The sequence below is a fragment of the Corylus avellana genome, chromosome 11 (assembly GCF_965113065.1).
Source record: "Corylus avellana chromosome 11, dhCorAvel1.hap1.2, whole genome shotgun sequence".
In the NCBI taxonomy this organism is placed as follows: Eukaryota; Viridiplantae; Streptophyta; class Magnoliopsida; order Fagales; family Betulaceae; genus Corylus; species Corylus avellana.
The window spans coordinates 2566585-2637560 of record NC_142500.1 but is presented as its reverse complement, the minus strand read 5'-3'; the positions used below and the strand labels follow the sequence as shown (position 1 = coordinate 2637560).

Here is a 70976-nt window from a genome sequence, read left to right as displayed (position 1 = left end):
AATGGGTAGGGTGGGACAGAGCGGGTTTCGCGGGATTTGCCCACTCTTAAACAAACAAATAAAATCAATCTAGAACATACGAAATGGTTTTGATAAAAATTTTTCTTTCTCCATTTTGTTTCTTTTTTCAAAACAAAACATTAATAAAAAAAAATCCAAAACATTACTAAACATTCACAAAACCATAAAAACTACTTTTACTTTTACATTGTAAAAAAATTAACAAAGGAGCTAGTAATGTGAGATTTGACTAAAATTTGAAGTGAAAGGAATAATATAAGTTAAAGTCGGGGGCTTAATTGATTAGATTTAATATCTTGTTAGTGAAGCAGATTGATTTGATTAGGTCTGCCGGATGATGATAATTAAAGGTGGCAACACACGCTAAGTAATCGTCCTTTCTAAGAAAACTTGAATGTGAGCCAAACGACAACATATTACTTCATGCAGACATGATGTGCCCCAGGCCATGTGGGATAGGTCCCTCTATATATGACACACCACATTTCGAACATCTGCAAAAGAAGAAATGATTTTTTGACCCAGGTGGAAATTGAACAGATTTTTTGTTTCTGTATCTTTATAATGATTCTTGAAATGCAGAATCAATGGCAAAGAGAGAAAAAAAAAAAAAAAAAAAGGAAGAGAGAGGAAATTCAGAAAAGATATTACATGTATAATGAAGTGGATTATTGTGATTAGTGAATTAGCTCCTATTAATTCTTAATCTTGGGATATATCCATCAAAAAGTTAAAAACTACCAACAGCTATTAAGTTCAAATAATGATTAGGGTTTAATTAGGAGGCGTTTGACAACTCTTTCTTTTGCTTTTTACTCGAAAGGGAGAGAGACGTTTTCTAAGTCTCTTAGAAATAAGCGCCACTTTTGAAATTTAATATTATACCAAAATTGGTTCATAAAAATTGTTACAAATTTTGAATAGAACTCATCCTAGAAAATCGGTTTATAAGGAAAGGGTGTTCAAGAACTTATATACACATTGTTAAGATTAATTAGACTTAAGCCATATAGGACACTAAGATGTGGGACACTAGGATCGTAACATAGCACAGAAGCGTGGTGGTATGTTACAATCATAATGTCCCACATGGCTTAAGTCTAATTAATCTTTACCATGTGTATATAAGCTCTTGAGCACCCTCCTTTTGTATGCTGGTTTTCAAGATTGAATTTTACCCTAAGTTTATAACAAAAACAACCGCTATGATCTCGACACATGCATCATAGAAACTCACATGTGGAGCTAGCATGTCTGTTTCTTATATATACAATTTGCACAAAACGCAAAAGGAAAACTTATCTTTCCCGTGCTCTCTGAAAAACGCTATGAAATAGGTTTTAGAAAGAAGAAAAAGGGGTCAAAATTGGTTGACCCCAAAAGGGAGCTTAAAAGGCTAATCAAACGGACTATAATCATTTCCAACTTATTTACTACCAACGTTAAAACTCTCAAACCTAGCCACTACGTTAGATGGTTTTTTTTTTTTTTTTTTTTTTTCCCCTCGATATATAGGATTCAACAGGTAATTTTTTTTTAAAAAAAAATTAAATGAAAAGGAATAGTAGAGTCGAAATAGAATCTTTACAATGCTTAAGGAAATCTCAATTTTGCTTACTTCATTATATTCTATTGTAATGATAGATGTGGAGGTTGATTAGGATTTTAAAATTCCATGTTAGAGACTAGCTAGAGTTGCCATAAGAAATTTAGAGACTTTTAATCCAGCTGAGTCAATTTGAACTTACGAGTTCTGCTCTAATATTTGACAAATTATCATTTGTCTTAAAAACATATATATACAAATGATAAACGATAAGTTTAATCATTTAACTATTTTTGAACCAATTGAGTGGACCAAATAGCACACAAGTAGAAAGCTACACTTGCAACCTATCAAAAAAATATGTAAGGTCCTGACCCTAAAGTAGCCATCAACAATATTGAATTTATGATTCACTTCTTATATATGAATAGGTAAATGAATGGATTGATTAATTGGTAAGAATAACTCATGAGAGTACAATCAATTACATTGAATTTATGTTGCTAGTGGTCGTCCTTCAACGGCTCTAACTTGGTTATCAGTAGTACCTTCTTTACAACAATCACTTAACGGTGGTTGTTGCCTTTATCGCATGAGACTCTTCACCGATCGAGTTCTTTTGCCATTTGTTATCGCCTTGTGCGGCCCTTGAAAATGCCTAGCTTGTTTATAGTTCTTCTTGAATCATAAATGAAATCATTGCTTATTGTCTGGTTTTGCATCTGTTTTTATATTGCATGTTCCATATGGGCTTTGTTGTTGGGGTGCCCACGCCACCCCCAACAAAGGCCTTTGTGGTTGTTTGATTTATTGTAACCAGATTTCCCTTATTTGAATAGACAAAAAAAAAAAAAAAAAATTACGTTGAATTTATGTTAATATATGAGAAATTGAAATTCCAATTTCAAGCACAAAATCAAACATTTTTTTCGTTATAAATATAGGTTTCTTCTAAAGTGTTATGCATTAAAAACCAATATAATCAAAGATGTAGCCCCTTTAGGCTTTGTGTATAGTAGCTAGGCATAAATCTTTAATGCCGAACCATTTAAATCTTTTGTTCTCTCTCTTTTTCTCTCTTCTAATCGATTTTCTTACATATTTCTTTTTGTTTTATTTTATACACTAAATTTTTTAACAGAGTATCAGAGTAGGTTAATCTGAATTTTTTCAATCTTTTTCCTCTTATTGGTGATTCCTACCATTACTTTGTCATAATAGGTTGAACCGACTTTGCTTCAATCTATTCACTGATCACCTCATTTTTCTCTTGTTGGTGATTTCTATTATCAGATCAATGTTGACCCAAATTTGCTTCAACCTCTTCACTTGTGGATCATAAGTAACAACTTGTGCTTTAACAAAGATGATGAAGAATTCCTACCATGTACACGTCATCATGTGTTGAATACTTTTACTCATGTCCACTTGTACCCCACTCACCACCACTAGATCCATTTTCCAAAATTTTACAAGTTACACATGCACTTCTTTATTGTTTCAATACAACGTACTCGAGGGAAGTGTTGAAATATGATTCAATTTCAATATCAAAATAAGTAAATGGATCAAATTGATTTTAAGGAATAAATCATGAATTACAATAATCAATTACATTTCTTTGATTCAAATCAATTTATGGTTGACTTTCTAGTTTTTTATTATGAAAATGTTACACTTTCAAGTGCACATGCATTAGAGCTCCATTACCTCAAGAAATGCATCATTGCCTTGAGTACTAATCCAGATAAAGAGTAGAATGTCATTAATGGAGACCAAGATGCTAATAGGTGGCACTACTTTTAAATCAATATCACAACGGGGCATGATTCCTTCATTGTCTAAAATGCGGAATTAATTTATTCTTATTAAAAGTAGTAATTAAATGAGTCATTTGGACTCAACAACGCAACATAAAGTACTAATGCACAATTCACCTCATCAAAATGATTGTTAAGTTCCTGTAGTTGTATACCTATAACTTTATAATAAAGCTTCATATGAATTTTTCGTGCTTTGAGCTTTTCTTTCATATATATTAGGAACATTAATATTATTTTTTGCACAAATATAGAAACTTATTCAAATAAAGAGTTACATATATTTGTCATCTCTCATATATAGGTTGTAAACGGTCATGCTTTGAAAGTTCAACCAACTTAACAAAACATTTTTTATCAAATGTAAATTAATAGTAAATTCAAAAGTCGAGAGTAAATTAATTATCATATTTGCTTATGCTCTCTATTCAGAATATAAACAATCTTCAACAATATGTTCAACCACATCGATAAGCAGAAGAAAATATGTGAATAAGACTAACAAATGTACGATAATGATAAATCCAACACGTATATTTAGGTTTATTTATATTCATTTCTTGATTCAAACCATGACTAATATAAATTTTAATGTTTCATACTGCTTCCATAACTTCAGTGGTTCATTTTTCACAAAGTATGTAACGACATTTGCATGATGTTCCAACAACATTAAAAATACAATTAACCAAGCTAAAACAAAGTTGCAGTTTGGATGTGATTTTTAGCGACAATAATTAATGTTAGTTGTGGCTAACATACATGCACCGATGTTTCGGTAGAGCCGAAGATTGTTTGCCAAGACGATCTTACATGACCTGACAATTTATTTTTCTCAACGCTTAAAAACTAGCACATTTGCCAAGCGCTAGTAAAAATGATAAATTTCATTGCTTAAATGTGTGCGACAAAATGATGCACCAGTATAGACCTATTTTTTTGGTAGTGTGCATTTCTTCCTCCTCCATTAGCTTCAATTTATCACACAGATTCAACAACTCCTCTACCATACTTCTTCCCCTTCATGACTCGTACAAATCGCACTCCCCTTCGGTCGAAATCCTCCCGTCAATGATGGTTGTCCAGCTCCCCTATATTGTAGCACAGCCAAGAGACGTCCCTTCCGTTATGAGAAGACTCTCCATTCAAGCAATGTTAAACGTCCTCCCTTGTGTTATTCTTGTATTCAATAGTGATTTTAAAAGTGACATCAATTTTGAGAATTACAAAGGAAAGGTTTAGCATTACTCCTCTCATTCGCCCCAAGTACTCCCACAAACGGAAGCCGGTCCCAAGATAGAAGACTAGTGGCGGCTCCTCTTTGGTTATTGATGGCCGGCCACTTGAAAGAAGAGTATAGAAAGAAAAAGAGCATGCAACTAGTAATTAATTAATTAATTATAAGCGTGGATAATTTAATCAAATCAAGAAGATGGCGTTAGTATTTTTTTTTTTTTGCAAAATTATGGGGAGATTATTGTGTTCCCGTGCTTATAATAGTATGAGTACTTTATGGTTGTCTAACAATGTCGTTTTAGGAATTTATCTCTACTGATCCAAAAAGTACTAGTAGAGATAAATTAAAATGATGAGAAGGCATAAGAGCAGTGAGAATATATAATTTCGAATAGTACGTGGAGATAAGTGATTAGATGAATGCGGCTTTCTAATTAAGCAACATTTAAAATGATTAGTCATACTAACACTGCATATACAAGAAAAGCAAATTGCATTGCAGCAGCAGCAGCTTTAGGATGAAGATAGACAAAGCTTAATTAATGACATAATTAAATTGAAGAGTCTTGATGATCATCAGCAGCACCCACATGCATATTGTACGTACGTACGTCCTTCATAGATTTCAAGATTGTATAGCATCATGAGCAATCAGCCTTAGATTTTTGCAGAGTGACTGCTCATGATGTTATATATCGTTTCTTTCTTTTTAAGCTCTCTTCGCCGTACGTACGTGTGCTGCATTTTAATTTATCCGTCTACCGGAACCCCCCGCCCAGAGCAGGTGCCCAATAGTCTGCTCCATTGTCGCTCCCTACTTGTAGGGTGCATGACACCGGAACCAGACACAACCCTCTACTCCTCAGATCTTTCTTTGGTTCTTCCTGTGAATCCTTCAACAAAAAACAAAAACATGGGTACCGTTAATTAATTACATTATTTGATTTAACAAGGATGAAAGAATTATGCCATGTGGTGAAGAATTACCTGCTGATGATCAGGAGCTCCTTTCCTCTTAATACAGTTGTCATTCAGCAGCTAGTCAGAAAGAAAACATTTCAAAAGCCTTAGCAATTTTAATTAATTACTTTGTGTAAAGTTTACTCATTAATTAAAAATAATAATAATTACTTTGTCAATATTATTTTTTTATGGATTTAAGTGTGTAAAGTAGTAGCTTTTCCAAATGCAAGTTCTCTACACGCCTTTAAGGAGGCAATGGATCCAATAAAGCATATATATATATATACCTGACCAGGGTCTTCAGGAAATATACAATTCCTTTCTCCTTGAACCTAACAAGGATATAGCACAAGAAAATAGCAATCATTAATCAATTAATGTCACATTATTGAGCATAAAAACACTCGTGTTTTTATGAGAGAGAGAGAGAATATTGATCAGTTTCTTACAGACTGTTGCTGCCTCATGTTTCCGGATCCACTGCCCAAGTAAGGTAAGCTGAGAGCCTGCATCCAACGTGGGGGGAAAAGAAAAAGAGTATATTTAGAACTTCAAAAACTAAAGAATAATGAAGGAAACATTAGAGAAATGGAACTTTTACAGTGTGCCATCACTGGCTCATGGTTGTTTGCAAAAATAAAGGGGCGGAGAAGAGACATCACCTCAATTTGACTCTGAAGGAATCTGATGTACCCAATAGCTTCTAACAAGACAGAGGCTGTGTCAGTCTGCAAAAGGTGAAAAAGTACCACACACCACAACCGTCCAAAGTCTTATTTTCTGTCTTCTTTAATTCTTAAAGAGAAAACCCTAGTCTAGTAATTTGAGAGAGAAAAAAAAATAATAAGAGGAAGAAAGGAAGCTTTCAAATGTGGAAAGAACTTCTCTTTATGTGTTTCCTCCTTAATTAAGATTGAGAATTGTTAAAATTATGTAGCAAGTTTAGGGCTTATATATACCTTCCCAAATGGAGATACTAGCTGGTGCAGAGCTGTTATTCTGTCACCTAATTTCTCCTTCCTCACCTGATTTTTAAAATATATGTGACAGAAGAGAAGGTGGATGATCAATATATGTAATTTTAATATTTTCTCTAAATGAATGCTAAATAGAAGAAAAAATTGAGAAAGAATCATCAGGATATAAAAGTGGACAATCAAGAAAGACAACAGTACTTACCACCCACTATTTGTGTGTTTCTTGCGTTTGTATGTGTGTGGGAGAGAGAGAGAGAGAGAGAGAGAGATCTTGTGAGTTTTAGAGATTACCTTGAAGGTAGGTTGGGTTGAAGAAGGTTGAACCCTAGCTTTCTTAAGTGCCCCACCAGTTGCAGTGCTGTTACACTTCCAAAAAGAAAGAAGATAAGAACTCTAATTCGCTTGTAAAAACACTGGTGGATAGGGTAGGAATAAAAACACTTGTAACAACAACAACAACAACAACAACAAAAGTAAGAAATTTTTCAAGGAAAGATAGAAAATTAGAGTGGGCAAGAGAAGCTATAAACCAAGTCATTTAGAATATATTTTTGATCAGAAAATAACACTTAAAGCTGGTATCTGATATTCATGAATCATTTAAGAAAATTCAAAGCTTAAAGAAAGGATTATTGAAACCCTAAAAAATTAAGAATCCTGATATTGACAATATATATATAGCATGGAGTGATCCAAATCTGTGTCTCTTTTACCTCTGAGGATCGATCCGGTGGTGGGTGCCTCCCATCTGCCTTGTTGGTAGAGAAATCCAACATATTACTGCTGAAACTTGTCACACAAGACTTTGGAGAGGCGGAAGCAGATATTACATGAGACCAAGTGGGTTTTGCTGCTTGAAAATCCTCATGAGTTCCATGTCCGTACACATAGCTGCTTGCTGCAGAGTGTTCTTGCTTGACATTAACAACAGAAGCATTTGGAGCTTGGCTCAGTATTTGCTCCTCCCAATTCTCCAACCGCTTAGCTTGAAACTGGCTCATTCCAACCTTATCTTCTTCACTCACCAATCCACCCCTAAATCAAAAAACAAAAATATTCCACCATTAATTAAACACACACACACACACACACACACACACAATATATATATATATATATATAGAGAGAGAGAGAGAGAGAGAGAGAGAGAGAGAGAGAGAGATGAGAGGATTACAGGAGTAGTTGGCTCCAAGACTCTGGAAGCTGCTCCTGGCTATCATGCCAAGAAGGAATGGGAAGAGAAGAAGATGAAGAGGAAGTTGGTGCATATTGATGAGGGAAACAGTTGGAATGAGTCGGCAAGAAAGGAGAAGATTGATGTGTTGGTGGACGCATGGTGTTGATATTATTCCACCAGTTAGGGTTTCCGGCCATCATTTGTTGCACCGGTGAGCTCTGCAAAACGCCTCTATTCATCTTCTTATTGAAGCTCTCAAGCAAAGTCTTGGAAGAAACTTTGAGAGGAGCTCTTACTTAGGATTAAGTAGGGGGAGCCCCAAGTCCTGTGTGTGTGTTTGAGAGAATTTGAATAATCATGGAGTCTTGAGAACCTTTGTCTTTGTTTCCTCTCTTTTCCTTCTTTCTTTATTGCTTCGCCTTTTTCTTTCTTCCTTTCTTTTATGTTTTTCTTTTCTTTCTTGCTTTTTCTCTGCTTTTGCTTTTTCTCAAAGTGGGACAGAAAAGGCGGTAGCAATTCCCATTAATTAAGAAAACAAAAAACAAAAAAATATGGATCTCTCTAAAGTGACTGTGGAGCAACCAAGTTTCCTTTATACCAAGCCATGTGGCAAACTAATAGGGGGCATATCTATCACTAGGTCTTCATAGGTGCAACATGGTAAAATATATATATATATATATATATATATATATATATAATGCTAGATATATGGTAGATTTACACTAATTAACTACATTTCTATCTCACTTTCATCTTACTAAATTAATGTGACTGTGTTCTTCAGTTATCAGATCAACACTTTAAAAAAAAAATTAAAAGATTGATGGATGCGATCATGCCATATTAGTCTAATAAGATGCGGTGATTATATCGATGCAAATGTTGTACGTATATTGCGTTACTCTTGTAAAAAAATAAAAGAAAAAGAAATTCAAAACTTAATAATGATCAACACTCACTTAAATTACTTAATGATCATTGTTTGTTTTGGATGCTGAGTCATACACATGATAGTACTCCTTGTAATTACATCGATATGAGTAGATATTTTTTTTTTTTTTTTGGGTTAAGTGATATGAGTAGAGATGTTGTATGCATATATAGGCATCTAGCTATAAGTGTGGCCACAGCAAGGTTTTCGTGGCTTGTTATAGCAAAATTAACCTTTCTTTTTCTCAATAGAATTTGAATTTAAAACGTAAATTAAATATCCCACTCTATTACTTTATGAGAAGGTATATACATAAGGCCCAAGTCATAGCATGATTTCATTCATGTGTATTCCAGTCATCTTCTAGTTGGAGAGACTTGTAATCACCCCTAATTAAGGTTATTATACGTACATAAGCTATCGCCCTCTTCTAGGTATATCTTTTTTCCCTTAATCAGTTCGCCAATTATAGATTGTCACGCCACCTTGTCAAAAACTTGTTGTAAACATGCACTATAGTACCCCTAACTATACTCAACCAAGTATTTCATCGTAGCTTTTTTAAAAAAAATAAAAAATAAAATTATCAATGGTTGGTGACTCTTTAAATAAATTTTTTATTATATATATATATCTGCTGATGATGACAAAATGACAAAAATATGAAGATTGGCATTACTAGTAATGGTATCATCTGCATGGACAAGTAGCGGATGGTGTATGTAGAAGAAGGTTATATGGTTGTTGGTTTGTTGGTAAAGGTTAAATAAGGTGATATAATTAATTAATGTGGTAAATGTGAGATTACGGATAGAGGAGGAGGACCGACATACCACACTTTTCAAGGGGGGTCAAAATCTAGGGTTTGGAGATCCCTAACCTCAGGGTCTCCAAGAGAATGATTACCATTTCCAAGAATTTACTATAGCTTTTGATCATGACTTGTGGGCACCCTTCATTTCGGGTCAAGGGCGCCCCCATCAAAAATATTGTTCAAAGTCCAAAATGTTAAACCAAATTGGCTTCATCATTCATTCGAGGCTGTGGCTATGTATATGCATCTAGTTTTTTCTCCAAGTTAAAGTTGGGTATATAGGAATTAATTGGATGCTCATATATATATATATTTCTCAACATTTTTCCCAACGACTTTGTTAGTTAAAAAAAACAAGCAGAGGTGATTCGTCAAAGGCAGTGGCAAGGGGTTCTCTGCTGCCTAAGTTAGTGGGAGATTCTTGGAGGAGCAAATGAAAAGCGAGAAAATAAAGAAAATGAGCTTAGAAACTTACCTGCTATAGTGGTCTTCAATTTATAGGAAAGGCCGAAAGGGGGTATAGCAATTGGGTAAGTAGCCTCATTTGGTTGGGGTGCGTCCTAGCAATACGGACTGCCCTGTATGGGCGTGTGGCGATGTGACAATTGTGACGCTAGTAATGCTCCGCAAAAATTTTCCTTCACAGACAATTGTCAAAGTGATCCTATTGTTTGTTGTAATGGTAACTTAGCAAGCGGTACACAAAGTTTCTCATAATGCACCTTTCGAGCTAAGTATTGTCAGATGGTAAAATGGTAACCCTCCGAGGGGGGAGGACCCACCCAATAATGCTGATCCTCATCTTCGGAGGGATACAACTTAATTAACTTGACAGGTAAATTGTTCTTGTAGGGCCCGAGTGCCGAACGAATATTATTGAAATTAATAATGCAACAAATTAAAGGTAACCCAAATGAGAAACCCGTGGCTTAAATAGAGAAAACCCAATAGGGCAGGGGTTTGAGTGTCTTGACGGTAGGAGTGCTCGTACGTTAAAGGTCTGCAATCTCCATGAACACTGTGGTCTCTGTGAATCATATTAGTAAAACACGACAACAACAACAAAAAAACATAAAATAATAATAGAATTATTCTCTTTGCATAATTTATTGCTTTATTCCATGACATATATTCCCTTAAACCGCATTTTCATGTTAGAAACAAACAAACAAACCCTTAAATCTCGAGCTAGCCTGACGAGTGACTGAGGAACATAACCATATGTTTTTGGGGATATTAAGGGGGGGGGGGGGAAGAGAATAGCATGTCTTGTCCGTACTGCCAAAAATCTTTGTCGGAGGCGCCATGTCTTTTCTAGCACACCCCCTTTTATCTCCCCTTTTTAATTGGTTCCTGTTTGGCATTCCTCCATGTCCTCCCCATAAACAAACAAGGAACAAAACTCCTCCCTCTTGTCCTCATCTTCCTTCGCTTATATTCTTCTCTCTCTGCCTACTTCTCTATATATCTTTTTAATTTAGTATATATATATATATATGCTACACTACATCCACAATATTTTAAGGAATGGGGTTTGTGTAATAAGTGCATGTGCATCGACCGCAGCCGTTGGATTGAAAAAAGCAATAGCATGAGCCCATAAGGTCTATGGGACGATTGTGTGGTTCTAAATTTTTATGTGTTAAAATATTATCTACAACAAGTAATTTAATCAAGAAGTTTTACTTTCCTACGCTTTGATCGAGATAGCTTTCTTGGCAGTTTAAGGCGGGCGAACAATATTAATCAATTAATTCAACAAATGCTTAGGTATTACAACTTATACAAACTCACGTGATAGTCTATAATCCATGAAAAATGTCATGTTGATTGCCATTGTGTGGTCTGTACGTACATTTTAGTGGCTGACATAACAAGTATTACTTGAATGGCTTGTATGGTTCTCTCTTGTCTTTAAGAAAAGTAAAATTAGATTAAAAAATAAATAAACATTTTAAATGAAATAATGAGAGTGGGGAAAAAAAGCAAAGAAGATTTTTTAACGTCAATTCTATCAGAAATTAACAACAACGAGAAACTTCTTTAAAGTTTGCGATATAGTTAAGGCTCAGAAACCGGAATGATGAAGCTTGAGTCATTTGATTTTGTCTTTTGTTATATATAACAAAATCTCTGAAAGAATGATGCCGACATGGGGGTTGTAATAAACATTATGCCCACTAATTAACTTAATTAACTATTTCAAATGAAACCGACATTTTTGAAACTCACCATGCCATGTCGTTTCTTTGGACTTAATTATCTCTCCTTAATTAACTTCATGTTGGATCATTGGATTCCTCATCACATGCTACTAAAGTCCCTTGAATTTATCCAACACATGAATAATTAACCATGCACCTGTGTGATCACAAGGCTGCTTATTCTATTAATTAATATAGCTTTATAGTACTATTAATTACTACCCCCTAAATCTAATCCTAGATTATTAATTAATTATCTTTTTTTAATAAAGAAAACCAAAAAAAAAAAAAAAAACTCGAAAGATAGACAATGCTATGAAGTAGGTTGATTAATCGTTTTCTATGAGAAACAAAAATGAAGTAAATTAATGATGATCGATCATGAGCTTTAATTCACATTCTTTTTTGTTTTGTTATATACTCTACAAACCCCACTATCCTCCCATCCACTTTCTCTTTATTGAGAACTACAGGGTTCTAGGTCGGCACAAAGACAAGAACAATATTGCCGACTATATTATCAGAAATCATAGTGTAATTAAATTATATAATTAGGTGAAAAGAAAGTAAAGGTAGCGTTATATATATAGATAAAATATATTACTGTCCTACAATGGATTACATATGGATCAATTGTATTCTTAAATTTTGACTTTGGGGAGACGTTATTGCATGTAAAGAAGAGAAAAGAAACCTTAAACTATTTGTAGAATATTGTCATGATTGTCTAATTAGCTAAGTAGATTACATGTGTTCAATGTTGTAAATGTGATATTACACTTTCACACTACTCATCATGTCTTGTAATTGTAAGAAGGAAAAAAAAAAAAACAAAAAAACAAAAAAATCATAAACAAGCCGGACCATTCCAAGGATTTGAAGCGTTGTTGATGGCTTATATGATTGAAATAGGCATTGAAATCTATCAACTTTTCAAGCACCATAGATGCGAGAATGCAAAGTAAAAAAAAAAACCATTAATCCTAAGTAAATGTTCATAAATCATTGTTAAAATCTGGATCTGGCTACGAAATTTTGATAATAATTGAGAAAGTATTCATAATACAATGTTGTAAAATAAAATAAAATAACCTAAATTCGGAATTTCACAACCTAATCTACAGGGTAAACAATTCATTTAACGATATCAAGTTGCACTTCCTCCCACCTAGTCCTACACATACATTGTCAAATGATTTTACATTGACGTTTTCACTAAAGGAAGATTTATGAAAAGCATATTGGATCCGTTTTAAAATAAAAGTTGTTTTGAAAAACCAACTTGTAAGTAAACAAGAGGGAGAAGTTTTTAAATAACGGCTCCCCCGTTACAAACATTATTAGTTGAAAATGCGTTTACTTACTGGGTCGTGGACTCATCATTTCAACCTATAAAATTGTTGAATTTTTCTTATATAGTTGTTGTGAAAAAGGAGGATAGCTATTAACACTTTAGAATACTAATTAATCTTAAAGTTTGTAGGAAACCTTAGCTTTTTTTAAAAAAAAAAAAAAGAGGAGGAATTTCTCTAAGACATGGTCACTTCATGTACTCACCTTTGTCAAATAAACTTTGAACCCGTGCAAAGCGTCATGTCTTAGCTTTTGGTGTACGAGAGTTTTGCAAAAGACGGTCAAAGTTTTAGTTGCCCTACATGGCACTTTTGTAATTATAATAAGCATTTTCTCTAAGGATTTTGTAATGACTATAATATTTTATTTCAGAATTAATATGTGAGTATTTTGTTTCAAAAAGTTTAGTTCACTATTGTGCTGTTGAGATAAAGTAACAATGTTGCCTGGAATTTGTGAGTATTTTGTTTCAAAAAGTTTACTTGATTTTGAGAACCAGCCTGCATGTTTTAAACGAGTTTAATAAATAAAAGAGAAGGAAGTTTTAAAGCAAAAGTAGCTCACATCATACACACACACACGGTATTGATTGATTGCCGTTGCTTACTAAGTCATGGACTCGCCATTTGTACCTGTAAAATTTAACTTACATATTTAGCGGCAGCAGGCGAGAAAGAGCCCTACGATCATCTAAACTACTACCCCTTGGGTTGGAGAAGGTTTTAGCTTTTGAGGCAGCTCGACTTTCGTTGAACTCGGCATGACTTATTTTGTGGTGCCCGTTTTGTATATATATGTATAGAATAACAGTAATCAATACATAGTCATTACAAAATCAAATCAGCAAGATAACTTTTGTCATCTCTTTGATTTCCTATATATATATTCAGCAAACTTCAAATACTAGTTTCGTCCCTGATAATGAGTTGGGGGTCGAATCTCGACAAGCCACCATGTTTTTATCAACGTTTTATAAAAAACATTCTTATAATTTTTTAAAATAATTAAAATTTTACCCCCATCAAATATATTTACATTTTAATTTCACCCCTCCAAAAACTCCGAACACTGACTTCGTCATTAGGATAAGATTTTTCTTTTTTGTCCTTTTTTTTTTTTAATTTATTTCCTGCTGAGCAGGTAAGATTGTGTGTATGTCTTGGCATGAGACCATGACCTCGACCCGTCGCACTTGTTGGCTTTGTGTGCACGCATTTCTAAGCATTCAATCAATCTTATCCAAACATGGTTTTTGTTTTATTATTTGGCCCTATCAATCAATCCTATCATTCTTCTTATTCTCTTAGGATCTTTTTTTTTTCTTCTAAGTTATTCTCTTATATAGGATCTTATTCCATTCAAAATTCTGCATAATTGCAGTTATTAAGTTATACATTTTGTTTATTTTTTAAAATTTTTACTTTTTCTTTCTAATGGCATCTCTTTTTCTAACAATAATATATACTATTGAATTTGTATAAGAGAAGTGCTAAAGAGCTAACCAAACAAATGAATTCAAAATTTTTTCAAACTGACATGGCAAGGGTTTTTAAATTAAAAAAATTGTAATTATTTCTTCATTGTCTGTCTGCCACTGCAGTTTGAAAATTTTTCTAGGTTCATTTGTTTGGCTCCCTATCACTTCTCTTTGTATAATGCATCTCAATTAAATTGAACCGAAAATTTTTTTAAAACTAACGTGGCAAGGTTTTTTAAATTAAAAAAAATACAATTCTCTCTCTCTTGTCTGCTACTCACAGTCTGCCACGTCAGTTTAAAAATTTTTCTAGGTTCATTTGTTTAGCTCCCTAGCACTTCTCTTTGTATAATGCATCTCAATTAAATTGAACCCAAAATTTTTTTCAAACTGACGTGGCAAGAGTTTTAAAATTTTTTTTTTTAAAAAAAAATGCAACTCTCTCTTTTCTGCCTGCTACTCACAATCTGCCACGTCAGTTTAAAATTTTTTCTAAATTCATTTATTTGGCTTCGTACCACTCCTCTTTACATAATGCATCTCAATTAAATTTTATTCTTAATTTATCCATATGACGTTACATATAAAAGGAAACAACTTTTGTGAAGATCAATTCCTTAATTTATTTATTTTAGTTAAAAGAACATGACAATATATTAAGTAGTAAGGTGTATAAATAATGTAACGAAATCATTTAAATTAATGGAAAGGAATAATCTTGGCAGACAATTCAAGAGACCATATCTCAGTAGATTATAGAAAACTCCTTCAATCATTCTCTGGTTGAAAAAAATAATCAGATTTCCGTCCTTCTCTCTCAAATAAAGCTTTAATACAGATCCCAATACCCCTCACATCATGCTTTTTTTCTAAAATTAATCTCTTATTCTTTTGTCTTCTTATATATGATATGGAAAAAAATAATTCCCACTTTCCAGTTTTCCCCCCACTCATATAACTATATTGTATTTTATGCATTTAATAAATAATTATAGGGTGATTATTTCTACGCTAACTTTTGCTAGCTTCCATGTGTCAAAAGTATGTGTGCTTAAAGAGAAGAAGTCAAATGACAGAGATCATTTAAAATTAATTATTCTAAACTAACCTGTTAATTAGTAGCTAAGGCCTAAGGGTCACTTCAGCTTTCCCTTTAGTTTGAATCCAAATCATTATTACCATACAATGGTGCAAGTGCAAGCATATAAAGCATCTCCAAGAAATGATTCATCAACACCAATATATATTTATTTATTTATATGGTTTTTTTTTTTTTTTTTTTTTTAATAATGAGTAAGGATAATTACAAACAAATAGCACAGTTAAAAAAAAAAAAAATTACAAAAGTCAAAATATAAAGACATAAATCCGGGGGAGATCTTCGAAAGTAGAGAAGGAAATCGAAAATGTTGCTAGTAAAATTGGTTATAGCAATTCATGGTGAATCTTGTGGGTATTAACAAAGGAATTCAACTTAGTTCTTGACCAACTTATGGAGGAGCTGATAAGAAAATTAAGAGATACTTGTACAATGGCGGGAGAGACGCCATCTGGGGCGATAGGGGCAGAGAACTACCAAGATCATATATTTTTTAGGTCCAGATTCAGATTTGAAATTTTTGGTAAACAAAAAGAGTTTATAAATGAGAGAAAATGATAAAGGCATAACTTAAACCTAACTTTTCTCTTAAGTTTTTTTTAAAAAAAACTGCCTATAGATGAGAGAGAGAGAGAGCCTTAAACTAGAGAGTGAGAGAAATTTGGTCTAAAAGTTGGGTCAAAGTTTGATTTAAGTTGTGGCTATATCACACCTAATAAATCGAGGGAGATCTTCAAAAGTGGAGAAGGAAATCGAAAATGTTGCTAGTGAAATCGGTTATAGCGACTCATGGTGAATGTGTATTAATAAAGGAAACACATTTTAACTTAGTTCTTGACCAGCTTATGGAGGAGTGATAAGGAAATTAAGAGATACGTGTACAATGGCGGGAGAGACGCCATCTGGGGTGATAGGAGCATAGAACTACCAAGATCATATATTTTTTAGGTACAGATTAAGATTTGAAATTTCCGGTAGACAAAAAGACTCTATAAATGAGAGTCAAAAGTGCTATATATGATGGAGGATATATAGGAGATCTAAAAGACCTCAAAAGTATATTTGATATGGGGGTTATTGCTTCATGATCCATTTAACAACAAAATTATACTTGGAGTGAATCTAATTCAACCTAACACAAATCTTAATTGATTAAGACACAAAGAGGATCTATTACATGGTTCAAATTAGATTTCACAAATTTAATGATGTATATCTTAACACATAGTGAATATGTTGGCACCTCATTTAAATTTTTTTCAATTGTGTGAAAAAAAAAAAAAAAAACAAAACAAAACAAAAACAAAAACAAAAAAACAAGGTTGTAATATGAATTCCATCAAGTGATAGAATGTTAAGATTTAAAGCATAATTCAATTTTTACAGCCCTAGATGTGATGATTACATGGCAAAGGATTATTATATATCCAACCAAAAAAGTGTTGATTAATTAAAAGGACTTAATCAAAGAGAATGAGATTCTTTTAAGTTTTTGTACTGTTTATATTATTTTTGAGTTGAAAGACACAGGTAATAGGGACTATCACTTTCAAATCAATCTTGAGGGTCTAATTTCACATCTTGAATTTGTCTCATTTACGAAGAACATATAATAAATACAAAACCAATATTGTTCCAAGCTCCCCACTAGATCAGTAATTTGTCTGCTCCCATAACACCTTAATAGTTTCTACTTTGTAGATTTGTTGAAAGAAACTAGTCTGGGGCTTTCTGTTGCAAGCCAATGGTCAAGATCACCTCTCCAAAGGGACCTATTATTAGGCATATGACACTTGTAGTCAAAAGTCTACAAAATTAGTTTGAAAAAATGCTAAGTATTCTTCTGGTCATAGACTCATAAGTGGATATTATTTAAAAAAAAAAACAAAAAACAAAAAAGAAACTTTACTTATTTCTCTGACTTGATTTTTATAAAATAATATTCATCTACGATCAGGAGAACACTAAGAAAATACTAAGAAATCACCTAGCATTTCATATTAGTTTGTAAATAAGTTGCTAGGGCATTCACATTTTGGCCAAGTAAATTTTCTCTTCATTTAAGGTTTAAAAAAAAAAAACATTTTTACATTTGAGCTGAGCACTTTTTTAAATTACCTACATCCTACTCTTTATTATAACTATCTACTTTCATTTTTCTCAAGGAATTTTGTATTCTATTTCTGACAATCATATTTTTCAAAAAAAAAAAAAGTTCTTAACGATCATGTTTTCAAAATTTCGTCTTCTTTTTCTCAAGGGTCATATTTTAATTTTTAATTTTTTTTTCTTCTTAATGGTCACGTATTTTCATTTTTATCTTTTCTAACGGTTATATTTTAAAATTGTTTCATTTCATAATCATCATCTTATTTTTCAAAAATTGTCATTTTCTAACCATCATATTTTTAAATATTCATATTGTAAGAGAAATGTAACAAGCAAGGAAAAAGATTCTCTCCATTTAGTGCATTTAGGAGAGTAATATTGTTTTGTCAAAAAAAAAAAAGAAGGTAATATTGTTTATTTATTTTTGAGAAATTATATCAAAACACATTGGGTAAGCACGCCAAAAATTTTTTGTCCCTAAGTTTTTTGACAATTTATTCCCCGAGTCAATCGAAATGCCAAGAAAATCTCTACTGTCAAATTTTTTTTTAACTGCCGTTAAATTGGTTGAAACGCACTATTTTGCCACATCAGTATAATAATTTTTTATTAATTTAATTTAAAAATTAAATTTTTTTTAAAAAAAATAGAAGGGGTGGCCAGAAGCCACCCTTAGCCACCCCTAAACCCAAGGGGTGGCCCGTAGGGGTAGCCTACAGGCCACCCCTAAACCCTAGGGGTGGCTCGCGGCCAGCCCAAGGGTCGTAGGCCACCCCTAACCCCAAGGGGTGGTTGCAGGCCACCCCTAACCATCCAAAGGGTGCCGCTAGCCACTCCTAACCACCCAAGCAGGCCACCCCCAGTGGCCGGAAGCCACCCCATAATGGTTGTAGCCACTCCTTTTATTTTATTTTTTTAATTTTAAATTAAATTAATAAAAAATTATTATGCTGACGTGACAAAACGGTGCATTTCAACCAATCTAACAGCAGTTAAAAAAAATTGACGGTAAGGATTTTTTTGACATTTCGATTGACTCAGAGTAAATTGTCAAAAAAAAAACTTAGGGAGATAAAAAAAACTTTGGTGTGCTTATCCAAGGCGTTTTGATATAATTTTCCTTTATTTTTTGGACAAGTATGACCTCCTAATTACACTAAATGGATATTCTCAATTTCAAATGAAATGAAGAAGATTCGTTTCCACCATGCAGGGGCTGAGAATGGGATGCTTTGAGAAATCCTTTTTACCCCTACATCCATCCATCCCTACATGGGATTTTAATACATATTGCTGAGTAATATACATTACCCTATTATCCTCCCCACTCTCGGTCATCTGAAATTTTATGCGGCGTAGTTGCCTATAGCATTTGGTATATAAAGTTTGGTTTATTTGTTGGAAAATCAAGTCACATAAGCTACATGAAATTTTAATACATATTGGAGGACCCAGTAAATACCCATATAAGAAGAAAGCCCACACTCTAGATCAAGCTCGCCCAGTTTGTGACCCGACGTCTAGACCCGATCCGAGACACCATGACTCCTCTAGAAGACTTTAGAGGACTCTAGAAAGCTCAATATGCCGGTATATAAGGCCAAAGTTTTACAAATCTTTAACCTACCCTACACTCTATCAATAATACTCTCACCTCATTATAGAGCTCTTGATCATATCTTATACTGACTTTGGCGTCAGAGTGCTGGTATATAAGGTCTAAGGTATACAAATGTCTAACCTACCCATACACACTCTATCAATAATATTCTAACCTCACCATAGAGCTCTTGATCACATTCCATATCGACTTGGGCGTTAGAGTCCCTCCTGCCCTCTACGGTTGGAAGACTTCTAACGCCTTTTACCTCTTTTGCAGGCGGATCTCCTCCCTGAAAGGCGGCTTGAGGCTATTGATGGTTCCGTACACCAACACATGACATTATCCCTCCCTCCCCCCTCCCCACCCCCCCTCTTCTCTCTCTCTCTCTCTCTCTCTCATCCCATATGACTCCAAAGTCTATGTGGTGTGATCTCTTAATAGCATTTGGTGCATGAATATTAGTTTTTTTGGTTGAGAAAACCATGCCATATAAACTTTAGAGAGATGTAGTAGTCTCCAACTCTCCCATAACATTTGGTGTATGAAAATTAGTTTTTTGGTTGAGAGAATCGCGTAATGTCGTCACATTAGCTTTAGGGCAATGAGTGATCTTCCGTAACATTTAGTGCATGAATATTAATTCTTTATTAGAAAAATCACGCTTCATAAACTTAATTTAAAATAATAAAAATAATTGGGCATCTCATATATATATATATATATATATATATATATTTGCACGACCTCCAATTTTTGGAATTTTTCTTACTTTTTGCCGTCTGAAAAAAATGGCTCACTCCCCTCAAATCCAATCGCTACCAAGTCGAACTTCATAAGAATGTGTGCTTAGATCACATGCCTGACAACTACAAACCGAACTTTTTACCCAATGTCCGGTCCAAATAACAAGAAGACGAACCAAGGATGAGATGGGTCAGCAGCCACATGGTGCCACACGTGTAAAGTAATACACACCAAAAATTCATATTCAAAGCTAAAGTAATATTTCTATAAGCCCAAGTTGTCGGTTCATATACTTTTAATCACTCCATTTTATTTCTCGGACCCCCATGATTGTATTCCACATTTTTTTTTTTTTATAAAAAAAAAATATTATGTATTCATTATCATCATTATTCATTTCCAATACAACGACTTTTGTTCCATACCCCCACCTTCTTTTTGTTTGGAGTACAAATTTTCAACAGAAAGGGAATGTTATTAGAGATTACATTAAATTTTTTTCATGAAATGCTAGGAAAATATACCATAGAATTGAATAAGATTTTAACTCAAGAAAAGGAAAAGGTAAAAAAAAGAAAAAGAAAAGAAGAAGCTAGGTACTACTACTGCCATAAATTTGAAATATCAACTGTTACTTTCCCCTCCGCCACCCTACCAAAGGAAAATGAATCCCTAGGGTTTGCCAAATGATGAAACCATTATCCCCCTAACTCCCCCATCATGGCCAAGATAGAGAGACATAAACACCATCCAAAAAGAAAAAAATTGGGATGAAACCTAAATTTATTATTATATTTGATAAGAAAAGAGGAGAAAGGAATGAAAAATGACCCATTTGGTATATTCTTGAAAAACTTTAAAATGAAAAACACATGTTGAAAATGGTAAAGTTTCTCTTCAAATTGGGTTAGAGAAATTTTTTTCAAATCTAATCTATTACACTGACATATGTTCTTAGAGCACGTGATTCTCACGTACATGTTTTATAGGCAGATGTCAGTTTAACAAATTAGGTTCAAAAGATTTCCTCCAACCTAATTGAAATGAAAACTTTATCTCTCTCCACGTTTTCCAAAATGCGGATTCGAATAAAAATCATTTACAAACTTCCTTATCAAAAATGCGCGCTACTCACATTTCCTTTTTTTTTTTTTTTTAAAAAAATGTGCTTCTTATGCTAGAAAAAAGGCAAGAATTTTGACATCATTGATAGCATCAACAACAAACGAAACACACAAAAAAAAACATTCGTGTGGCTCATCATGTCTAGGATCCCCACGCCCACTTGAATTATGATTTGGGCACAACTAATTGACCCGCTTAAAAAGTGCGGTTAAAAAGAGGTTAGACCACCAAAATCAAAGGGGGCGTTGAAAGAGGTCAGAGTGGCGGTCCGTGGGCCCGGGTTGCCCCGTGATGGTCCGTATGAATTCTCTACGAACAGAACTCCTTTCTTTTTTTTTTCTGCTTGGGCTTTCCCATGTGTGAAAGCGACCTAAAGTTTTTTTGGACTCTGTTGCCCGTGGGGCCCAACATGGGGGCCCACTACCCCCCCCACCCCGCCTTTTTGCAAAGCAAATACCATCCAACGCTGGACCTGGACGCCGACCTTTAACAACTTCTTTTTCATTTGTTTTATTATTATTATCGTCAACCTCGGCCCCACCAGGTAATTATTTCTCTGCCTTTTTTATTTTTTTATCCTTTTTTTATTTTATATTTTTGGTGCTTATTTTATTTTTACGAAATATTTCAACGTCATCTTTACGTCAATTATGACGTCATCTCATTCATGTCCTGTTAAACAAATAAAATTAAATTTCTTGATCCGACCCGTTATCTTATTGGCTTTGGGTTGGGCTTTTGCGGATGGGTCTTGGATCATTGAGTACAAAACTAAAGGTTTTTTTTTTTTTTTTTTTTTTTTTTTTTTCAATCGCCTTAATCATGAAAAAAGTTATCATTTATTCACAAAGAACTGAAAGTGATTTATAAAAGTAATTTATGTTACACAAGATAACGAATAACTTTACCAACAACACATCTACTTGATATGATAATGTTAATCAGTCTTTAATTTTATTTATTATTATTATTTTTTTTTAACAAAAGTTGATCGGCATAGATTGAGATCTATGGAGCTATGGCACATTAGCAGCTTAAAATTCAATTGTTCAAGCAGGTGGCTGGAGAATTCAAAATTTATTTAGAGAAGCGAGCCTCATAAATACTCTTTCATATTAATTGTTGAAATTGTTTAGACAGATAAATGCTGTAAATCCCAATCCGATTAACAATCCAATGTCAATAAAATAGAATAGTGGTGGGATAAAGTAGGGTGTTTAGCCATGATCATAACTTATGGAATAAGGTAACTAGTGTTTTCAGTTTGTTACAAATGTCTTTATCTATTGTGATATTTGGCCTAACATGGTTCCAAAGAGAGATGGATAACATGAATTGTTTAGGTAAAGTAAGAACAAAAGATAGAAAATGACAATATGCTTGTATCTAATAGCTTTAAATTATTTTTGGTAATTAATTAAATCATACAAGGTTCTGAGTTTGAAATTTGAATCTATTGTTCTCAACAGGTAGCTTAATCGGCTGGGACCACGCTTAATGAAACGGAGGTCATTAGTTCGAATCATCATTCTCCTCCTTGTGCGGACATGTCAAAAAAAAAAAAAATCAACCTGTGTTAAGCCTTACTAATTTAGAGAGAATGTTAAAATAATTAAATTTATTCTTTTTTTATTAACTTATTAAACTTTTAAAATAAATGAGAAGACTATAATAAAGCATAGTAAATGGATAACTTTTGGCTGATTTTCTTTTCTTTGAAATGATTAATGCAACTAATCGGAATAGCGCAAGGTTGACCAATTGGCTTGGCAGTTGAAATATATATGCCATGTGCTGCAAAATTGGAATAGCGATTGACCTCTGAGTTTGGTGGTTGAGACTTGTTTCATTCTCCGTTTTTGGTTGTTAGAGATTTTTTTTTGGTTCGGCAATCATGGTCAGGAGGACATAGAGTCCTCTCAAATATGATGTGACATTTAAAATTACTATTGAATTTGAGATGATCAATATTAAATTTTAATTTATTAATGATTTTAAATATCATATCACATTTAGGAAGATTATAATTTTCCTTATATCATTACTCTTAATTAAAGGGTAAAGCCATTCATCTTCTTAGTTCTTGTTAAATCTAACTTCTTTGTAATAATGATCACATATATATCTGGGTGCTTCTTGCGCAATAGCCATCTCAAATGGTTGCATAATCTCTATTTATTTAAGGTAATGTCATTTCACTGTTTTTCTTTTCCTAAGCAAACAGGATAGGAAGAGGGGGTGAAAATTTATAACGAAGCCGGACAAAGTACCCTACAGGCTACTGTAAGCCTTAACACAACTATATCACTACGTACAACTGAGCATAATATAAAGAGGGTTTGTGCCAAATAAATGACACGACTCTATAAATTCTTTGAACAAATGCCAAGAAAATTGATCGCCCTCTAGATAATGGTTTAAGGTAAGAGAAATGACACAAACCTCAAATCATCCCTCAACCCTCCTAAGAAATATGATAAGGGGCATGAACCACGAGCAATCCCCCAAGTGGTCGAATCGTCACCATCATTGACAGAAGACACTAGGTCGGTGTCCGAAGATTTTTTCAAGGTTTGGGTTTGGTACTATAGAAAACCAGCGAAGAAGAGAGAGACGAAGCTCTATAGGGGAAAAAGAAAAGAAGAGAATATTGAGTCAATACATATATTAAATGAAAGTCATTTCATCGTCTTCACTTTGGCATAACTTCTACCCTCATACTTTTACTACCCCATTAGTATTTTGACTTGGTACAACGTGGGATTTGTGTCCAAATGCCACGTAATTCAACTATCATGTGCGAAAAGTTGATGATTTGTGTCCCACGTGTGATGCCCTACAAGTCAGCCCCAAACGTGTGATTGAATCACAAGAGTAATTAACTGAGGTTTTATTCTGAAAATCAAGAATGAAGACAGAATCTTGAGTCAATCTGTTTGACCAAGGCTGAATCTTGATCGGGCGTTAAACGTGGATAAAAAATACGTACGTAATGTGCATGAAATGTTTTTTATTAAAGATCAAATTCCGGCCGTTCATTTTGTAATTGTAGCCCATTATCATTAACATGGGCCGTAGGCCCACCACCCACCAAATCTATCGGGCCTTGCAGCCCATCTGGTTAGTTTTTAAATTTCAACTCCACCTTCCAACTACTTCCAAGACGGAGAGACAAAAAAACAAAAAAAACGAATATTTGAAATTAAAACCCTAGCTCTGAGAGACTCTGTAGCTCCACGAAGTTCAATTTGTCAACGAAAATGGTGATTTTCCAATCAAGGGCTTTCCTTTCAAGAAGCTTTTCAACTCTTTCTTCCCATCCTTTGCGCGTCTGTGTTGTTGGGAGTGGACCCGCTGGCTTCTACACCGCTGAAAAGGTAAACCTCTCTCTCTCTCTCTCTCTCTCTCTCACACACACATGTTTGTGTGTATTAGTTAAGATTAAAATCCTTAGCTTAAGTTTGTTTTTAGTTTTCTTAGCAACCAAACGTGAGTGTTGGTTTTCCATTGTGTTTGAATGCATTGATGGAAAATGAAGTTCTTGTGTTTGAATAATTGCGTGTTATTAGATGTTGAAGGCGCATCAAGGAGCGCAAGTTGATATCATTGATAGATTGCCGACGCCATTTGGACTCGTCCGGTCCGGCGTAGCACCTGATCATCCCGAAACAAAGGTAAAACCACTGTACGAATTTGTAATAATTTTTATGTAGCTTATAGAGCGTGTATTTATTTATTTTATTATTTTATACGGTACATTCATTGAATTATCAATGTGATCATGTGGTCATAATTTGATTTGTCTTACACTTCACCACTTCTATGGGGTATTTCATAAACTGCTCTTTCTGTTTGGTCTTTTGGGTGTGTGTGTAAAAATGCTTGTCTTAATTAAGCTTAGTTCACCAGAAAAATTGCAACAGATTGTTGTGAACCAGTTTTCCCGGGCTGCTCAACATGAACGATGCTCATTTTTTGGAAATGTGACACTTGGATCTTCTATTTCTCTCACAGAGCTTCGTGAGCTGTACCATGTGGTGAGATGCTAGCACTAGATTGTTTTCTGTGCTGGAAATAGCATTTTCATGTACATTGCGTCTTGAATGTTTCATTTGTTTGATCAAAGTTATATGTGTTTGAGCAGGTTGTTCTTTCCTACGGTGCTGAAAGTGACAGAGTTCTTGGTATACCAGGAGAAGTATGTTTAATAAGAACTAGTGTGTGCTTGATGTTATTTCTTTAGTTTCTCAGTGCTCTATAGAATTGCCATCCTTGGTAATATCTTATGTAGGATCATGGGTTTTGATTAAATGTTGAAAAATGGAGTTTGCTTATTTTTCTTCATGTATCAAACTTTTTCTAGGATCTGATTGGCATACACTCGGCTAGAGAATTTGTTTGGTGGTATAATGGGCACCCAGATTGCAAAAACCTAGATCCTGACTTGAAGAACACGGATACAGCTGTCATTCTTGGTCAGGTAACTTACTATTTTATGGATTGTAAGGAAGCAACCTTTTTCATAGATCATTATTCATATGTTCCTTGTTACGGCACAAATAAGTAACCGCATTTAGGATATGTTCTGCAAAACTACTGAGGTAGAGAATGGTCCTAGTTAGAGCATCAGGGACAAGGGGAAATTATTAAGAGCATGGTTAAGTTGGAGAGTGTCCTGTTGATCTGTAATTGATCAAAAAAGTATGATCCTAGATGGAGTGAACTGGCTATTATAAAAAAAGTGAAATGAGAATATGAATTGGAGAAACAAACAGATAAGTAGAAACTGTGCTCTAAGATTGATTTGCAAGATAACAATAAAACATGGATGGATTTAAAAGCCTGTGACTTTAATTTATCCCCAAGAGATGCCAAAAGTATGAATTTGTAAATTAAGGTTTTTTTGGTGAAAAAAAAAAAAAAAAAACCTCTCTTTGCTTTCAGGGCAATGTAGCACTTGATGTAGCACGCATCCTTTTACGACCACCAACAGAATTAGCAACAACTGATATTGCCAGCCATGCTTTGGCTGCTTTAGAGGAGAGCTCTATCAGGTCTTGGCTTACCATTTCACAGCAGCCAGATAAATTTATCACTTTTGTGTCATGTTTTGATGTTAATAAAATAAGAAAAATTATGCAGGAAAGTGTATTTGGTTGGACGACGTGGACCAGTCCAAGCAGCTTGTACTGCTAAAGAGCTACGTGAAGTTCTTGGTAATTCTTAAGTCCACTTACTCAGCACATTATTAGTTAAAGATTCATTTCTCTTTTCTATCTTTAAATGCATTTTTTACCGTAATGCTGGGAAAGAATTGTGCATAGGGAGTTCATTTGGGCAGAAAAAAGGAAAAGAAATAAGGCTATGTTTGTTAAACACTTTCCCCTCCCCTCAATACTATTCACTTTATTTTTCCAAAAAAATCAACATCAAAACATTCTCACTTTTTTCACTTTTTATATCACATAATTTACTTTTTACTACTATTCAAATAAAACAATCACTACAAAACAATTTTTTTTTCACTTTTCAATACAAAATTTTCAACACTATATATCACATCAGCTACAGCGTCAGAGGGGAAGGAGTTGAAAGTGTTTAGCATACAAGGCCTAAATGTACCGAGTACATTTGAGCTTTTCGACACTCCGTGAGATGCCCCGATTCTGAAGTTTCTAAAGAAATAATTTCCACATGTTATTTGCTCTCTAAAAAAGGATTAGAAATTTAGAATCAACTCAATCTTCCCTTTTTTTTTTTCTTTTTTTCTTTTTCAATTATACCATGTCTATACTCATCTGCAAATCATGCGCATCGGTAGTTTTATTAAAATCATGTATATTTTTTATTAAAGTTTTACTATGTATGCTTTAGCATCTTTCGTGCATTTTATAAATTTTCTAGTGTTGACCCCTGTATTGTTGATCATGTAATGAGTAATAATAGTTTATAGGAAGGCTTCCTTCTACATGTGGAATTAATAAAATAAATGGCATTTTATTGCAGGTATTACAGATCTTTATATTCGTATACAAGAAGCTGATCTTCTTAAAGCACCAGAAGATGAGGTATAGCTCTACTCAGTTATTTCTGTTGCTTTTCACAATATTGTGCAGGATATGTTTGTTACAAAAAGAATATAACATAACGACAAGAACAATAATACTAATAAAAAGAATTTGGTGTTTGCTATGTTAAGGTCCTTGTTGCTACCATTGCGAATATGAAAATCCCCAATGATATTTTTAGTAGTTTTTACTCTATACTGATCTTATCTGTATTTTGATGCTGTCATTTGGCAAAGGAAGAGCTAAAGAATAATCGAATTCAAAGAAGGGTTTACGAGTTGCTCTCTAAGGCAGCAGCCACTGCACCTTCCTACCCAAGGTCAGGTCAACGTGAACTCCACTTTGTTTTCTTCCAGAAACCAGATAGATTTCTAGAATCAGATGAAAGAAGAGGCCATGTTTCTGGTCTGCACTTTGAGAAGACAACTCTTAAAGGTAGTAAGCCTTCTCAATGCATTGAGGCTGCAATTTTTGTGTCTTATACAGCACTGAGCACACTATTGTAGATTCATCATCCTTAAACTAACTGGTCCATTCTTCAGAATTACGCGGGGGGGGGGGGGGGGGGGGGGCGGCGGGCTTGTTAAGATGTCATGGAAAATGGGATCCTTTTCAAAGCTACACAAAACGCTATGTATTTCTGGTTTGTCGAACTGCCCGTGATTACATTGCTTTATTCAAATTTTGTGTAGGTGTTGGTGGCGGAAAACGTATTGCAGTTGGTGTTGGACAATATGAAGACCTTGAATGCGGGTACTTTCTTCTAAAAGCTTTGTTCATTCATATTGTTCTCTTAATAAACTACTAAATCATCTTACTTTAATCTTACTTTTAACCCTAAAGGATTGGTTCAAGTGGTGAAAGCCTTGGACTTCGGTGGTATAACCATCAGGTTTAAGGTTCAAATTCCCTTGGATGTAAACAACTCCTTCTGGCCACACCCTTAGCAAAAGTTAGATTTAAACGATCCGTGTGGTGGGGTTGCATTACATAGGTCCAAGGTTTATCCTTTAGGGATGGGTACATGAAGTGGCTCTATCTTGCAGGGGTTCTCGTCATTAAAAAAACAAAAAAAAAAAATCATCTTACTAGTACTCTATAGGTGTTTAATTGTAAATCTCAAATCATTAGTTGTCTTAAAAACTTTAGCCTATAAGAAATTGTGATTTAAACTTTTAATATTGTTTCTCATGTGTTGGTGCAAACTCAACCTTAATAAGTAAGGTCTAACATGTGAAATATTTAATGAAAATGAGAGATAAATTATAAAGTCAAAATTTGAACTTAGAATCACTGGTCAAATATCATGTTGAATTACTGATTATCCTAAAAGCTTAAACTTATAAAAAATAGTGAATTTAATCATTTAGTCAATATTTTAATAGTACATATCAGTAAAATTTGTTTCATTCCAAATTGTGTTGTGTCACATCATTGTAAGAAAAGCAAATCATCTAAATTACTAGAGAAAGAATGAGTTCCATTGTTCTTGGTGAAATGATCATTGGAACCCTACAAAAAGAATGAACAAATTAAGCTGTGTCTACTGTATATTTAATCCACATCACTGAAATCAGGTAATGTACTCTCTCTTTATGTAGGATGGTGCTAAAGAGCATTGGTTACAAATCAGTTCCAGTCGATGGTTTGCCCTTTGATCATCAGAAAGGTAAAACATAAGAATGAATGCACCAAGTAGGACCTTTTCATTCTTTTCTTTTCTCATTGCTTGCAATTTATATTTGCTCTGGGAAAGATATGCATATACTGTTATATCAAGTGAAGAGTTCTCCAGACTAGCTCTCAATTTTCTCCCAAATATGCTTGATAAAAATTTCAATATTATTATCTAAGGTGAAAATTTTCAAAACTTTTTGAGTACATGCTTGCTACTTTGGATTTACTCATCAAGTTGAATTCTTCTTATGACTAAAACATTTGCTAACTAAATGAGTGTGTGGCCAATCCAAACCCTTTATTTGATAGGCAATCACTAGTTAGTATATATTTCGAGGACTTCTAACTCTTTCACCAGTTTCTTTGCTTACTTGATCTATTGAATTTTATGAACCTTTAAAAAACTCAACATGAATAGAATCGGAATGAGACTAAATTTACGTAAGTTGCCTTGAAGGCCACCTGCCACACAACTTCTTCACAAATGAATCTTAGTTTTGCCAAATTGCATTACCTAGTAACTTTGTATGCTCACCCATATGATGGCTTTGTATCCAGGTGTGGTTTCGAACATTAGAGGTCGAGTTCTACGTGATACATCAGGGGATCCAACTCTGCTTGAGGGTTTGTATGTTTGTGGGTGGTTGAAAAGAGGACCAACCGGAATAATTGCTACAAATCTCTATTGTGCTGAGGAAACGGTAAGCAGTCTCTTGAGCCACATTGACTGAAAGTACAACTTTTTATGAGAATCTAATCTTGCCTATCATAGATCTCGTTAGAGGTCTGCTAATCTGGCTGATTGATATGGCAGGTTTTGAGCATATCTGAAGACCTTGATCAAGGAGTTTTGGCAACAAAATCTGGCCTGCCCAAGCCAGGCAGAGAGGGTCTTCTTCACTTGTTAGAGAACCGAAACGTCCGAGTTATACCATTCAGTGATTGGGAAAAGATAGACTCTACAGAAAGGAGGCTTGGGAGTCTTAAAAACAAACCCAGGGAAAAATTAACCACATCGGAGGAGCTCCTGCAAGTCGCCATGGAATAAATCAACTTCCCTTTTCAGAGGATCTTCTTTTCTTTTCTTTTTTCTTTTTTTTTTTTTTTAAAAAAAAAAAACCTTAATCGAATACTATCATTTTTTTTTTATCCTTATTACAGAAAATGAAAGAAAAAATCTCCTCTCTTTTTTCATTTTTAATAAAGGGAAAGTCTTTCCCCACTCATTGTATCTTCATTAACCTCGAGGCTGTAATCTCTTTTTATTTTATTTAACGCAAGTATTCCTTCTTTTTATGTCTTAGCTTGGTGGCAAATGTCTTTGTTCTTCTCTGTTTCTTCTTTTCTTACAACTTTTAGAATGTTATTGTAGTTATAAAGAAGTCTTGAATTTGACCCTATCTAGGGTTTAAGATCAAATGTCTCAATGAAATTGATCCATCCACATGTTATGTGTAATGTAGGAGAGATCTCTACTTACTCTTGTGGGAATCCTTAGAATTATCACTTCTTAGCTTTGAATATATCTCTAATTATTAAATGAAATCTGACTAACCTTTCCTTTTCTCTTTGAAACAAGGGACACAATTAGTTTTGTGGGTGCTTGAAACATTTTTGCTTTAACTAGTGGATGGAAGCACTAGCTTAATTGAAAATATTTATATAATAAAATGTTGAAAATACGAAACACCAAGTCTTCGTCTAAACGTCTGGTTAGAGATAAAATGTTTTATTTTCTCTATTTATTGGTGTTTGGAATAACCGAAAATTATGTTCAAACTGAAAACATTTTTAGCGGACTAGAAAAATTTACTTTAATTTTCATAAAGTTGAGCATTTATCTTATCTTATAATCAGAACGAACGATATTCGTCCAATGGTCAAATCCTTTTGACTATTATCGGTCTTATGCTTCTCAGCCTTGTGTTATTAACATCCTAATAATTGATTGTTGGGGGAATTTTTATTCATTCAATCAACTGATGATTGCAATGGAGTGCTTATCACAAAACCCAAATAAGCCTGTTCTGAAAACAAAAAACTCAACTTATTTCTTTTTTATTTTGGTTTGAAAATCAATGAAAATTATTAAAAAAAAAAAAATTTAAAAGAATGAAGAAAAAAGAGTTGGCCTCTAAACAAGGCCACACTTCCACTCACTGTAGCAAATTTTGATATTGGCAGACTATGCATGAAAGGAATAATGAAAAACATAGTGGAGGCAATGCTGTGATCTTCTGTGTATCTTCTCTCATGTGCTAGCTTTTCAGATTTTCATGAATCATTCATAGAATTGAGAACTTTCCATTGACTTCTTATCTTTTACTTTTTGATGCATGATTGGAAGAATTACCCCCTAAAAGTTCCAACTTTGTAAGAGCTTATAAATTTCCCTTGTAATTGCAAAGCTCCTTAGATTAGTGCAAAGGGTTTTTCTTGAGCAGTAGGGTAATTATAAATAGGTAGTGTAAAAAGTCAAATCCCACCTAGTTTTTCAATGCCAAGCACTTGCAAAAGCTGCCATCTTTTAAAGGGATTGGCCACTTAAAAGTCTTCGCTTGTGATGCATTTTATCATGGGAAGATTGAATTTTTAGTTGTTTCGTGAAGGATCCAACTAAAAAACCTCCTACCATTGATTGCCAAATTCAGCTGGTATATATGCTGGAGGAGGCTTTCCTTTTCAGGAAAAGAATTGTCCACGTCCTAATGCCTTCAATTATATATTCTGCAGAAACTGCTCTAAACTGAACCATTCAATGAAGATGCTGTGACTTTATTAGTTTCCTAAACCTGCCTCAATACTAAGCACTACTATCGAGGATGAACTGCAATGATTTCAACTATTTTGACTTTATTGTTCTCTGGTGCATTGCATTGCATGACTCACCAGGCATTTGAAAATTTATGCAGTTGAAATGTCAACTGCAGAAAATTTAGGACAAAACAAGCTTGTTTGGTGGCCAGGGCTTTCATATTAAAACCCTAATCACTCCTGGAAATAACCCTTTAAAAGGCAGAAAATATTATTTATGATTGACACTTGACAGGCTAAATAATTGGTTGAGTATTTCTGAAAGGTGCCATCACTATCAGCCTATCATCTTCTTTAAATTTCCTGGGCTCCCTGCAAACAAAGGAAATTGGTATCTTATAATTATTGCCCAGTTTGCCATGGTTTCTGAATTTGAGCTGCTTCATTGGCTTTATCAGCCATTAGTTTCAGCTACCAACATGTCCATGGGGGGAGGGTTCTTCTCTTGTCAAAGACTTTTTACTTTTTCATTATTGCTGTAGAGAATATGGCAAACATCAGAAACCACAGCCAATGGTTTTCATTGTTAGCATTTATAGTTTTTATTACAAGTTCCTTTTAACAATTCACGTGTCACTTATTACATAAGTCGCTAAAATGTAAACGACTAAGTGGGTAAAGACCGAAAACCCCAACCATTTTTCATATATATATTTTCTCTGCCCTCTGAAATTGATTTGAAGATAATATGCCGGTTGATTGATAAGAAATTAAATGTCTGCATCACCCACTTGCACACGGGCAATGAGTTGGGATGGACAGATTTTTCCAAGTGTTAAACTTATACCACAGTTGAACTAGTACACTAAACTCATTTTACTATATTATCATCTAGTCGATGTGTCAGGTTACCATCATTGTCTTTTGCTCAATGTTTTCTACACAATTCATTAAGATGTTGAAATTAGTTCATGGGAGATTATCTTTCTTGTCAATAAGTCAATCAACATAATTAAACTAATTATGTTAGGTTTAGAATCAATTTCTCAGAAATTAAAGGACCCGTTAATTCAAAAGTAATTAAACTTGAACTTCCATTAAAGTATACATGGAAGAAACAGATTTTTCTGGAAAAAAGTGCCTTTTTTCCCTCTAAACACAACAAAAAACAAAGCAGGGCATATGGGGGTAAAGTTTACACATTCTAATCAGAGTTCCATCAAGGTATTGAGTGCTAGTACGTACGGTGAGGTTCAGGCACCCTGAGTCCCAATAATTCATGGACCCATTGATGGAAGTTGCAGTGCAATGAACCTGCTGCCTTTATGTTACTCTCAATTATCTGTGCCCTAGGATATGGCAAGCTCATCAATCTTTCTCTCCATGCCCATGCAGAAAATATTAAAAAACAAATCAAGAATCCTACTCTGCATAAAAGCTTTTAAGCCCTGCTGCTGCAGAAATAGGCAAGGCCACATTGAGGCATGCATTGAATATGAAACATCATGGCCCGCGTTCTCATATTAGGAAGATGAATAATTTACATAGACAATATGTGGTTTAAGTCTCACATTGGTTACTTACTATGTGAAATTGGGCTTTATAAATAATTATAGTAATTTTTTTGAAACGATAACGTAGATATAGTTAATACTTTTTCCTAAGTCATTACCATCATAGTGAACTTGTGGCTAATTGAATTACTACCTTCACTCAAAAAATCTCTACACGCCTACACACACATGAGAAAGGAACAGATAATGTTGGTTCTTTAGCTTTGTGGTTGGAAAAATATTGTTCACATTATTGGCAGTATAACTTATTAATTCATCATTTCTCCTGAAAATTCAAATCGATGAAAAATAATAAATTTAATTATTTAACTATTATATATGATTTTTTTTTATTAAATTACTATTTATTCAAAAAATGATGAGTGTTAGAATATATATTAAATGATTAAATTCGTAGTGGTATGAGAGTAGAGATTATGAGTTTGAACTTTGTTTCTGTCATTTACCTCATATTTCAATTAAATATTTTACGTGTTAGATCTCACTTATTAAGAGGAAGTTTAAGCCCACAAGTAAAGGGCAGTATTAGAATATAAATTAAATAATTAAATTCATCTATTTCTATCCACTTAAACTTTTAGAATAAGCGGTGATTTAACAATGAGAAACAATAAATTTAATTATCTAGTTATTATTTTAACAAAACTAATTGAGAAACCTTTTTATGTGAAAGATACATCTGATGGGCTAAGCTGGATTTTTCAAGATCTTTTGTTATACCTACTGAAATTGTTTAGCAGTTTATAATTATTAACTAATCAGACAACAATGATGGAATAACTAACATGTACATGACGTATTTCACATGACACATTGATATGTATGTACTCGCCCAAACGCATGCAGATGGGATGCTTTTGCCTACACTCCCTTAAGGTCCTCCCTCTTCCATTTCCAACCAATTACTATCCAAACAGGGTGGCTGTTAAGGATTTGGATTCAAGATATTACGCAACTAAGATTAATATGATTTGTGATTGACTAGAGAGACAAAACATTATTTCTTTTGCCACTCATGGAGAACCAAGGTGATTTATTTATAATTTTTATATACGATTAACGTATGAACAGGACGGAACTAGGGTTTCTCCGTTTCTATATAGGATTAACACATGAACAAGACGGAACCAGAGAGTTGTGGGGTCATTTTATGCTTTGGTCTCCCCCGACGAAAAAATTATGGTTCCGTCCATACGCATGAGATATTAATATTGTTGGATCGGGTCTTTGACTATCTCATCTGAAAAGTAATTGGTGTCTAGTAAAAAAGTCAAAACCTTTTATGGTATTCAAAATCGCATCCTACAAAAGCATGTTCTAAGAGCCATCAACCAAAATAAAGTAGCATTATTATACCTCAACAATCCATCTCTTAACATGATGCCCCCTCAACTCGAATCCATAACCTTGGCTCTGATACCATTTATTGGATCGAAACGACACTGTTGTACCTCAACAAATATCAAAAGTTAGAAGACTAGAATCTATTGGGTTTGGATTTGTAGAGATTAAGGATTGTGTTTAAGAAGAATATATGTATAGTTAAAACAGATGTGTGTGGTGATGAGTTTGTGACAAGTTTGCTTGATTTTGAGTAGGATCATATTCTAAGAAGCAAGAGACATATATAATTCAAGATGGTGGTGGTGTATGGCCAAAAAAATAAAATAGTGGAGGGGTCCATAGCCTTCTGATCAAGTGTGTCTGATGTGCAGATGTGGTATTATTCATACAGGGCCATGATGGTTCCATTTGTGAGTATAAAAAGCTATGATTCCTCTTGATGTTTAATCAAATCCTGCATGGGGCCAGGGGAGAGCTGTTGTCAAGATTCATGCTGTCTCCTACCCTTTACCTCAAAGTCTTTGGTCCGATTATGACAACCATTTCACATGTTGGATGTTGGACACTTGTTCAAGGCTCTGTTTGGTTTCAGTTAACATCTCAAATCTTTCATGTGTCCTGTTTCGGTCCTGCTTTTCATGGGATGTGGCTTATTTTATTTTATTTTATTCTCTTCATTCTTTCAAAATTGAAAGAAAATCTCACAAAAACTTTGGCTCCATAAGAACCTTTTCAAAAATCAAGAATTTTGATGAATGCACAGGGGACTTGACCATTGGAAGAGAAAACTTACAGAGATCAAGAAAGGGCCAGGTCATTTAGGATGGAAGAAATACTTGGGTGATTGTATTTGAATCGGCTGGTCTAGTTGGTGTGCAACAAAATTTGTTTCAACATGGGTCGTAATGCATGGAAACATGGTCAAGTAGGAAAGAATTGTATGAAAAGTTAGACATAATTCAATTTGGCTGCAATTTGACTGATGATTCTTAAAATTTTCCGTCCAAATTGCTTGCAACTCAAACCGAGAATGAAAGAGGTAGGTGCGGAACTCGGTTGCTTTGGACAATTTGGGGTGTGGGGTCTACTTTCCCGGAGCACCCGAGCCCTACACCCCCTTTTATTTATTGTTCAAATTATGTACGATTCGAAAAAAAATAATAATAATTCAGAGAATCTTGATCTCTGCAATTTGTACAAATTATAAAAGGTATATGTTTACATTTACATCAACCCAACACAACAAAACTTTAATTTCATTTACTAGGGATTAAAAACAAAACAAGGAAATAAAAATATGCTTCTGAAATGTGAAAAATGAGACAAAATGGTCTCATACAAAACCTGCATGATATCTGCAACTCAACCATGGCACTATCAAATCAAAGTTCCCATAATTATGAGCAGCTGTGAAAGTCCAATGCATTGAAAATTGATTCCATGCTTAAATGGTGAGGAAAAAGATTGGAATTCCCATATTAGTGGGATTTAAAAGCTCAGCTTATCTCCTTATCCCAACTCAACAAAACTTCAAGTTAATCTGCTGGGGTTTAAAAAGACAAAACAAGGAAAGCATATAAATTGCTACTCAAATGTGAAAAATGAAGATCATAAGCTGCATGATATTTGCAACCCAACTCAACCTTGTCACTATCAAATCAAAGGTCCCATGACAATGACCAGTAGCTATCAGTCCACTACCCTGAAAATGGATGCCCTGCTTGAGTATTGATGAAAAAGATTGGAACCCTCATATCAGTGGGGTTTAAAAGCTGAGCTTATCTCCTAAACCCAACTCAAACAAAGGTTTAATTTTATCTATTAGGAAGAAGGGTCCGTTTTGGTATACGATTTTAAAATAGTAATTTTTAAAAACACAGTTAAGTGTTTAAAATATTGAAAAACGTGTCTTCCAAATCATATATTTTCTGCAATTTGATTTGAAATCGAAATGGCATTAGAAAACAAAATCTAAGAAAAACAAAACAAGGGGAAACTTTTGTTACTCAAACAGGGCAGTATGGGATGAAAATTGGCATTGAAAAAGACTTGTAGTTACAGTCCACTAGCAAGCATGAAAATGAATGCCATGGTTGAGTAGAGAGGAAAAAGATGAGAATCCTGTGATATTAGTGGGGTTTAAAAGCAAAGCTTATCTTATCATCCTGTTAACCACGTGGGATGACTGTGAGAAAAGTGCAGGGCAAGGAGGACCCACATCGGCCACAATCAAACATCGGATGAGGATAGTTGGGCTTCGCCAAACACCAAAAGATGAGAGTGAAATGTGAAGGATTAGCGGATTAGCTCCCATGGTGATGAGGAAGAAGAAAGTGGGGGTGGCTGGGCAGCCTGGGCAGTGGGCAACTGGGCACTGGGCAGTGGCTTCCACACTCTTTCTTTTGAACCACTGCTCCATAAACACTACTACTACTACTACTGCCTTTTCGGGGCCCACCAACACGAGCCAAGAATTTCGTACTGGGGCCCCACTTTCTTATGTGGGTCCCTCCTTGCAGATTCTCTTTCTCTTTGCTCATCATTTCATTTTTATGACCCTCCCTAATTATGTAACTAATTGCAGACTTGAAAAGTTTCCGTGTTCGTTTCCTGCATCAATTTACCAATTTGCACCCATGTATTCATTTAATATATATATATATATATATATATATATATATATATATTATGGTTTTTAATAGTTACAATGTAAGGGTTTTTTTTTTTTTTTTAATCTATCGTTGCAGTTTACGTGATACATACAAACTAACGTGATAATTTACGTGACACTCATTATGTCAGTCATTAAAATGTAAATCGATAAATTATAATAAAAAATTATTATCTTAAATATTTTCCTAATCAGTGAAGTATGCTTTCCCATGAATGTGAATCATTAGCCTGAGACTCTACTTCCATCTACCTTTCAACAGGTAGGCATAGGCAGGTGTTCAACAAAATGTTGACGTTATGAGTTGCAATTCGTGTTCGTACGTCAAATTTACATTATGTTAAAAAATAAGTATAAGACTATAATTTTAGCTGTTTAATTAAATAGAGCCCGACTTTTTAATTATAACTCATTAATTTCATGTTAAACTCATATCAAATTTGTAAATCGTATAAAAAACTGTCAATACGATAAACAAACAGACAAACGTAATGTTTGGTTTGCCATCTTTCGTGCGAGTCGAGTGCTCGACATCACGCCAAATATCATTAAAAGATGGAGATTATAATAGACAAGAAAAATTAATTTGGTCAAAAGTAAAAAACTATTGGGTCTAAGTAGTGACAAAAACAAAGTTAACACAAATCTTGACCAAATCTTAACCATTTTTGTGATGTTCAAGAAAAGTCTGCTTACACCATTGTCACAAATTTAGGGCACATATGCCAAATCCACAGTAATATTAGGTGAGCTTAGTGTAAAAGATGTTTTTTTTTTTTTTTTTTTTTGGGTCTAAAGTCCCATTGATTTAATTATAGCCGGAGACCTCCCGACATACTCATAAATTAAACATAATACCTACCCTATATATAATGTAGCCTAAATAGACAGCCATTTATTAACCTTTTGATCAAATGCAAAAAACTTTCATCAAACGGTGGAGATCAAACCAAGAAAATAATGGAAGCTACAACACAATTATTTTGTTGTGGGGCCTTGACTTTTCAAGCGAAACATCATGGAGGAAATTAATAAAAGAAATGGGGAAATGGGGCAGAAGTGTATATATATATAATTATTATATGTATAATGCCTGATAAAGGTTACCGGTTGTTTTTTGTAATGCCGTCCACTCCACAACATAACGCCGTTTTGTCTCCCACCAACCCATCCATTTGCGTGGACTTCTTTAAAACCGTGCAAGCTTTTTTTTTTTTGTGTGCTTCTTTTTCTTTTTTCTTTTTTCTTTTTTTTTTCTTTCTTTCTTCTTCCTTCTTTTTTTTTTTTTTTTTTTTTTTTGTCTTTTTAGGGTCTGATAAATATGTGATAATATTAATTTTAGTTTTTTTTAATATTTATTTTAAATATGGGAATGTTATCTGAAATAGTAATTGATAGAAAATATATAATATTTTCGTATATTCTATAATTATATTGTTATTAAATTTTTTCTATTTATGGGTTTATTATAATCATATATTAGGATTGTAATTAAATTAAGGGGATTTGATTACAATAATTATATTTAGGCATTACCCTATAAATAGGGACCTTTGTATTGTAGACAAATCATGTTAATGAACACAATTTAGCTCTTAGGGGTATTTCGAGTAGTGGATGTAGGTATCTAACATTGAACCACCCGTAAGTTATTTCTGTTTATTTTCTATGTTGCATCTGCTATTATTTCCACATCATTATTACTTCAACATAATAACGGGCTGGCAGGCGGGTGAGACAAAATGGGTGAGGCAAAACTACATGGTGGCTTGCCTTCTCCATTTTTTTTAATTACCCTTTTAAAATCAAAATTTTACCCTCCATTGTTTTTTACCTTTACCCTCAAACTTAAAATTATAGTTTGGCCTTCTTCTTCTCTCTCTTCTCTTTTTTTGGTTGAGATGCTGTCAAATAGTTGTATCATGTGCGGTTGTTTACGGGATGTGAAAACACCATAGAGAGAAATAAGAGAAGATGATAGTTATATCGTGTGCGGTTGTTTACGGGATGTGGAGACACTAGAGAGATAAGAGAAGATGACGAGTATGAGTCCGAGGTTGCGGTAGGTGCAAAGAGAGACGAGAGAAGGGAAGAGCAATGGGGAGATAGGAAACTAAACTTAGGAAATATGACGGGTTCATAGAATGATTTGAATGAATGGTGCAAGTGCTGAGCGAAGAAACTTAGGGTTTTGCCTTTTAAAACGAAGAATATATATATGGCTTCAAAACAATATTATTTTACATTAAAAAATATATGATTAAAATATTAAAACCCAAGATGACATGGTTTTGCAATTATATTTTCAAAATATTAAAAAGAGACGGATTGGTCGGAAACCATTGCAAATATAAAAATGTTTCCATCATCACATCCGACTTTTGTAAGAAACTATTAATCGCGTTCAACCCTACCTTCGGTTAACATCGAAAGCCAACTCGCACGGGTCAAAACCATGTCGAAGGCTAGTCGTCGGTTGAAAACGCGAAAAAATATGCACATTCATACATGTATTTATATGTAAATGGCCCTGTTTCTTTTGTCATTTCAATTCCTTTTTCATTTTTTGGAATGAACTCACCCTAAAATCTTTTGGACAAAAGACAACTAATATTTACTTTATAGATGATGTAGTACTTAATGAATAAATTATCTTCACCAATTCTATCACACAAGAATGTAAACAAAATTATATGTGTATATGTATATGATGAAAGTTTCCTTGTGGTGGTCCAAAACACCCTTTTTTGGTGTTGTTGTTTTTTTTTTTTTTTTTTGATGCATCCCTCCCCCCTCCTCCTGTTATAATCTTAGAAAAAGAAAAAGAAACCTTTTTACACTCCCAACCCAACCCATAGAGAAGGTCATGATCAAACTAATTAAAAGCATGGCAGCTGGTAAATAAAAATAAATATAAAATTATTAAAAAAAAACTATTTTAATAAAATAGAGAAAGATTTTGAAAATGAAATGTATGTTTTTGTTTTTTCAGGACATGATTAAGGACAAAAAGAAAAAAGAAAAAACGTAAAATCCAGCAAATTTTCCCACAAAGCAAACGATAAAATTTTCCGGGAAAATCCAAAAAAAACATACAGCTGGTACGAGCGCAGGGATGACACAACACAGAGACAGAGTCAGTTCTCTTTCACCCACAGAAAGCTCTCTTTTCAGTTCCTCAAACTGCCGTTTTTCTTTTTCAGTTATTATTTTATTTTATTTTCTCTCTCGGATGGGCTTACGATCCAAGGCCAACAACGCGTTGTCTTCTCGCCGTGTCAGCTTTCTCAATATTCCCTCACTTTCTAGGCAAGCTTTTCCGAGTGTCCAAACACCATGTCTGCCAAAAAATCTCCACCATTTCCTGCTCGTAACGATCCTCTGCCCCTCGCCAGCTTGAAAGTCCGAGCGATTTTGGCAATTCCACACCCACACGCCCCGTCCTATCCCTTTCTGCGATTCCGTGCACTTCCCGGCGCACTTTAGCACCATGTACGCTACAAAAATTCCAGAAAACAAAATATATATATATATATATTTTAAAAAAGTATATTTATTTCTTTATTGGATTAAAGAAAGGGTATAATTGGAAAGTCTGCCGGGGGAACTTTCTGTGACTTGTCGGAGTGGTTGCCCACAAAAAGGTTCATAGAAATTTAAAAACTCCCAAAAAAAATCCTAAAAAGAAGCAAACACATTTAATTAAACTAAAAAAAAAAAAAGAAGCGAAACAGTTCCATTTTTTTCCATCTCTTTATACATTCTCTCTCTCATTTCATTGTTCACAGATATTATACAATCTCTTTCCATTTCTTAGTTGCAGACTCACAGTGCAGAGAGAGAGAGAGAGAGTGGGAAAAGCCCAAAGAAGCTTCTCTTTCTTCATCTACTTGATTGTCACTGAGTCTTTGGTGTAAACAGCTTCTTCTTCTTGTTCTTGTTTAAAAGGCATTTTGTGCTTTTGTGGGTGTTAATTACTGTGATTTAAGGTTGCTGGTGAGGCTTTGATGTCTGCGTCTTTGGAGCATGATTACATAGGCTTATCGGAGCCTCCTCCTTCAATGGAAGGCTCTGAGAGGAAAAGTGGGGGCTTGAACCTTAAAGCCACTGAGCTGAGACTTGGCCTCCCTGGGTCCCAGTCACCTGAGAGAGATAACGTCTACCCGCCTGGGGTGATGAAGAACTTGTTGGGAGTGTCTGGGGCCAAGAGGGGCTTCTCTGACGCCATTGATGGAAGTTCTGGCAAGTGGGTTTTCTCTGGGAGTGGCGGATCTGAGGCTGAGTTGGGTAAAGGTGGGAACTTGTTCTCTCCCAGAGGTAATAATGGTGTGGGGAAGGGTGGTCTTGGAAGTGGGTCGGAGGGTAACAATCAGAATACGGGTTTGGGTGGTCCGGGTTTGAAAGATGGTAATGCTGTTGGTCCTCAGTCGCCTAAGCCGTTGCAGGAGAAGAAGCCCCAGCTCTCTGCTCCTGCGGCAAAGTAATTGTCTTTCTCTTGCTTTCCTCTCTCTCTCTCTCTCGTTTTTTTGTTCTAAAGAAAATCATAGACGAAAAAAGTTACTGTGGTAGCTGAAAATTTCATTTTTCATTCTCGTCTTGTCGATTTTTCTTGTTGGAATAGTTGTAGATTTTACTTGCTGATTGTCTTGATGTGCTCTGAATATTTGTTCATGTTTGTTTTGTTTATAATTTGGTATTTTTCATATTTATTTTCTTCTTTCAGTTAGTCTTGAAAAGAAAAAAAGAAGTAAAAGAAAGAAGAAAGTAAACTCGATGAGGTTATTTACTTGAAGTTGGTGAAAATGGGTGAAAATCTTTGTTTTCTGATGTTCTGAAATTTGAGCTAACTTCTGGTCAGTAACCAAACCGGGACTAGGAGAATTTTGCAAGCTTGTCTTGTCTTTTAGAGCTTTCTTTCTTTATTAGACAGAAAGAAGTTGTTGCAATCGTTTCATGCTTGTATGTTGTACGTGTTTCCAAATTGAACTTCTCCAAGTTAATTGAGAAGTCTTTGCTTGTTGCGTAAGATTGTTCTCAAGAACCGTCTCCCAGTACTTGCGTTTCACACTTTCTCTTATAAACAAAAGAATTAGAGTTTGCCATGCCTTTAATTTTGGATTATGGAGAGATTTGTCTGTAATCCACTAGCTAAGTCTTTTACTTTGGATTTCTGTACTCTCGCCCTTCACAGAGGAGGTTGAATATTTCTGTTCATTTTAAAATCTCTCTCGCACTGCCTAAGAAGTTGATAATGGCTACGTTTAAGAATTTCACAATAAATACTTAATTCTTGGTGTGTGTTTTGCATGACAGGGCACAGGTTGTGGGATGGCCACCAATTCGCTCTTTCCGGAAGAATTCAATGGCTTCTCATCCTCCAAAGAGTGACGATGATGCAGAGGGCAAGTTGGGATCTGGATGTCTTTATGTCAAGGTCAGCATGGATGGTGCTCCATACCTGAGGAAGATTGATCTCAAAACCTATGGCAGCTATATGGAACTCTCTTCAGCATTGGAAAAGATGTTCAGCTGCTTTACAATTGGTAATTCTCTTTGCAAAGGTTCATGAGCTCCTAAAAATTGTTTTTGCTGATTACAGAATTTTAAAGGTGCATGTTGTTTGAATTGAAAGAAAAAAATATACAAGCTTTTACCTTAGATACGACATATGTTAGCTTCTTCTTCTAAGCAGAATCTTGGAAGGGGGCAGCAAGTGAGAAGCAATAGGAGTATAGTGAAAATGTCATATGGTACCCCTAAGGAGGGAAATGTATTTTACATACCATTTGACCAAACTAGCCAGTGGTGTATAATTATGCTTTATATTGAATTCAGAATTATGTGACAATGAGGTGAACTCTTTAATTGTAAAAGCAATACTCTTATCGAAAACCACCAAAAGCACAATCGATTTTCACTCACGCTAGAAACATGATAGAACAAATCAATTTTTGTGTGATGTTGTGATGATCTACTGTAACTTACTGATGACATCATTTGAGTAGCTTTCCTCTATTTTTGGAAAATCAGTCGGAATTGGTTGGTTGGCATAACTTGAAAGCTGAGATGTTAGCTAAGAAACCCGCTTTGTGATCTGGCCATTGCATCAGGTAGCAATTGGGGGATTCTTTTACAAATATAATGATGTCATACACACACATTTCAGGCGTCTGAATGCACATGAAATCATATAACACCAAATCTGGATGTCGACATATGCAGACGCATGTTTTCTGTTTGAAGTGAACTAAAAGATTTTTTCTGTGTGACTTGTTCAGGTCAGTGTGGCTCTCATGGAGTTCCAAGCAGAGATGGATTGAGCGAGAGTCGTCTTATGGATTTACTCCATGGTTCTGAATATGTACTCACCTATGAAGACAAAGATGGTGATTGGATGCTAGTTGGTGATGTTCCCTGGGAGTAAGTATTGTTACTGACTCAAAACTTTTGAGAATTTCTGACAAACCCCCAAACGAATACTATATTAGATGAACTCAATGGTGCTCAAAATTTTCGTACTAGAATAGCGTATACAGATCAAAGAATTACAGAAGTATCTCGATGCGTCATATTTAGTAAACAGAGGAGGCTCCTCCTTCCAGACCATAGAATTAGCAACTTAATCTGGATATCTTTCTAGGCATTGTGTTACTTTTTTTTTTTTTTTTTAAATCGATTTTCTTTCACGTTAGAAGATTGATGCAATTGGAGTTTAGGATTTCCCTTTTAACATTATCAACTTAATATTTGAGATGACTTGGGAACTGTTGAAGATTTCCTTGTCTCACCAAACATTGACTAAGCTATGAGAAATGTAAAAGTGTCCATCCCATTTATATAATTGTTTTTTGCAGGATGTTCACTGACTCTTGTAAGAGGATGAGGATAATGAAGAGTTCGGAGGCCATTGGGCTAGGTATGTGCTAGTTTGTGCAGATATGATATGATATGTTGTTGCCCGCATTTCATGACATTTTATGTGGAGAAAATTGTAGCATTTCTCATTTTCTGGATTCAGCAGTCCTTTATTCTTTTTTTCTATCCGCTTTTTGCAGCTCCAAGGGCAATGGAAAAGTGCAAAAACCGTAACTAGTGCAACACAAGCGCAATGGATGGTTATGATAGTCTAATTAAAGCATAATGATCATGGATGTGGTTTCTATCTACATGCTGAAAGCCATGAATGGGCCTCAAAATTGGCCCCTCTGTTTCCTTTCTATGTAATGGTTCTAAATGTTGAAGATTTGATGTAATGGAAAAAACAATGTAGTAGGTAAGATATATCATCCTAGATGGTCCCAGGTTTCTTAGGTTCCCCCCTCTCTCCTCTCTCTTGCTGTCATGTAATCCGATTCTGATTGCTGGTTGTTAAGCTTACAGTATTATGTAAATGGTTTGCTTGCTGTAGCACCACCCTCCCTCCCCTCCTCTCTCTCTCTCTTTCTCACGTGCATGCACACGCACACGCGATGCTGTTGCTTGAATACCCCGTGCAATCTAGTTTTATGACGTGACATAAATGTGAAAATTGTTTGTCTTTTGAGAAAAGTTTTATAGAGGTGAAAAATGTTTGTCTTTTGAAAAAAGATTTGTATTTTGATTTAGACAAAATAAAGATTGCAAGTTGCCTTGGGTCCGTTTGGCATTGCCTTGTTTCTGTTTAGTGGCTAGCAAAAATTGATTGTTGTGAGAAAAAAGTAAGAATATTTGGTGTGAAAAAGTGAAAATTTTTTGTTTTGTAGTGATTTTTTTTTTATTGAAATAGTAGTAAAAAATGATTGATATGATGTAAAAAATATGAATCATATGAGTTATTTTTTATTTTTTATGAATAGTAATTGGCTGTAGGCAAAGGGTGCCTTTTTTCTTGGCACTCTTAATTACCTTAACAAAATCAACTCTATTTCACACATGTTGCCATAATAAATACTCTCACTTGATACCTATATTTTGGGTTACTTGGTGATTATGAAAGAGTACGAATAATAGTAGAATTTATATTTTTATTTCATAATATTGAACTAAATTTGAATAAACTCTTGGAGTAGCGATTGTAAAAGAAAAAAAAAAATTAGTAGTTGATTGGAATTGTTATGTTAATACAATTTCTGGTATGGTGAATACATGGACAATTTCGCAATCTTCCCGTGTCCTTTCTGTTATATAGCATGACAATAACCATTAAGAGAACTTGTTGGAGGTGTTTCGGTGGATCCTCTTCTGATGCTCAAGTTAATTCCTTCTTTGATAGCTCCAATTCAAGACTTGGAAAAAATATCGCGTATCTTCTTGCTCCATGTGCAAGCTTATTTATAGGCCGGGTCACTTTGGGCTAAAGATAGTAATCAAGCTGGAAAATTTGGGATTCGAGAGTAAATGGCGGCTTAATGACCCGATCTTGCGACCGTTATCGGCAAAATGTATCCGCCTTGGTGGTTTAATGTGTATCCCTCGCATAATGAGCATGATATCTTTCCATATTCTTTCACGAAGGTTTCATTTGATCATAGCAATTGGCTCGGTTGTCAGTCTAGCCCGGGCCACCTTTCAAACCTTCTAGATCCAAGAGGCAGGTGTACTTGCCCGACCATGTTGCCCCAATTTAGTGCTGATCTTTGAGAAAACTGACCCTCCCATAGGTTTTGGGCTTTGACGACGCCCATACTTCTAGGCTACTCAAAACCAGGCCAATGGGCTCGGGCTGTATTTTATATGTGTAATATGTTATATTAGCATTGTAGGATAATTGTAAGATACAAATGTAGTAGGTAGCGTTACTCAATAATATATATATATATATTTCTTAAAGCTTTGGAAGCAACTCTTATACCTTGGGGCCTTTGGTGCACGAAAGGCTAGTTCCACTCGTTCTTGGACTACCCCTTTTCCTGGTGGGCTGAAGCCCTTCTCCACCAGAATGAATTTGTCCATTCTTTAAAAATCCAATTTATTAACCGAGATGTTAAAAAAGAAACAAACTTCAATTGAGAATAACTTATATAAGGAGGTTGCACAAAATGTGAGTTTTGTGCAACCAATCAGAAGGTGAAACCTAAGCTAAACTTACCAAACTTAAGTTTTTTTAAAAAAAGCTTAACTACACCAGATTATATCACATATGAAATAAAAAATTATGTTTTTTTTTTTTTTTATATATATATATATATATATATATATATATATATTTAATTTTTTATTTTATCTAGAGTATAATCTGGTATGGTTGAGTTTTTATTTTAAGTATAAGTCTAATAAAATTGGCTGATGTGTCAGCTTCTTATTGGCGGCACAAAATGTAACTTTTGTGCAACAAGTGCACCCAAGTCGCTCTCACTTCAATCAACTTCTGTTCGGGTTTTTTTTTTTTTTTTTTTTTTTTTTTTTTTTTAACAAGAAAAGAAATTTATAAGAAAACTTGATTAATTAGCGTCTTTTATTTGGGGTAAAATGAAGTTAAATAATTAGGGGTTTTTTCTTTTTCTTTATAAAAACTATTCCACAATTCTCTCCTTCTCCGCTTCTGCTTCTGTTTGTGTGTTTCGTCCGAGGATTCTTCTCCACACGAAAGATGAAGCTGAAGCAACTAGAAGGCCTCCTTGGTGATCTTCAACAGTTCTCCAACCCAAAGGTCTCTCTCTCTCTCTCTCTCACACACACACACACACACAGTTTTCAGCATATATAGCAGTTTCTGGATCACTTCCGGATGATTCTTTGTGAATTTCGCTGCTTCAGGCGGAGCTGGAGCAATACCCAACTGGACCCCACATTGCCTCTCGCATTCTCTTCACTGTATCTCTCTCTCTCTCTCTCTCTCTCTCTCTCTTATAGCTCTTATAAAAAAACGACATTTAGCTTGTTATTCCTCTCTCCATCTCTCTCTCTCTCTTGCTTTTTGCTTCAAGCGCTGCTTCTATCGATTCATTTTGTTCGTTTGCTGATCTGGGTCTTTGTCAATAATGCTTATCTGCTTGTCAACTAAAGCTATTTGACAATCTATTAGCAAAAGTTACATGTAACTTACAAATTTTGAAGTTGAAACTGAAAAAAAAAAAAGGGGTAGTTGTTGCTGTAAGTGTCAGTTTTTATTTTATTTTATAGGAGCTTGAATTTCCTTGTGATTCTTATCAATTCTGAAAGTCGCTTAAAGGTCGCCTTTTTGAGGTTGAAAATGTTATGGTGATAATATTTTGAAACCAAGGCATGGCTGGTAATTTTCCTGTAATGCCAAATGCTACTCTTTCCGATGATTGTTGTTGAATTTAGCATTATGATTCGACGTTGTTATTCTATTTTTTGCATTGTTTATTTCTTTTGTTTTGGTGGGTAACATGATGAAAGTATATCAGGCCGAGAATTCATTTGGGGATGTGAGCAACAAGGTAGTGGCTGATCTCGGCTGTGGCTGTGGTACATTAGGTGCTGCAGCAGCTCTTTTGGGTGCAGAGTAAGTTGCATAACCTTCTGGTTGTCTTCATAATCCCCTTAACTTGAACCAAATTCGAAATCATAGGACATAATTTGACATTATTAAAAATTGAAGCAAATGTTTTAAGGACTTGAGGATGATAGTTTTCCCATTTGTATAAATTTGTACTGCTGTTAACTTTTTTTATATTGAATAGACAAGTTATTGGCATCGACATCGATTCACAATCTCTTGAAATAGCATCACAAAATGCAGAGGATCTTGAGGTATGGTTGTTTTCTTGATTTTGATAGGTTGTAATATTCATAAATTTTGTTGTCTTGTTATGTTTGTTATTTCATAGAATAGGAGATGCATGGATGGAAAAGGTTCAACTCAAAATTTTTTTTTCTTTGATTTTTTATTTATCCTCAATATGAATATTGTGAATGAAAATGGTTCAAGTTATGTGTTTTCTCTCTATCTCTATATATATAGAGTAATGCAGTACATCACCCCAATCCCCCTAAATCCTATGTGGCATGGTCCCTACAGCCAAAGAACCAATCCCCATCTGTGGGGACCACACCACATGGGATTTTAGGGGATGAGGGGTGATGTATTATGTATAGAATTACTCCTATATATTATACCCTCTTTGATTTACGTTGCAAGTGCCTATTTATGAGATTATGTGTTCAATAATTAGATTTTTATTTGGCGTAGTGGTGATTCAACTAATGCATTGTTGCTTTCTTAATCTCTTGAACGTGCAGTTGGACATAAATTTTATTCAGTCTGACATCAAGAACTTAGGATGGAGAGGTAACATTTTGCAAACCCAACCCCCTGCCCTCTTTGTCTGTCTTGTTGAAGCAGAATCTCGCAATTGACTCTTTCATTAGAAAATCAGGGCTAAATGAAATGGTTGACACTTACAATTCCATAGAATTCCAGGAATCCAAACATATTACTGCTGTGCTTCAGGATGCAACATTTAAAATATGGCATTTTCTTTTTTATGTCAATTAAGTTAGCATTAACTATCTCTTTTTTTTTCTTTTTTTTTGGATTGGTAAGTTAGCATTAACTCTTCATGGAAACAACTAGTCTATATAGTTTCAAGTCTCGTAGGTTTGCAACTAAAAGGTTTTTGATCACCTAGAGTGCCTTCATGTTATAGTGCTATAACTCCACATGGGGTTTCTTTGGATTCTGTGTAGAATTTCATGAATTCAAGTAGAAGGAACTTGTCACTTTAATTTTAACAGAGTAGTGTTGGTCCATTTAGGTAGCACCTTGCATTGGTTGTTCTTTAGAAATGAGCTTGGGAAGGGGGATGTATGGAGAATGGTTTTCATGCTCATCAGAAGCATGGATGACAGGGACTTCAATTCCAATTGCTTCTTTGATAAATTCTTGTATCCCTAGGTTCTTTGAATTTGGAGTTATGGACAGCTAGTTTTCTTGTATTTCTGATAAATTCTTGTATCCCTAGGTTCTTTGAATTTGGAGTTATGGACAGCTAGTTTTCTTGTATTTCTCTCTCTCTCTCTCTCTCTTTGTATTTTTTTTTTCTTCTTTTTTGCTTAAGGGGGAGGGGGGTTGGTGTTGGGATGGTGGGCTATTTGTAATTAAAAAAGTTAACAAACTAGTGAGCCAGGTGATTTTAACTAGTTTAATTATTGGATAATCTCAGTGTGGCTGTAGACAACTTCTGAGCATTTGACTTGTAAGATATTTGTATGGAATCAATGATGAAAAAATAAATTAATTTTAAGTTTGACTTTGATATTAAATTTTCACCAGACATTTGATGTTCACTTTGTGACTAATTTTTCTTCATTTGTTTCTTCCTCTAATTTTCTTGATCACTTATGTAGGTCAAATTGTTGATACTGTTGTAATGAATCCTCCATTTGGAACCCGGACGAAGGGTGCTGACATGGATTTCCTCTTTGTGGCTTTGAAGGTAAATATGGAGAATAATCTCTTATCGTTGATGTTTTAAATGCATCTAGCAATATTACCCTTTCTAATAATTATATGTTCCGTATATTGCTTGTTCTGTCAGATTGCTTCGCAAGCAGTTTATTCCTTGCATAAGACCTCAACAAGAGATGTAAGTAATTCCTTTGAAATTCTACCTATCTGTATTTACACTCTTATCACTTCCAATTTGATTGTGCTTTGTTATCATCTCGAACATGAAACTAGTTATTTGATTAAAGATAGTAATGTAACTATTGTGCTACTAGACAATCATTTCCTGTATCAGATACTTGGAGGAGTTGAGACTATTTTAGGATGTTGACATGTGTGTTCTTTAAACATATGTTTTTTACTTGAAATTGATGTACAGTGCGCAATAGGCGTCTAGCTCTTTTAGAAAAGAACTACTTAAATTGGACCTCAAACTGCAAAAATACATTCTGCACCTCAAGCAATACATCATCACTGCCTAGAATTATTCTTTGAGTTGATTTGGACTCTGGATTTTGCATTATTTCGTGCCATCATTCTTCTTTCATCATTGCAGCATATCAAAAGGGCAGCCTTGCGAGACTTCAATGCTAGCAGTGCTGAGGTTTTATGTGAGGTGGGTGAAGATCACTTTTTTTTTTTTTAGTAAATACCCTAGTGTAGTTTCCTTTCAGATGTTGCAAACTGTCTATGACCTTATTATGTTTTGACATTCTTTGTTTCCTACAATTGATTCCTGTATTTTATGCTGTTTCATGTCTGTCTTGATGGGTAAGAATGATAGTGTTGTGGACATTATATTTTATGCCATGTTTTCTTCTTGTCAGCTTCGATTCGATGTCCCGCAACTATACAAATTTCACAAGAAAAAGGAAGTGGACATTGCCGTGGACCTCTGGCGATTTGTGCCCAAAGATAATCAAGGAAAGGAAGGAAAGGACACCTAGCTTCACATCAAATCATGCATATGGGTTATCATAGTGGAAGAATGTACTCACAAAAACAGATGTAGGAATGTGTCTTCAACTCTATATCCAAATCCATTGTAACAGGGCTTCTTGAAAACGAGAGCCAATTTTAAGCAGGATCAGATCTCCCTACTCTTGAACACGAAAACATGGTTTCACTTTTCATGATGGCCACCCATTAGAAATGCAGAGCTTACATTTGTAATGCCTAGGATGTCACGTAATGTTATTCTTGCAAAACGAACTGTGCACATAATAGTAATGTTACTGTCACAAAAACGCAGAAAGTGTTGTTACGATTTTAAGTGTCTTATACGGCTTAATTACAAATTTTAATCTTGTGTACATACATTTTTGAGCATCATCTCCTTGTAAGTCAGTTTTTAATGGTGAGTTTTACCAAAAGTATTATGTGGTATCAAAGTCGATCACCATGTCAAGTATGAGATCAAATGCAGCTCATCGAGAATAGGATCGAATGTATTGCGGCCTTTGTGGTCGGGTCATAGAGGAAGCAGCCTATAAGCTAAATTAAAATGTCTTTTTAAGTCCAAGTCCTTGAATGCTATAAGATAAGTAGAGCCGCCAAAGAGAAAATGCTATCATTGGGTTAGTGTCAATAAAGTGGGTCATTATGAACATTGGCTGTAAAGCATGATGGTATGTTACGATCTTAAGTTTTCTACATGCCTCAAGTACAATATTAATTATGTGTATATAAACTCTTGAATATTACTTCCTTCAAGCCGATTTTCGAGAGCGAGTTCTATTGAGTGTGTATTATGGACCTTATCCTATTGTATACTCAACTTTGATGTTGAATATAGTAATTTTGATTTAACAAATATAATAATTCAAAAATGCCTCCACAGGATTGTATATTCAACTTTCATGCTGCAGGGAATAAGTTAGAGAGACTCCTCTCCTCACCTCAAAATATTGATGCCCTGAGAGCTTTTACTGACATTTAACACATAAATTGTTGCCCGTTGCATATGTAAACTTAATTTAACACCAGAACAAAAAGAATCAGAATACTCTCATCTAAAATTAGTCTCACCCAGCCTCCGATCTTCAACGGGCTTCATGCTGAAAATTGATGTGCTTCTCTATTCATCTCATGCTTCAGTTCCTGTCTCAGCATTTTCAATGGTTTCCCCAAGAGTGAACCGGACAAACCTCCTAACTTTTATGTTTTCTCCAATTGCAGCTACACTTTGCTTCACCAAGTCCTTCACCAAAATACTGTCATCCTTAATGAAAGGCTGCTCTAGAAGAGCAAGCTCTCCAAGCCTCTTTGAGATCCTCCCCTCAACAATTCTCTCTCTAATGTTCTCGGGTTTCGATAAGAGGTCCTCTCTCTGCATCTCAAGCTCTTTTTCCTTGTTCACAATGCTCTCAGGAACATCCTCAATGGATACGAATTGCACCTGTGGGCAGGCCACAACTTGCATTGCCAAATCATCAACCAACTCCTTGAATTTTTCACTTCTACCAACGAAGTCAGTCTCACTGTTTACTTCAATTAGCACTCCTATGCGGGAGTCATGAATGTAGGACCCAATTCGGCCTTCAGCTGCAAGCCGGCTGGATTTCTTGTCAGCAGTTGAAAGACCCTTCTTTCTAAGGTACTCCTGTGCTTTCTCAAGATCCCCTCCAGTTTCAGAAAGGGCTTTCTTGCAGTCCATCATCCCTGCTCCAGTTTCTTCACGTAGTTGTTTAACCAATGCAGCAGAGACTGTTACTGTTGGTGGCCTGCAATAGGGAGTTCAACACAACATTTGTAAGAAAATGTATGCCTTGAAGAACTTTGTGTGAAAAGAATCAATATATATATATATATTTGTTGGATTAGTTGGGCAGTTAAGCTATGAATATCCATTGAAAATAAACATGGAAAATATGAAATACAAGGGGAAAGAAAAGCGCATGCAGATGTAAACTGGAAAAATAAATAAAATTTTTTGTAACTCCAGATAATTTTTCGCACATTTACTGACTCACTGGGCAAGAACCCATATCCGAGAATTACTTTGTTGTTACCATGCTTGTCTTGTGCCAAAGTACTACCAATCTACTATTCATAAAACATCAACTTCTTTGAGCTGTTCCTTGTTTTGTCTCAAAACTTTCATAATATTTTATCTAATTCCATCCCCTGCAGTCAAACACTTTGATGTGATAGTTAAGTCAGAATTCAAAGAAAGCAGTCACTCACTTCTGAACATTTTCCTCGGCTTCTAATGCAGCAGGCTGCTCTTTTTCTGCTTTAGGCACCGCTTTTGCTGCAGTTTGGGCTGCCACTTCAGCAGCAAAATCCTGGCTTTTCTTCTCCAAGCCCTCTCCAAGATTGTACCGCACGAACCTATTCACTTTTATATTTTCTCCTATGGTTGCAATTGTCTGCTTCACCCAGTCCTTTACCACCATTTTATCGTTCTTAATGTATGGCTGCTCAAGCAATGCTAGCTCCTCGAGCCTCTTTCTGATTCGCCCTTCAACAATCTTCGATCTGATTTGCTCTGGTTTTGACAAAAGATCTTCCTTCTGCATCTCAATCTCTGTTTCTTTCTTCACAATTTCTTCTGGAACATCTTCTGTAACGAGATACTGTACTTGAGGGCATGCAGCCACTTGCATGGCTAGATCATCTACCAGCTCCTTAAAAATGTCACCCCGGGAGACAAAATCTGTCTCACAGTTCACCTCTACCAAGACACCAATCCTGCTATCATGAATGTACGAACCTATTCTTCCTTCAGCAGTGGTTCTGCTAGCTTTCTTTTCTGCACTTGCTAAGCCTTTCTTTCTAAGGAACTCCTGAGCTTTGACAATGTCCCCTCCAGTCTCTGAGAGAGCTTTCTTGCAGTCCATCATCCCAGCTCCTGTTTCTTCACGCAGTTGTTTAACAAGAGCAGGTGATATAGCAGCTGTGATCCATATATAATTAGATGTTAATAGAGGAGACAACTAACCAGTAAAAGATTGCTACTGATATGTGAATCGAACGCCCAGTTAAATTCTTATTGATGTCATCATTCCTCATTTTGTTAAGGTCTAAAAGTTTTTGATTATCCAAAAGAGTATCTATCCAAGAGTTGGTCCATCCTCGTTTCAGGTCTAAAATATCCCTCTTGGGATTGGCAAAAACTCTGTATCAGATGTAAATTATCGTGCAGAATTTTTTTTTTTTTGATAAGTAATTATCGTGCACAATAAATAATTCACTGAAATTGAAAAGATTAGAGAGAAGTAGATTAGTAGCAATCACAATTGCAGCAACTACTTGTGTCATTAGATTCTATATTTCACATGCATTAACATATATGCAAACTTACACTACCCACCTTGCCACACCAACCATTTCTTCATTTATTGCATGGCCATGTGTTAGAACTGTCTGCCAACCCTATACTTCCGATAGCAATCAACTAATGGATCATAATGACTCATATCATCACATGAACTTATGTGTTCCTCTTCATGCATTTCATTATTTACTTCAGATTCCATAAAATAAAATAAAAATTGTGAAATGCATTATAGCAAACAAAATGGAGAGGGTAAAAACCTTTAGTTGTGCTTTCCTCGGAGAAAGGACCGCCAGTTTGTCCATTTGAATTAGTGACAGCACCATTTTTCTCAGGGGCAGCTCCCACCTTTTCATCTTCAACATGCGAGTCAGAAGGAATTTCACTCTCTGCTGCAGGAACTTGTATCTGCATATCATCCTTGGTATTTTCAGCAAGGTTCTCTACAACTTCTTCAATGGCTTGACTTTCCGAAGAGAGGATTTGATCATCACCTAACTTTCCAGATGGATCAGAACTTCCATCATTTTCCTCTCCATCTGTACATGGAGTTGACAATTCAAATATATATCCACCCCAAAAAAACGAAAAACAAGAACAAAAAAGAACTTAAGAGTTGCAATAGTGGCAAACAAACATTACACTAATTGTTTCATTATACAGAAAGTTGAAGGACCTAAATCCATGGATAATTCTTATGGATAATTACACTTACCCCCACCAACTACCATTCATTTACAAATCGCCCCCAAGAACTACCACTCAGGACACATGACCTCCTTTAACTACCAATGACGCAAAAAAGTCCTTCTATTAGCCATGTTAAATCAGGCTAAAAAACAAACACGTGAGACACGTTTTATTTTTTAATGTGAAATGACAAAAATATCGTGCTTCGAAAATAAATTTACTTAGATACCCCCCCCCCCCCCCCCCCAAAAAAAAAAAAAAAAAAAGAAAGAAATCTCAAAGGTAAAAAAATCAAAAAAAAAAAGGGGGGGGAATAAAAAAGAAAATAAGGGTGGTTAGCCACCATTGGGGTTGGTCAAACCACACCCAAAACACGCTTGAGGATGGCCGAGCCACCCACAAGTACTTGGGTTGATTCAACCACCCATTTTCTTCTTCTTTTAAGTTTTTTTGTTAGTTTTTAAGTTTTTCTTTTTCTGTATTTCTTTTTTATTTGAAGGGCATTTTTGTTATGTCAGTCAAAAAATGAGCACATGCATGTCACATGTGCTTTTCGGTTAGATTTAACATGGTCGACTAAGAGAAGGATTTTTTTTGGCAAACGATTGGTAGTTGAAGGGGGTCAAGTGTCACGAGTAGTAGTTCGTGGAGGCAATCTATAAATAAGTGCAGTTTGGTAGGGTTAAGTGTAATTATCCCTAATTCTCACCAATCCATCATTAGTATCAAATGCAGTAGCAGGATTGCATAGGAAGAATATTGCAGCATGAACAACAGCAAAGATGATCATAGGATATGTGTCTCATTAATTACTAGTTCACTGAATAGAACCTTACTATGTATCTTAAAAATAGTCTTTCTAATATTTTAAATATATTAATTACATATCGCAAGAACAAACTTTCAGCTCTTGATTTCATTTTGTGTAAATTCATTGGAAGATAGTGTTTCTTGGAGAATGATTGTACAATATTTATAGGACTTGATAAAGTTAGGTTCCAAGAGAGTAACCCTGTGTGTCAACTTTGGCCATTATTTTGGATGAAAAACGTCACATGAGATTAGCACGTGCGAGTAAGATATTTCGGAGTGACTAATTGGCCCCCATTTATGTGGAAATACACTGTTTTAGTAACAGTGATAAGAAAAAAAGCTGACATGTGTCATGGTAGGGGGTGGCCATGTAGGCACCCATCTGTTGTAGTAGGGGGTCGTTGAGCCACCCACACTGACACAGAGGTGGTGCCACCCCTTTTTCCTCTGTTTCTTTTTTCTTTGTTTTGAAGCACTTGTGCGATGGAAATTTTGTAATTGATACCTCCAAAATGGGGGTAATTTGGGAAACATAAATAGCTTCGGCGAATGTGCTAGTCAAGTTTGATGTTTTTCATAAAAAAAACTAATACAGGAGTAACTCGAAACATTTTAGTAGTTTGTAAGTCCGAGTCATTGTAAGTCATAGTTTAGAGATGTAAGTGCAAATGAGGTGGTCGTTTGAGGGACAAAGTGTAATTTACCATTCCCAAAATACAAGAACTTTAAAAAGAAAAAAGTAAAGAAGAAAAAAAGGCACGTACCTTTAGTTTCCTGGGCCGAAGGAGCATCTAGTTGTAAGCCTGAGCTGGTTATGGTGCCATTTTTATCAGGGTTGGGTTCCACTTCGTTAATTTCAGTTGGTGCACCAGAAGGAGGTTCGTTCTCTGCACTAGGTGCTTTAAGAATTTCGGAACTTACCTCTGCTTCTTCCTCCACGGTTTGAACAGCACCATCCACACTTGATATTGAGCTAGAGATAGTGCTTTGTTGGTCCTTTTCATCATCTGCAACGCTTGCTACCAAATCCACCTCCTTTGAAGAAGCTTCATCATTTATGTCACCTAACAAATCAGATTTTCCATCAATTTCCGCACCATCCGTCGGGGAAGCTTCTTCATTCATCCCACTGGAAATAGATATACTCTCTTCAGGAGTCAAAATTTCAGGACTCACTTCTGCTTCTTTATCTATGGTATCAATACTTTGTGTTGAGCTAGAGGCTGGGTCCTCTTCATTGTCCACAATATTGGTTGAGGCATCATCTAATGCACTGGCTCCCACACCTGCCTCCTCTGAAGATGCTTCATTATCTTTAATTGTTTCATCTACTGCAGAAGGGACACTATCTGTCCTCTCATAGCTGCCTGCTGCTTGGTCCTGCACCTCATCAGACCCAGTTTTACTTTGGTTGACTTTTTCTTCTAATTCTTCTGAAGTCTTTGTTATTGCTGGTTTTTTAGCTTCTTTCTCTAATTTCTGCCTCTCATCCAAAAATGCAGCAATATCCTTGTTCTTATGGAAAGCCAGCACAAAAGGGTTTGTTGCAACATGGACAACCCCTTCCTTGAGCTGTGAGTCCAATTTTGCAACATCTTCTTCTTTCTTCATTGTCAAGGTTGCCATCCCTCTTGATATTCGCAACACCCGGACACTGACTTCTTGGCCAACCTGTAGTGAAGAGTTCCCCATAAGGCTTCCAAATCCTTCATCAGACTCCTCTGATGTGGGCAGGAACCCTTCTTCCCCCTCAGGAAGAGATATAAAAGCACCAGACCTTGTCATATTCTTCACTGTGCCCTCTAGGTCCTGCCCCTTGACAAATTTTGAGCTTTTCCTCGCGTCACCTCTCCTTTGGCTGGGCTTTGAAACATTCCTTTTGGCAGGTCCTGCCTTATCACCACTAGCAGGACCATCTTTCTGTTGCCTGAGGTTACTAGTATCATCACTTTCACGCATAGAGAGAGAAATCCGTCCAGTTTCGGTGTTTGCTTCAACTAATCTCACCTTCACCTCTTGCCCAACAGAAACAATACTCCCAACATCTTTAACGTAGCTATCACTCAACCTGGAAACATGCACCAGGCCATCGGTGAAAGCTCCAAAATCAACAAAAGCACCAAATGGCTGGATTGATCTTACTTTCCCTGTAAAAGTTGCACCAGGAACCAGTTCTTCATTCTTTAAAGGTGGCATCTCACTTTTCCTAACAGGTCTTGTTCGTCTTGACGTAGTTGAGGCAGGACTGGCTTCTGATTCATTGGAGGAACTTTCACCACTTCCAACCGCACCAGTTGGAACTTCTGATGCTCCACCAGAATCTTCATCTACGATGGGTGAATCTGGTTCTTCCACTGCCACATCAGTTCCTGTGGCTGATAATCTCTGGATTCCAGATATATGATGTAAAGAACATCCCCTGCTATATTGAGGGAACAATTTAATAGAAGTTGACACAGATAGAAGATACTTCTGGGTGGATGGTGCAAGTTTTGTGGGCTTCCTTGACGAACTAAATCTTGCTAAACGATTGTTCTTCCTTGTTGTAAATGCAGTTCCAGGAATAAGTGAAGCGCCGCTTATAGAACATGGCATTACAGGTGTCATATTCGCTTGAAATAAAAAAGTCAAGTTAGTAGTCCACAGCTAAAATATGTTCTTCATCCCTAGCTCCTCCTGCAAAAGATGTAAAGATTGTGCATGACTAAACACTTGAGAAAGACACATGATTTCAGGGTGACTTATAAACCAAGATGCCTACTGTCTTTACTCTTCAAAAGAAAATATAGAAGTCATTAATTTGCAGCAGAAACATCTGCAATCAAGTGCATGAACTTTGGTCCAGAGCTTTATGATAAAAATTTGCTCTGCCAATCAGTTTCATGTTCAACACAAGACAGAGAAATCTTAGCATGCCCAAAAGGAAATGATTTCTAATTATTATTGCATGCTATGAATATACACACATGTACAATACAGCGCAATTTACAACCCCTCCCCTCCAACACGCACAAGCACGAGAAGAGCAAGCTGGTCATTGGTAATTAGACTCAAATTGTCAGCAATTTTTCCATTACTGAGTGACATTATTCAAATATCGTCTAAAGGTTCATTTCAAAGCATAAACAATCAAAGGACACAAACTATTGTCCATTACTGGGTCAACAGGGTCCAATTCACACAACTCCCCACCTATACACAACTACTGGCAAACCATCCACAACTAAACAATCTCAATCTCCAAGCTTTCTCCAACAATCCAGTCACTACTGTGGAGGAAGAACGGTCCAACAAACATCACGAGAATTCACAAATTGCTTAAACAACCCCATAAGAACAGGTGATACTGTAACCACAACAAAAACAAAGACAATGCAAACTAGCAGAAAATAACCAAAACCCATATAAATTCACAACAATCCAATACAGGAAAACCATCCAAATTCACAAAGCAGCGTAAAAATCAAAGACCCATTTGTACAAACAAGTAAAAGCAGTACCTTTGCAGCTTCAAGAGCCAAGAACTCAGCGTAGCACTTGAGAATGAGAAAAATATCGAAGAAGAAAAAAACCCAATATACTATGAGCGTCTGAGCTTATTCAGTGGTGGTGATAGAGCCAATTCATCACTACTGAAGAGAGGGAAATGAAAGGTGGGGCTTTAAATCCTTATCTTATGGTAGTGTTTTCTTGCTCATGGATAGGCAATCCGATTCCCACGACGAGGCTCTTCGGCTCGGAGTCGGCTTGAGGTTTAGAGCCAAGCCAACCATTTTGGGCCCTCTTTTCTTTTTTTTTTCTTTTTTTTGGTCGTGGTGATCATAGTGCACAATTAGCTCAAGCCCAAAAAAAAAGCTACTAAGCCCAAGAGAAAGAGAGATGCTGGGCTCCTTAATACAGAAAGTGGGTGGGGATTTTCAATGGGCTCAAATAAATATTTTTCCTTCTTTCCTTTTTTTCTTTTTTTCATCCATTGGTTCCATATTTCTATCAAAGAGTAATATTAGACCTAAAATTTGTCTACGACATTTTTACAACTCGATAAGACGTGTTAACACGTGATCGGAGCAACGTCAATTATTTCCGTCACATGCTAACATGTGTCAGTAAATTGTAAAAGAGTTGTAAACCGTTGTTTCTCAATCAATTAACCAAGAAAAAAGGTGTGGTTCTCCTTTTCTGATTTGTGAAGCAGCTAGGTGCCCATGGAGCAGGCTCCAGGATTACAGGAAAAGAACAGCCCACAACTCCAGAAACCTAACACAAAGTATAATGGGTACCACATGCATGCATGCATGTAAGGAAAGTATGAAGAAAAAAAAAAGAAAAAAGCATGATTGTGTAAGATAGGGTCGAAAGCAAATCCCAAAGATTCATGAACCCAAGGAAATTCCAAAGGTTCACGTAAGCATGGGTGGAAACTAAAAATATAGTAGAGGAATATGACATCATGATCGTTACTACTTGGAGTACTATACTAAACTAAGAAAATGAAGTTTGTCAATAAAGGTAACTTTATAGTTAGATACTCCTTTATTCCCAATTCCATACACAATACTTTAAAAAACTATCCCACATCGGAGATTTGAGGCTGGTTTCCTCATCATCAACCTTATTGCAACTTCTCAGCAGCCTGGCTCAGGTTGAAGGCTTCTATCCCAAGTGATATCATTACCAAAAAAAAAAAAAATAGTGACACCCGGCTTAGTGTCGTTTTAACAACGTCGCTTGTAAAGGCAAACGATGCTTCTCAAGACGAGGCACCGTTTGAATAGTACCTTACTGACTAGCTTTACTCTAGCCACCTAACTAACCGCAGATTTTGGATGAGGAGTACTAACAAATTTTGAGTTGTCCAACTATTTACCTGGACAGAAAAATTCTATATAAACTCACTCTCTCATATGTACATATAAATTGCTGGAGATTCCAATCCATGAATTCGAGAGGTATTCAATTTGTGTTTGGGTCATTTTAAGATAATCGATCGTAACTTAACACGGTTCTCTCTCTTTTTAAGGTTTTTCCAAACACAGTTTTAAGGTTTTTCCAAACAAAGGGAGTTTAATGTGTTTTATTTTTTTTCTTCCTTTCCTGAAGTGGTGGGTACTTGTCTGCCTAAAACAGATATTAATATAATGACTAAACAGACAACAGTATAAAAAAGATATGAAAATGGGTATCATTAGAATTTAAAATAGGAGATTAAGTTAATCACACTGGATTTGTTAATCAACAATATCAGAAATCATATCCAAGATAGATCATAGAAGCACTGGGGATGTTGGTTTTTGTGAGTGCCCTTCTCAAAGGAGGAGGAGACAGTGAGGACCATTTGCATTAATAGTGCCACATTTCCAAGTCATCTGTGGGACCCTCCAAAGGTTTCTTATGATACTTCCATCTATCAAAATAGGGCAAGTGTTGAAAATTCTATAGCATCTCCACACGTTGGGAGGAACCCTATTTGTACTTTCCAAGATCCCATTCCAGTTGTAAAACACACATTTAATCTAATCTAATTAATTATATGCATACCCATAAAGCCTCTTCATCCTTTATTATTTGATTGACTAGGTTTTATAAAAATAAAAATAAAATAAAAACTTTTCTTTTACCTTTTCATGAAAAAATTACAAAAAAAACTTTCGTAATTTTTTATTTTTACGACACCTAAGCCAAATCCTATGTTTTATATATAAAATGCAAACAATCTCGTTCATGGAATCAGTGCTATATATTATTTATATATAGCCAGTGCAATGCTGACCAAACAGATCTAGGAATCCATATGGTTGTTTAATTAACTTAATCATGCAGTTTAATTAGCTTCAAGAATGTGGGTATTAGATAGCCACGTATATATATATGATCCAACCACCACAAGCTGTTACCAGGGTCTATTTAAAAATTAATTAGCTTCTCAGTTTTCACAGTTTTCACACATGCTTAATTAATTATATTGTGGATGCATATTAATTCTTCTTATTATGTTCTTTCTGATCTTATATATATATATATATCTATAAGCAACCTTTATAGTTATTGATGTTTCTCTCTTTAATTAATAAGAGTGAGGCCTTTAGGTTTCTGCCATTCCAACTTGATGAAAAGAATCCCTTTACTAGTAATTAAATCATATACATAATCTTAATTTTAAGTTTACTATTTTTTATTAACTTGAACTTTTAGAATAATCATTAACTTATTATAGCATCAAAACAGTGATATTTAGTTCTGACTCGATATCATATAAATTTATCAATAAAAGATAAATTAAAGAAGTTATATATATAGCTTCCATTTCAAACAAGAGAAGTTATTATGAAAGAAGTTATATATATATATATATAGCTTCTTTCCTATTAACTTAATCATCAGGAAATAATACTATCCACAATATCATAAATATCATAAGTACATTTAGGATAAGAATATATTTAATCCATCATTTTATGGTTCCTACTGTCCTACGTATGTGTATATATATATAAATCTTTTTCGGAGGATTCTTTTATTTATAATTTTTGAACTCCAAAATTAAGTTCAAGCCACACCCACACATACGGATCAAAATCCTCTTGTGATTTAAGCTGCTTAAATTTACAAAAGTATTATGGATAATCTACAAGAGAATGTTATATATGGAGAATCACACCACAAAAACTTTGAGGCCGGGATACATGGAAGATAATGAGAGGTGATGTATAGCATTACTTGGTCGTGAGAGAGTCCCCACTTATTTCAAGACGTCTAAGATCGATGTTTGACCCACAAATCCTTTCTTTGAAGCTATTGAAATTTTTGTAAAATTCGAGCAACCGAATGACTCGGATCCCAACTCCACACGCGCACCCAACCCTCTCCTAACCTTAACCATTACAAGTTTGGTACAAGTTCCCGTGTGGTGTACGTATATATAAGAATAATTAAATTTGGGAATCTGATGTGAGATTGAGAGGGTGATTTGGATTGGATTTGGGAGTGGTGGGGGGTTCTTTGCTTGCTCTGGCTCCTCATAAACCCATAGCTAGACAGCGTATTCCAAGGGATTATTTTGGCTTAGCAAATCGTGTGGAGTAATGCACCTTATAAGTTTGCATGTGCCCCCCAATCTACAGTGGATATCGTATATTCTCTACATCTCTCTCCACTTTCTTTTGTCTTTGTTTTCTTCTTATTATATTATTACCAACTCCATCACTTACCAAATCACACCAAATCAACATAATCCCTTTTGTTTCCCCCCTCCTTTATTATAATTATTATATATATCCCCACCCTTTTTTTTTTCCCTAGTTAAGAGTTGTTTATATTCCTTTTTCATAGGGTATAAAAAGTAAGGAAGCTATCACTCTTTTTATCTATCTTAAACCCATTTGAACTTAAACAATTGACTTGGGCAATTCATGGCGCCGCACTTCACTTATCCTAATTGAAATCCTCATATTTGTAGCATGTATAGACGTTGTTGAAGGAAAATGTGGCTATATATATATATCCACTAAAATAAGTTATCTTTATTTATGCTCTCACTTTATCATGAAGCAAGAATTTCTTACGTACGTACGTCAGTGCTTGACTATAACAATCAATCATGCCATGAGTAGCCCATCCTGGCAAATGAATTGTTTTCAGATTAATATAGAGAAAACAAGCTGCCGGTTCCAATTTTTCCTCTAACATTTAAGAATGAGTACTGTTTCTTATATAATTGGAGAATTGGGGTGCCCGAATTTTACTTAAATTTGGATAGTCCACTTTTCCCAAGTAGTACTTTAATTAAAGTGCAGAATCCACTTTACCTTGAACAAAGGGACTTGACAATTAGGGTTGACACTTTGTGTTGGCGTGTCGGAGTCGGGTTGACTCACAAGTCGAACCAAGACTTGAAACTAGCTAGCAAACACGATCGAGATTCTTATAAGAATAAAAAAAATTTAGAGTTTAATGACTGCCATATAGTAACTTTTTTGGCCAAAAAACGTCACTAATTGGTTATTAACTTTTTTAGTGACCTTTTCAAAATGGAGATACCGCTCAACTCGAACCCAACCCATTTAGTTAAATTAGTAAAATCCATCAACTTTGAGATGGCCCATTTAAATAAGTAGATGGCATGATACGACCTGCATAACCCATTTAATAAATATGTTGTACTGCTAAGTTGACTTGCCCCACCCCGCCCCGCTTGCATAACTTATTTAATAAACAGGTTGTGTTAATTAAGATGCCCAAACATTACCCGTTTTGACCTATATATGAATTTAAATGAAAAATATTAATAATAATAATAATAATTTTAATTTATATGAATTTTGCCATTTTAGGGTTTTATTTTTGAATTGTAAAAAAAAAATCTAATTAAATTTATACGGGTTGTACGGGTCACCCATGCATATAGGTTAAGCAAGTTGATAAGGGATTAACCCGTTTATTAAACGTGTTAACTCGGTTCGATTCGAATTAACCCAAATTCAATTATACAAAACCTTAATCCACTAATTTCATGTTAATTGGTTTCACAAATCGTCACGTCTCCTCTTCTATACATGAGGTCAATGAAATTGGAAACCCTAATTGTAGCTATCCCATTCAATATTTTAAAGTAGTTTAGTGAATCATATTTTTCACGACACGAATTTAATAATTGCATTAACGAAAATGATAGCATGGTTCCTAGCTAGGTAGACTACGTTTTCAGAGGTTCCATCAAGCACGGTCGGTAATTGAATTAAATTTTGATGGCGGAGCTTGCTTGCTTGCTTTATGTATACCACAAGAATAACAAAAATGAGCAAGCAACTAATTAATTGTTCCATTCTGGAGGCAACGTGTGTATATTCCAAGGTCGCAACGTGTTTTTCTGAATATTTTAGGATGTTTTGTTATGATGTTATATTATTATTATTAATATAATATTGTTCAAATGTCATTTGTTTCAAACACCCAATAATATTATAAAAGAGTGATGGAACGCACTAAATTATTTAATCAAACGACTCCAGGATTGGCGCCTCTTCTTTGACTCGAGAGAAAAAACCACCTCGGCTTCATTGACTTTTAATTAGCTTCTTGATTTTGTAAAATTCGAAACAATTTTTCTTTCTTTTTATGGTCTATATATATATATATATATATTTATTTATTTAATTTTATATTTTATTATATCTAAAGGTTTACATCATACAAATTAGTTATATATATAAAAGTTTTAGATAACGTGATAATATATATAAATTAATAGGTATATTTTAAGTGATTGGCGGTTGGCATATGAGCCTATGGCCACTAGACACGACAGCCCAAGCTACTAAAAGAGTAGTAAAAGCAACAAGATCTCATTTTCCATTATCCAATGTAAGAAATCAAGCTACAGTAATTTGTGTGATTTGTTAATTTGGTTGTTTTTCTAATTAAAATCTCATTGGTTCCAAAGTTATATATATATAGAGAACGTTAATAACCTTTTATTGCTGAATTTTTATTGATATATAAGATGAGAAGCAATATATATATATAACATTTTTTATGATACTAAGGAGTAAAGACAAGGTTTTTCTGTCACAAGGACAGTACCAATACAACTTCTTTATAGTTGATGAGAGAGCATTTTTAGATATTAATACTTAGATTTAACAGAAGATTTTTTGTTTTTTTAGTATACCAATAACCCTTCTGTGAATTTATTTGAAGACTATAAATTAATTTCTAACATGTTTTGTGGTCTTAATTTGCCTCCAAATACCATACAAAGAAAAATTGTTTTTGAAGAGGTCAAATGATCGCACACCGAGCTCCAAATCGATGATGCCTACAAGGTAAGAAAAAGTAATACTTGATTAAAGTGACCTATATCAGTAGTCTAGTGGGGGGTCACTGGATCTGAGACCTAAGTCAGTGACTGGCTTTGAGAAGGGAAGTAGCTAGACAAAGAAAGTTAAAGTGCTTGGCTAAAAGAAAATTAGCATACCTCTCAATAATCCAGATCCTTTTCTTTTATTGAGTTTTATTTTTCCCTCGCATAGTCAATTGAGGTAGCGGTTTGGGGGTAACATAGTTTGATTCTATGGCCCCCACTTCTGTCATTTTTTGGTTCTAACAGAATGCCAGTAATCTAGGTGGTGAGGGCTAGGGTACTGTGGATGCATCTCCTCTTCATGCCCCTTGCACTTGCTTATTCATTATAAGTTTGGTCCGGCTGACCTAAACTAATTCAAGCTTGGTCGGCCTAATATAGATGACGTCCGACTGGCTTGTAGGTGTTGTTGCCAATGGGCCCGACTTAAGGTCGTATCAAAAGTGGGCGGTCTCAATAACCATGGAATGCCTAGTACTCTAAAGGAGGTTTATTAATTATATCGTACACTTTGTTCAAATTAATTATGTGGAGTAAGAGTTTGAATTCATGATATATCTTTGTTTTGATGGTATATTAAATCAACAATTATTAAAAAAAAAAACATAAATTGTTAGGAAAATGTGAAATTAATAATTTAAATGAATATTCAAACTGACTCAACATTTAGTATCACAGTTTCAATTAGATTGTTCCCATGGCTGGGTTCCATCGATCTCCAGAGAGCTAGAGATTAGGTGTACGTACGTGGTTGCTTCTCGCTTTGCTGTCGAGCAATGTTTGTTTGTTAAAAAAAAATTTAAAAAGGAAATTTTTTTTTTTTTATAAAAAAAAAAAAAAAAAAAAAAAAAGAAGAAAAGGGAAGATAGGAAAACGGTGGATTACTTGCTCGAGGTTAAAGGATCTCTAGATTTAAAAGGAGGAGAGAAATAAAACTTGACAAGGTTATTTTAGTAATTGCACGAGGTCACATGTGTGTTTAACAATTTGGAGGATTCTCACTTTCCACCACATCACTACTCATATAATATGTCCCACAAATCATGCAATAAACAGCTCAATGGGATTTTGTTCTTATCAATTTATAACATGATATCTCCCTCAATTTATCGCCACCTTTTGGTCAAATTGATCACCATATTTAAGATTAAACTCAAACATTAATTTACACTAAAAATGAAGATAATCTTTTAGGATTTTTGAGAATCCTAAAATATTTTCTTATTTATTTTCACTAGAAATGTGAGTTTTCTCCCAAGTGCCTTTTGATGAGAATGTAGATTTCTTATTAATTAGCTAGAGAGGTGGAAATCCTACATTCCCTTGGTTTAATTGGGAATGTGGTATTTTATTTTTTTAAATGACAAAAATCCCCCTCTCATATATATATATAAGGTATTTTAAAATATCAACAATAATTTTAATAGAAGTGATAATAGATATAGATAGAAATATCTAATGGTAAAAGCTAATTTTGATGTGGCGGTTAAGAGTGATTTCTTAGTTGCGGCTACGGTTCTTAGTGACTTTAATGGTAAAATTTTCCATGCTACAACCAAACGTTTCTCCACTACTGATACTGCAATCAGTGAAGTTCAATTTGCTCTTTTAGCCTCTCAGACTGCTTTCTCTCTTGGGATTTAATCGCTTTTGGTCACCTATTTTTTCTTCTATCTGGATTAAGAAGAGGGAAAATGCTCCTTAATTTGAAACCATTTCCTTATTGGCTTAGAAAATATATATATAAATTTTCATTTGCTCTAGAACTTGAAAATACATCAATTACAATCCTTGTGTTCTATCATCGCCTCCAAGTGATCCTACTTAATTCTACACTGCCTGCTCGACCATGATGGTGCAAATTGTTAACTCGTGGGCCGACTGAATGTTGGGGGTGGTGGGTAGAGTGGAAGACCATTGAGTTAATTTAATCATCGCTTAGTTTAAAAACTTAAACTTATAATAATAATGAATTTAATCATTGAATTTAGGAAAAAATGAAAAATCAATCTCTATTGTTTACCTGATTTACAATTAGCTCTTTTTGGTATTAAAATGAACTTAGAGATTCATGAGACATATATGAAAAAAAAAAAAAAAAAAAAAATTAATCCCTACAATCAAATTGCGTCTACTAAATTAATAATTTACACAACAACGTAGTTCCGCTTCTTGTGGGAATAATAATGTTAATAGATATTAAATTTCGTGATCCAAACGGCATGTAAAGGCTTCTTTTAAGGGGAAATAGATTCTCTCCATTTCAAATGAAATGAAGAGTATTCATTGATTGCATTTAGGAGGACATATTTGTCCAAAAATGAAATTCAAAATTTAGGCAACCTTAATTTATGAATAAGTAAAATCGGAACAATTTCACTATTTATATTTTATTGTATCATATCTTTTAAATTTTTTAAATAACTTGACGACACACATATATATTCACCATCTAACAATATATACACATACAATTAGATTGTAAAAATTTAATTTAGATGATAAAATAAATTATCTCCACTTTAATTAAATTGGAGATAGAAGATTCTAATCCACCTCGATCGGACATAAAATGCTGGGAGCCTGGGAGAGACAATTCCATTGAAGCTTGGGATTTTACAAAGATTTCTAAAATCCAAAATTTAAATGTGATTTGCCCACCTTTTATGATGCTTGATAATTAACTTATTGGTATTATATATATATATATATATATTTTCTTTCTTTCTTTAAAAAGTTGCTCATAGATTACAGCTGGGGGCTTTGTGGGGTTTTTTTAAGCTGATCAACATATCCATCACATGCATAGTACTGAAAGCAATCTGGTCCATCTCAGACTTGAAAATTGCATGATCAATGGCAATCTAATTAATCTAATCAAAACAAGATACCCTAATTTCAAACACCAACCAACACCTTAAATATGTTACCTAGGAGACCAGTAGTGTTCAAAAACAACTCTCGTCTCTCAATACGTACAGAAAGTCACCCTCCCTTAAGAGTGTGACGTACACACTCTTCAAATTTGACCAAATTAAACTTTGTTTTTGTCTAATTTTAATTAATTAAAGTAAATTCTTAGGTTTAAACCGAGCTCATGTGCAGAAAACAGTAGATAAATGGGGATTTTTTTTTTTTTTAAGGAATTAGATTATGAACTGTGGTGGCACGCGCGGACGCGCCTGTGTGTGGCACGTTGAATAATTGTTGTTGTTTTCTTGGAATAGTTGGTATACACTTGAAGTTGTTTTAGCACTTTAAAAATGAGAGACAATCGCTTTCAAGTGGAAGTCTAGAAGTCCATATCTAAAGGAGAAAAAAAGTAATAAAAAAAAAAATAGACATTATTGTTAATATTATTATAATCAATTTATGGAAGTTCCCAAGATGAGGCAAGAGAAGGAAGGGAGAGAAAAAGGAGCATAAAATCTAAGTATGTAATCTATACACAATCTGATCCAGCGATGCAATATTAGCAGGGTGCAAAATAGCTTTAAAAGAGAGCACTGGAGATCTCTGATTTCTCAACACCTTCTTGGCAGGAAGTTTCATCAGCAGGAAGAAGTTTTGTGATTTGCAAAACTCTCTCTGTCACTTTCTCTCTCCTTCTTGGCAGGAAGCTTCATCAGCAGGAAGAAGTTTTGTGATTTGCAAAACTCTCTCTGTCACTTTCTCTCTCTCTCTCTCTCTCTCTCTCTCTCTCTCTCACATATCACAGGAAATTAATTAAGGAGATGGGCAGCAGTTATTTTGGAGAGCCAAATTTGGGAAATGAAAAAGGAGGTGGATCTTCTTCAAGAAAAGGCAAGAAGAACAATCCAGACAAGCCCAAGCAGCCACAGAGAGGTCTTGGAGTTGCTCAATTAGAGAAGATCAGATTACATGGCCAAATGGGTTGTGCATACCATCCCTCCATTCATGGTCCATATCCCACTAATTTTAACAATGTAAATCTTTTCTTTCTCTCTCAGCTTTCTCATTGCTTTGAATAGTATGGTTTTTATGTGAGATTTATATATATATATTGGGTTCGTAGAACTTTAATGGAGTGTTTGTTTGTTTTTTGGTGTTAATGCCCATGCAGGAGGATATGAGAGTGCAAACAGCTTATTCACCTATGTCATCATCATCTTTTTCTTATTCATCCTCATCATCATCTTCCTCAGCTTCTTATGGTTACCACCCCAACATGATGGTATGTGGATTTTATTGAGGTTTAATTTACGCAGACAATTACAATTAATGGTTTTATTTTTATTATTTTTTTAATTTGTTGATGGGTCATCATGTGTATATATATATATATATGAAATATTTACCTGTTGTTGTATAATGAATCTATTATCTATGCAAAGTGCACATGAATTTTCATGGATTCTGTCTTGATGTTTATGAAGTCATGCCCATCATACACCATCACATCATGCCTTAATTTGATTGAGATAGCGTTGAAAAATTCCAACAAATCTTCTCTCTTTGAATATGACATAAACTCCTTTTGCATATGGAAATTTCCCGTTTGTTTGCAAGTTTCTTTCACTTGCTGATCATCATTGGCACTAACCCTAAATATTCTCTACTGAAAGATGTAACCAGCAGATTGTCCTACATTATCATCATCATCATAAAGAGAAATTGAGTCAAACCTGTGTTTAATTTCATCATAACTAAATCGCACAAGAAAATATTTTGGGGTTTCTAAATTAATCTGCTAAAATTGGCTGTTAGTACAGATGGGGCTAGGAGAATATGAAAGAACAAATATCAGATATGGGGATTCTCAACCTTCTGCTACAGCAAGGTACTCCTACAAATGATTTTTTTTTTTAGTAATAATCATTAATTTAGGAAAAACATATGCTTAATTAACTTAATTAGATTGTGTTCCCTTTTTCTTGGAAGTTATAAATTTATGTTGTGTTCTAATCATCCATATGTGAAATCCCTCTCAGATGGGATCCCAGCAGTCCCCCTTTAGAGACTCAACATTTTGCGCAGCCAAGCATGACTAGACACCTTCTAAATCTTCATATAGAGGTTGTTATACAATTTCTCTTCCTCTAATCAGTAATGCTATTCAGTTGACTGCTATACGAGTGTGATGACGTTCTACTAAATAGCATTTCTCTTTCTCAAATACGAAACAAATGATCTATGGCTTGATCGATATCATGCATTGAAACATCTTTGTTTCCATCTTGATTCATCTTCCAGGACTCCGAGGATAAAAGCAGCAAGAAACTTAGGAGTAATTCCATGGGATCAAGCAGTCAGAATTCTGATCAATCAAGTGACAATCAGGAACCGGATTTGGAGCTCAGACTGTCACTTTAGTCAAATTAATTGCAAAATGGCAAAGAAAGTTGGGCATGCAAGGCAATGAGTTAAGTATTATGAACTTGCTGGAAGAATCATTTGGTAAGACCCTTTTGTGTAATGAAAGGTAGATTGACCTTCTGTACAAGACAATGGAAATTTTCTTCTTGTTCATGAATTGTCAAAGAAATGAGAAAGTCATGGAATTTTCTCTCTATTTCTTGTTTCCAATCCATTATGTTCTAGAAGCTAGCTAGGCAGCATCTAACAGTAGAAAGTAGGGCATTCCTTCAACTTAACTTTTTATCTGATCCAATGGCTTGTGGGTATATATGGTC

The 70976-nt window shown here is 34.9% G+C and overlaps 6 protein-coding genes across 6 annotated transcripts; 4 read left to right on the top strand and 2 right to left on the bottom strand.

Annotated features, from left to right (window-relative positions):
* Window positions 1-5035: 5035 nt before the first annotated feature.
* On the bottom strand, window positions 5036-8168 carry LOC132165517 (basic helix-loop-helix (bHLH) DNA-binding superfamily protein). Its single transcript, XM_059576119.2, has 9 exons — window positions 7738-8168; window positions 7277-7598; window positions 6855-6929; window positions 6546-6611; window positions 6249-6314; window positions 6036-6092; window positions 5874-5918; window positions 5611-5661; window positions 5036-5516 (listed from the first exon to the last, which is right to left on the bottom strand). Exons 1-9 carry the CDS (start codon window positions 7977-7979, stop codon window positions 5382-5384), a joined length of 1059 nt encoding a protein of 352 aa, XP_059432102.1. The 5' UTR covers window positions 7980-8168; the 3' UTR covers window positions 5036-5381.
* A 16213-nt stretch (window positions 8169-24381) lies between these two features.
* LOC132165615 (Pyridine nucleotide-disulfide oxidoreductase family protein) lies at window positions 24382-30275 on the top strand. The gene is made up of 13 exons (XM_059576249.2): window positions 24382-24579; window positions 24772-24876; window positions 25126-25239; window positions 25347-25400; window positions 25566-25682; window positions 26147-26256; window positions 26345-26418; window positions 27209-27270; window positions 27507-27705; window positions 27963-28023; window positions 28872-28939; window positions 29506-29648; window positions 29762-30275. The coding sequence occupies exons 1-13, from the start codon at window positions 24463-24465 to the stop codon at window positions 29993-29995; spliced, it is 1458 nt and encodes a 485-aa protein (XP_059432232.2). The 5' UTR covers window positions 24382-24462; the 3' UTR covers window positions 29996-30275.
* Window positions 30276-41012: 10737 nt separating this feature from the next.
* Window positions 41013-44697, top strand: PAP2 (phytochrome-associated protein 2). The gene is made up of 5 exons (XM_059576151.2): window positions 41013-41770; window positions 42604-42833; window positions 43569-43710; window positions 44145-44206; window positions 44346-44697. The coding sequence occupies exons 1-5, from the start codon at window positions 41298-41300 to the stop codon at window positions 44381-44383; spliced, it is 945 nt and encodes a 314-aa protein (XP_059432134.1). The 5' UTR covers window positions 41013-41297; the 3' UTR covers window positions 44384-44697.
* A 2086-nt stretch (window positions 44698-46783) lies between these two features.
* On the top strand, window positions 46784-50863 carry LOC132166007 (S-adenosyl-L-methionine-dependent methyltransferases superfamily protein). The gene is made up of 9 exons (XM_059576744.2): window positions 46784-46918; window positions 47026-47082; window positions 47640-47737; window positions 47916-47985; window positions 48475-48523; window positions 49582-49670; window positions 49773-49820; window positions 50238-50297; window positions 50509-50863. The coding sequence occupies exons 1-9, from the start codon at window positions 46859-46861 to the stop codon at window positions 50626-50628; spliced, it is 651 nt and encodes a 216-aa protein (XP_059432727.1). The 5' UTR covers window positions 46784-46858; the 3' UTR covers window positions 50629-50863.
* A 636-nt stretch (window positions 50864-51499) lies between these two features.
* On the bottom strand, window positions 51500-59120 carry EMB2726 (elongation factor Ts family protein). Its single transcript, XM_059576092.2, has 5 exons — window positions 58964-59120; window positions 56228-58139; window positions 54221-54499; window positions 52868-53579; window positions 51500-52404 (listed from the first exon to the last, which is right to left on the bottom strand). The coding sequence occupies exons 2-5, from the start codon at window positions 58068-58070 to the stop codon at window positions 51768-51770; spliced, it is 3471 nt and encodes a 1156-aa protein (XP_059432075.2). The 5' UTR covers window positions 58071-58139; window positions 58964-59120; the 3' UTR covers window positions 51500-51767.
* Window positions 59121-69011: 9891 nt separating this feature from the next.
* LOC132166715 (mediator of RNA polymerase II transcription subunit) lies at window positions 69012-70656 on the top strand. Its single transcript, XM_059577584.2, has 5 exons — window positions 69012-69269; window positions 69407-69517; window positions 70056-70123; window positions 70275-70359; window positions 70537-70656. Exons 1-5 carry the CDS (start codon window positions 69057-69059, stop codon window positions 70654-70656), a joined length of 597 nt encoding a protein of 198 aa, XP_059433567.2. The 5' UTR covers window positions 69012-69056.
* Window positions 70657-70976: the final 320 nt, after the last annotated feature.

Bases quoted from the DNA above. Each gene is read 5' to 3' on its own strand.
- LOC132165517 (XM_059576119.2), bottom strand. From the start codon at position 7,979: ATGAATAGAGGCGTTTTGCAGAGCTCACCGGTGCAACAAATGATGGCC. The intron at 6,093-6,248 runs GTGATGTCTCTT...CGTTGGATGCAG, and splicing joins TCCTTCAGAGTCAAATTGAG to GCTCTCAGCTTACCTTACTT. The intron at 5,919-6,035 runs GTAAGAAACTGA...TATCCTTGTTAG, and splicing joins ACATGAGGCAGCAACAGTCT to GTTCAAGGAGAAAGGAATTG.
- LOC132165615 (XM_059576249.2), top strand. From the start codon at position 24,463: ATGGTGATTTTCCAATCAAGGGCTTTCCTTTCAAGAAGCTTTTCAACT. The intron at 25,240-25,346 runs GTGAGATGCTAG...GTGTTTGAGCAG, and splicing joins TTCGTGAGCTGTACCATGTG to GTTGTTCTTTCCTACGGTGC. The intron at 26,257-26,344 runs GTCTTGGCTTAC...AAAATTATGCAG, and splicing joins TTAGAGGAGAGCTCTATCAG to GAAAGTGTATTTGGTTGGAC.
- PAP2 (XM_059576151.2), top strand. From the start codon at position 41,298: ATGTCTGCGTCTTTGGAGCATGATTACATAGGCTTATCGGAGCCTCCT. The intron at 41,771-42,603 runs GTAATTGTCTTT...TTTGCATGACAG, and splicing joins CTCTCTGCTCCTGCGGCAAA to GGCACAGGTTGTGGGATGGC. The intron at 44,207-44,345 runs GTATGTGCTAGT...CGCTTTTTGCAG, and splicing joins TTCGGAGGCCATTGGGCTAG to CTCCAAGGGCAATGGAAAAG.
- LOC132166007 (XM_059576744.2), top strand. From the start codon at position 46,859: ATGAAGCTGAAGCAACTAGAAGGCCTCCTTGGTGATCTTCAACAGTTC. The intron at 49,671-49,772 runs GTAAATATGGAG...TTGTTCTGTCAG, and splicing joins TCCTCTTTGTGGCTTTGAAG to ATTGCTTCGCAAGCAGTTTA. The intron at 50,298-50,508 runs GTGGGTGAAGAT...TCTTCTTGTCAG, and splicing joins GTGCTGAGGTTTTATGTGAG to CTTCGATTCGATGTCCCGCA.
- EMB2726 (XM_059576092.2), bottom strand. From the start codon at position 58,070: ATGACACCTGTAATGCCATGTTCTATAAGCGGCGCTTCACTTATTCCT. The intron at 53,580-54,220 runs GTTTTTACCCTC...TATGGATCACAG, and splicing joins CGAGGAAAGCACAACTAAAG to CTGCTATATCACCTGCTCTT. The intron at 52,405-52,867 runs GTGAGTGACTGC...TCCCTATTGCAG, and splicing joins GCCGAGGAAAATGTTCAGAA to GCCACCAACAGTAACAGTCT.
- LOC132166715 (XM_059577584.2), top strand. From the start codon at position 69,057: ATGGGCAGCAGTTATTTTGGAGAGCCAAATTTGGGAAATGAAAAAGGA. The intron at 69,518-70,055 runs GTATGTGGATTT...CTGTTAGTACAG, and splicing joins GTTACCACCCCAACATGATG to ATGGGGCTAGGAGAATATGA. The intron at 70,124-70,274 runs GTACTCCTACAA...AATCCCTCTCAG, and splicing joins CAACCTTCTGCTACAGCAAG to ATGGGATCCCAGCAGTCCCC.